The sequence below is a fragment of the Lolium rigidum genome, chromosome 4, assembly GCF_022539505.1.
Source record: "Lolium rigidum isolate FL_2022 chromosome 4, APGP_CSIRO_Lrig_0.1, whole genome shotgun sequence".
In the NCBI taxonomy this organism is placed as follows: domain Eukaryota; kingdom Viridiplantae; phylum Streptophyta; class Magnoliopsida; order Poales; family Poaceae; genus Lolium; species Lolium rigidum.
This window is the reverse complement of record NC_061511.1, coordinates 183,246,088-183,318,176: the sequence shown is the minus strand read 5'-3', so window position 1 is coordinate 183,318,176 and position 72,089 is coordinate 183,246,088. Positions and strand designations below refer to the sequence as shown.

At 42.2% G+C, this 72,089-nt stretch overlaps 3 protein-coding genes across 3 annotated transcripts; 2 read left to right on the top strand and 1 right to left on the bottom strand.

Moving 5' to 3' along the window:
• Nucleotides 1-21,680: 21,680 nt before the first annotated feature.
• Nucleotides 21,681-25,405, top strand: LOC124706531 (cysteine proteinase inhibitor 3-like). Its single transcript, XM_047238196.1, has 4 exons — nt 21,681-21,896; nt 22,603-22,828; nt 23,254-23,354; nt 25,097-25,405. Exons 1-4 carry the CDS (start codon nt 21,696-21,698, stop codon nt 25,100-25,102), a joined length of 534 nt encoding a protein of 177 aa, XP_047094152.1. The 5' UTR covers nt 21,681-21,695; the 3' UTR covers nt 25,103-25,405.
• An 807-nt stretch (nt 25,406-26,212) lies between these two features.
• Nucleotides 26,213-32,025, top strand: LOC124646577 (65-kDa microtubule-associated protein 5-like). The gene is made up of 11 exons (XM_047186682.1): nt 26,213-26,284; nt 26,866-27,069; nt 27,162-27,416; nt 27,496-27,711; nt 28,151-28,306; nt 28,401-28,560; nt 30,021-30,172; nt 30,287-30,374; nt 30,818-30,891; nt 31,039-31,113; nt 31,579-32,025. Exons 1-11 carry the CDS (start codon nt 26,213-26,215, stop codon nt 31,858-31,860), a joined length of 1,734 nt encoding a protein of 577 aa, XP_047042638.1. The 3' UTR covers nt 31,861-32,025.
• Nucleotides 32,026-34,996: 2,971 nt separating this feature from the next.
• Nucleotides 34,997-36,801, bottom strand: LOC124646576 (WAT1-related protein At5g07050-like). Its single transcript, XM_047186681.1, has 4 exons — nt 36,100-36,801; nt 35,845-36,003; nt 35,593-35,744; nt 34,997-35,479 (listed from the first exon to the last, which is right to left on the bottom strand). The coding sequence occupies exons 1-4, from the start codon at nt 36,736-36,738 to the stop codon at nt 35,224-35,226; spliced, it is 1,206 nt and encodes a 401-aa protein (XP_047042637.1). The 5' UTR covers nt 36,739-36,801; the 3' UTR covers nt 34,997-35,223.
• Nucleotides 36,802-72,089: the final 35,288 nt, after the last annotated feature.

Here is a 72,089-nt window from a genome sequence, read left to right as displayed (position 1 = left end):
AGAAATTCTTATGAAAACTTGCATTAGCCTATGACTTTCTGGTCTATGGCTGTAGCTAGTGCATGATACACCTATTTCCTATTATGAACTTGCTGAGTACGCCCGTACTCATTCCCTCCCATTTGAACCCCCTTCTTAGATCAAGGCACCGAAGGAGAAACTACCGTGGAACTCGAAGACAAAGGAGTCAACTGCAACAAGATGAAGAATCCAGTCAAAGAAGTCAATGGAGTCAACTTCTGCATCAGCTATAATGGAAACTTAGACTAGTAATAAAAGGGAACCTTTCCCTAATCCTAGCACCTAAGTAGCTAGATTTCTATAGCAAGCCAAGTAGCTCTTAAACTTGATTTAACAATAAGATAGACTACGAGTTGTTCTTCTGGAGCTTTATTTGAAGTTTTACCTCACTGTAAAGTAGGAGGCTGTGTTGATCTTATGTAAAGAGTTCGTGTGTACTTCTATAGACATACCTTGGAATCGCATATGTTTCTGTTGTACCACTCTGAGGAATGTAATATGAGTGGAACGGTGTTTCACTTGTGTTATGTCAACGACTTGTGTACTACACCATGCAGTGGTACACTGGGTCACCACAGCTGGTATCAGAGCAAATGCTTTGACCCTAGGATTAAAAACCTTTAAAGGAGACCTATAGGTTTGGTAGTGTCTATAGGAAGTTGTCTTAGCCAAACCAACTATTCTTTTGACTTGAGATGGGTATTAACTTGAGAATAATCCTGACACACTTGAGTCAATTTTTCTTATCTATCTTTCTTGAGTATAGTGGATTAGTTATCTTGCTTCATTCCCAAATAACTAGAACACCATTGGAGCTTAAGATGATTGGTGGTAATAGACCACAGTTGGTATACAACACATGGTAGTCCAAAGAGACGATACAACCATAAGGAAGATATCCTATTGGAAAATGTATACCAAGACATGTTATGGCTAAGTAAGAGTCGTTTAAAATGTCAAATGACTGGTATTATATGAGGAAGATAAGTCATACTAGGTAGTTTAGATATATGATGAGTCAATCATAGGAGGTAAGGAAGAGTGATAGGAGTTATATAAGTCTACTTTTCATGGTAGAGTTGGTAATCATATATGATTCACTTGAGAGTCATGATGTGATGGAGTAGAACATCTAAGTGAATTAACAAGAGTATGATAAGGAGTAGGATTTAAGGAATAGTTCGAAAGCTTAGGCCTTAAAATCCTGGAAACTGTGCCAAGTATGCTCGAACCAAAGATGATAGTCGGAAGAAGGCTTTATTAGAGCATAGCTTATAGAGAAACTTGGAGTTATTGGTGGTAAACTTTAACAATCAAGTGTTGAGAGTAACCATGTTATGGTTTCGAGAGATCATGTGAGATTAGTTTTGAATTAAGTGGAAGGTAAGTAGTACTTTCCAAGGAGATTAGGTGGATTACAACTATTCTGGACCAATTTGCTCAAGTTTATTTGATTGCAAGTGAGCAATCGAGGTAAATATTGAGACAAATAGTAGGAATCCATATATAAGAGCTAAGTATCACAAACTAAACCTATCGTATGTGGTGTTATATATACTACACATTTGAGCCTGATGTTTAGGGATGTCTTACCCAACTATTATATTCAGGCATATAAGGATGTGTATTATAAGCACAAAGCTGAATCTTCTTGGATCTTATTGTATTTTCATTGTTTGACTAGATCCATACATGAAGTTTGACTTTGATATGAAAATGCATGTTGCAATGTCAAGCTATTACTTGATGTTATAGGTCTAGAGGGTAAAGGTATTCGTGTGAGGAAGTGACGAATTCTGAAGATTTTGAAGACAAGATGAAGGTTCACTAGAAGAAGGAAGTATGGTTGTGAGAAGCAACCACAACAATCCGAAGGAAAGACCAATCAAAACTCACTTTTATCCTTAATCAAGGAGTACTTCAACATGGAAGTACCACGAAAGTGAGAAAAATAGTGAATATGGAGCAGTAGAAGTGGAGCCGTATTCATTATGGAAGAAGGGAATGCTAATGAAGTCACTTAAGATACTATTTTCATAGTGTCAACAAGTGGTTATCTTGCAAAACAAACCCTAGAAGAAGAAAAATAGACAAGTGAAGTCGCAGCGGGTATAATAAGACCGCAACTAATATAGGATAATCATGAAAAGAAAGTATGTGAAGTGAGGTATATCTTAACTAAAGCTATAAAAGTAGCCACAGCTGGTAGGTAGATATTGACTAGAACCATAAAATAGTCCACAGTTGATATCAAGTAAGCCACATCTCTTGTTAGATAGTCTGCAACTGGTAACAGATAGTCCGCAGCTTAATCGTTATTTCACTATAAGAGAAAGAGGGATTCTGTAGCTGGTATTCCGTAGCTGGTAAACATTTAGTCGGAGGATTCACATCGGATACCCACAACTGTGTGGATACCCCACAAGAATTCTTCATGAGACTCTAGAATAGTACAAACTATAAGCCAGACCAAGACCAATTCCCTAACCTTGGAGTTTAATGATTAGAAGGAAAAAGAAGCTTGAAGGTCATTAGTAAACTCCAAGGGGGAGAGGAAGGCTGAATAAGAAGTATTAAGAGGACAGCTGGAGTATGATAGATGAAGTAGAACGGTCTGAACTGAGAGGAAGTCCGATCTTATTTTCATAAGGTTGTTGGGAAGTATCCATATAATAGTACTCTCAGGAGGAGGTCAGACCAGAAACCGAGGTTTATATCTCGAGGAAGTAAGGGTTGGACCCTAACTTGAGTGGGTAATTACTAATTACTCGGAAGTAAAAGAGCTCAAGTAAGTCTAAGATAAGGAAGTTGGATGAAGAAGATGTCGGAAGATGATACGTCTCCAACGTATCGATAATTTCTTGTGTTCCATGCCACATTATTGATGTTATCTACATGTTTTATGCACACTTTATGTCATATTCGTGCATTTTCTGGAACTAACCTATTAACAAGATGCCGAAGTGCCAGTTCCTGTTTTCTGCTGTTTTTGGTTTCGTAAATCCTAGTAACGAAATATTCTCGAATCGGACGAAATCAACGCCCGGGTTCCTATTTTACCCGAAGCATCCGAACACACGAGAACCGCCGGAGAAGAGGCACAGGGCCACCAAACCCTAGCCCGGCGCGGCCAAGGGGGGCGCCCCCTAGGGTGTGGGCCCCCTTCGACCTTCCCTGCGCCGCCTCTCCGCCTATAAAGAGCCCCCGGATCGAAAACCCGAGACCAATTGACGAAACCCACGTAAACCCGCCGGAGCCGCCGCCATCGCGAAGCCAAGATCCGGGGACAGGATCTCTGTTCCGGCACCCTGCCGGAGCGGGGAAGTGCCCCGGAAGGCTTCTCCATCGACACCGCTGCCATCTCCACCGCCATCTTCATCACCGCTGCTGCTCCCATGAGGAGGGAGTAGTTCTCCATCGAGGCTCGGGGCTGTACCGGTAGCTATGTGGTTCATCTCTCTCCTATGTGTTTCAATACAATAATCTCATGAGCTGCCCTACATGATTGAGATTCATATGATGATGCTTGTAATCTAGATGTCATTATGCTAGTCAAGTGAGTTTTACTTATGTGATCTCCGGAGACTCCTCGTCCCACGTGTGTAAAGGTGACAAGTGTGTGCACCGTGTGGGTCTCTTAGGCTAGATTTCACGGAATACTTACTCATTGAATGGCATAGTGAGGTGCTTATTTATATCTCTTTATGATTGCAGCATGTTGTATCACAATTTATCTATGTGCTACTCTAGTGATGTGTTATTAAAGTAGTTTTATTCCTCCCGCATGTGTGTAAAGGTGACAGGTGCGTGCACCGTGTTAGTACTTGGTTTATGCTATGATCATGATCTCTTGTAGATTATGGAGTTAACTATTGCTATGATAATATTGATGTGATCTATTCCTCCTACATATGCATGAAGGTGACAAGTGTGCATGCTATGCTAGTACTTGGTTTAGTAGCGTTGATCTATCTTACACTAAAGGTTACTTAAACATGAGCATTATTGTGGAGCTTGTTAACTCCGGCATTGAGGGTTCGTGTAATCCTACGCAATGTGTTCATCATCCAACAAAAGTGTAGAGTATGCATTTATCTGTTCCGTTATGTGATCAATGTTGAGAGTGTCCACTAGTGAAAGTGTAATCCCTAGGCCTTGTTCCTAAATACCGCTGAGTTACTACCGCTTGTTTACTACTGTCATGCGTTACTACCGCTGTGTTACTACTGCTTGTTTATCGTTTCTATCGCATTACTCGCTGCAATACCACCACCATCAACTACACGCCAAGCACTTTTCCGGCACCGTTGCTACTGCTCATACTTATTTATACCACCTGTATTTCACTATCTCTTCGCCGAACTAGTGCACCTATTTGGTGTGTTGGGGACACAAGAGACTTCTTGCTTTGTGGTTGCAGTGGTTGCATGAGAGGGATATCTTTGACCTCTTCCTCCCCGAGTTCGATAAACCTTGGGTATCCACTTAAGGGAAACTTGCTCGCTGTTCTACAAACCTCTCGCTCTTGGAGGCCCAACACTGTCTACAGGAAAGGAGGGGGAACGTAGACATCAAGCACTTTTCCGGCGCCGTTGCCGGGAGGAAAGGTAAAAGGCTCTCATACTACGGTCTCGTGTAAAGTATTTTTCCGGCGCCGTTGTGTGTGTGCTCGAAGCTATTTCCTTTAGATCCTGCAATTGCATCTTGTTGTTTCTTGTTTACACTAGTTTGGCATAATGTACAAGAGTGAGCTTCTTATTCTATTTCCTGATTTAAAACATGGATTGTTTGATGTGAAAATTAAAAAACCTATGAAATCTTCTTTGCATGCTGGTAGTAATATTAGTATGAACGCTTTGAACACCATTGTTGATAATGATATAGAAAGTTCTAAGCTTGGGGAAGCTGGTTTGCATGATATTTTTAGTCCCCCAAGCATTGAGGAGAAAATTTTCTTTGATGATACTTTGCCTCCTATTTCTGATGATTATAATGATAGTGGTCTTTTGATGCCACTTACTCGCTGAGAGTAAATTTTGTTGTGATTATACTATGCCTCCTACACTTGATGAGAATAATAATGATAGCTACTTTGTTGAATTTGCTCCCACTGTTACTAATAAAATTGATTATGCCTATGTGGAGAGTAATAATTTTATGCATGAGACTCATGATAAGAATGCTTTATGTGATAGTTATATTGTTGAGTTTGCTCATGATGCTACTGAAAGTTATTATGAGAGAGGAAAATATGGTTGTAGAAATTTTCATGTTACTAAAATGCCTCTCTATGTGCTGAAATTTTTGAAGCTATACTTGTTTTATCTTCCTATGCTTGTTACTTTGCTCTTCATGAACTTGTTTATTTACAAGATTCCTATGCATAGGAAGCATGTTAGACTTAAATGTGTTTTGAATTTGCCTCTTGATGCTCTCTTTTGCTTCACATACTATTTCTTGCGAGTGCATCATTAAAACTGCTGAGCCCATCTTAATGGCTAAAAAGATAGAACTTCTTGGGAGATAACCCATGTGTTATTTTGCTACAGTACTTTGTTTTATATTTGTGTCTTGGAAGTTGTTTACTACTGTAGCAACCTCTCCTTATCTTAGTTTTGAGTTTTGTTGTGCCAAGTTAAGCCGTTGATAGAAAAGTAAGTACTAGATTTGGATTACTGCGCAGTTCCAGATTTCTTTGCTGTCACGAATCTGAGACCACTGCCCTGCAGGAAGCTCAGAAAATTATGCCAATTTACGAGCATGATCCTCAGATATGTACGCAACTTTCATTCAATTTGAGCATTTTCGTTTGAGCAGGTCTGGTGGCCTAATAAAATCCATCTTTACGGACTGTTCTGTTTTGACAGATTCTGCCTTTTATTTCGCATTGCCTCTTTTGCTATGTTGGATGAATTTCTTTGATCCATTAATGTCCAGTAGCTTTATGCAATGTCCAGAAGTGTTAAGAATGATTGTGTCACCTCTGAACATGTGAATTTTTATTATGCACTAACCCTCTAATGAGTTGTTTCGAGTTTGGTGTGGAGGAAGTTTTCAAGGGTCAAGAGAGGAGGATGATATACTACGATCAAGGAGAGTGAAAGCTCTAAGCTTGGGGATGCACCCGGTGGTTCACCCCTGCATATATCAAGAAGACTCAAGCGTCTAAGCTTGGGGATGCCCAAGGCATCCCCTTCTTCATCGACAACATTATCGGGTTCCTCCCCCGAAACTATATTTTTATTCCATCACATCTTATGTGCTTTTTCTTGGAGCGTCTGTTTGTTTGCTTTTGTTTTTGTTTGTGTTTGAATAAATTGGATTACATCATGCTTGTGTGGGAGAGAGACACGCTCCGCTGGTTCATATGAACACATGTGTTCTTAGCTCATAATATTCATGGCAAAGTTTCCTCTTCGTTAAATTGTTATATGGTTGGAATTGGAAAATGATACATGTAGTAATTGCTATAAATGTTTTGGGTAATGTGATACTTGGCAATTGTTGTGCTCATGTTTAAGCTCTTGCATCATATGCTTTGCACCCATTAATGAAGAAATACATAGAGCATGCTAAAATTTGGTTTGCATATTTGGTTTCTCTAAGGTCTAGATAATTTCTAGTATTGAGTTTGAACAACAAGGAAGACGGTGTAGAGTCTTATAATGCTTTCAATATGTCTTTTATGTGAGTTTTGCTGTACTAGTTCATCCTTGTGTTTGCCTCAAACAACCTTGCTAGCCTAAACCTTGTATCGAGAGGGAATACTTCTCATGCATCCAAATACTTGAGCCAACCACTATGCCATTTGTGTCCACCATACCGACCTATACTACATGGTATTTTCCCGCCATTCCAAAGTAAATTGCTTGAGTGCTACCTTTAAAACTCCATCATTCACCTTTGCAATATATAGCTCATGGGACAAATAGCTTAAAAACTATTGTGGTATTGAATATGTAATTATGCACTTTATCTCTTATTAAGTTGCTTGTTGTGCGATAACCATGTTTATCGGGGAACGCCATCAACTCATTGTTGAATTTCATGTGAGTTGCTATGCATGTTCGTCTTGTCCGAAGTAAGGGCGATCTACACTGAGTTGAATGGTTTGAGCATGCATATTGTGAGAGAAGAACATTGGGCCGCTAACTAAAGCCATGATTCATGGTGGAAGTTTCAGTTTTGGACAAATATCCTCAAATCTCTAATGAGAAAAGAATTAATTGTTGTCAAATGCTTAAAGCATTAAAAGAGGAGTCCATTATCCGTTGTCTATGTTGTCCCGTATGGATGTCTAAGTTGAGAATAATCAAAAGCGAGAAATCCAAATGCGAGCTTTCTCCTTAGACCTTTGTACAAAGCGGCATAGAGGTACCCCTTTGTGAAACTTGGTTAAAGCATATGTATTGCGGTGATAATCCAGGTAGTCCAAGCTAATTAGGACAAGGTGCGAGCACTATTAGTACACTATGCATGAGGCTTGCAACTTATAAGATATAATTTACATGATGCATATGCTTTATTACTACCGTTGACAAAATTGTTTCATGTTTTCAAAATCAAAGCTCTAGCACAAATATAGCAATCGATGCTTTTCCTCTATGAGGACCATTCTTTTACTTTCAATGTTGAGTCAGCTCACCTATTTCTATCCACCTCAAGAAGCAAACACTTGTGTGAACTGTGCATTGATTCCTACATACTTGCTTATTGCACTTATTATATTACTCTATGTTGACAATATCCATGAGATATACATGTTACAAGTTGAAAGCAACCGCTGAAACTTAATCTTCTTTGTGTTGCTTCAATACCTTTACTTTGAATTATTGCTTTATAAGTTAACTCTTATGCAAGACTTATTGATGCTTGTCTTGAAGTGCTATTCATGAAAAGTCTTTGCTTTATGATTCACTTGTTTACTCATGTCATACACATTGCTTTGATCGCTGCATTCTCTACATATGCTTTACAAATAGTATGATCAAGTTTATGATGGCATGTCACTCCGTAAATTATCTTTGTTATCGTTTTACCTCGCTCGGGACGAGCGTAACTAAGCTTGGGGATGCCGATACGTCTCCAACGTATCGATAATTTCTTGTGTTCCATGCCACATTATTGATGTTATCTACATGTTTTATGCACACTTTATGTCATATTCGTGCATTTTCCGGAAATAACCTATTAACAAGATGCCGAGTGCCGCTCTCGTTTCTCGTCGTTTTTGGTTTCGAAATCCTAGTAACGAAATATTCTCGGAATCGGACGAAATCAACGCCCAGGTTCCTATTTTACCCGGAAGCATCCGTAACACACGAGAACCGCCGGAGAAGAGGCACAGGGCCACCAAACCCTAGCCCGGCGCGGCCAAGGGGGGCGCGCCCCCTAGGGTTTGGGCCCCCTTCGACCTTCCCGCGCCGCCTCCGCCTATAAAGAGCCCCCGGATCAGAAAACCCGAGACCAATTGACGAAACCCACGTAAACCTGCCGTAGCCGCCGCCATCGCGAAGCCAAGATCCGGGGGACAGGATCTCTGTTCCGCACCCCCGCCGGAGCGGGGAAGTGCCCCCGAAGGCTTCTCCATCGACACCGCTGCCATCTCCACCGCCATCTTCATCACCGCCGCTGCTCCCATGAGGAGGGAGTAGTTCTCCATCGAGGCTCGGGGCTGTACCGGTAGCTATGTGGTTCATCTCTCTCCTATGTGTTTCAATACAATAATCTCATGAGCTGCCCTACATGATTGAGATTCATATGATGATGCTTGTAATCTAGATGTCATTATGCTAGTCAAGTGAGTTTTACTTATGTGATCTCCGGAGACTCCTCGTCCCACGTGTGTAAAGGTGACAAGTGTGTGCACCGTGTGGGTCTCTTAGGCTAGATTTCACAGAATACTTACTCATTGAATGGCATAGTGAGGTGCTTATTTATATCTCTTTATGATTGCAGCATGTTGTATCACAATTTATCTATGTGCTACTCTAGTGATGTGTTATTAAAGTAGTTTTATTCCTCCTGCATGTGTGTAAAGGTGACAGTGCGTGCACCGTGTTAGTACTTGGTTTATGCTATGATCATGATCTCTTGTAGATTATGGAGTTAACTATTGCTATGATAATATTGATGTGATCTATTCCTCCTACATATGCATGAAGGTGACAAGTGTGCATGCTATGCTAGTACTTGGTTTAGTAGCGTTGATCTATCTTACACTAAAGGTTACTTAAACATGAGCATTATTGTGGAGCTTGTTAACTCCGGCATTGAGGGTTCGTGTAATCCTACGCAATGTGTTCATCATCCAACAAAAGTGTAGAGTATGCATTTATCTCGTTCGTTATGTGATCAATGTTGAGAGTGTCCACTAGTGAAAGTGTAATCCCTAGGCCTTGTTCCTAAATACTGCTGAGTTACTACCGCTTGTTTACTACTGCCGTGTTACTACTCGCTTGTTTATCGTTTTATCGCTGCTACTACTGCTCGCAATACCACCACCATCAACTACACGCCAAGCACTTTTCTCGGCACCGTTGCTACTCGCTCATACTTATTTATACCACCCGTATTTCACTATCTCTTCGCCGAACTAGTGCACCTATTTGGTGTGTTGGGGACACAAGAGACTTCTTGCTTTGTGGTTGCAGGGTTGCATGAGAGGGATATCTTTGACCTCTTCCTCCCTGAGTTCGATAAACCTTGGGTATCCACTTAAGGGAAACTTGCTGCTGTTCTACAAACCTCTGCTCTTGGAGGCCCAACACTGTCTACAGGAAAGGAGGGGGAACGTAGACATCAGAAGACAATCAAAGCTTAAGAAGGCTTAAGACCGAAGGAGTTTGACCATACCAAAACATAAGTCTATTAGAAAGATTCCTTTCATGGAACCTAAAGAAACCAAAAGGAGGATAACTAGCATAAACTAGAAGCCATGGTTGGATGGACTAAATGAGTCTAGTCCATTCGTAGGAATAAACCACCAGGACCATACCTATTGTAAATACCTTACCAAGTACCATTACTTTCGTTATGGTAGTAAGGGAAAACAATACCCTACTTTAAATAAATCTTTTAGAATTAAAGTTTGGGCACCGCAGCTGTTACACCGTAGTGCCATATTACACCGTAGCTGGTAGAGTCAAGTCTTGGGTACCCAGATAGGAAGCTATCACCACAACCATTAGTAAAGTCCATTAGCATAAGAAGATGTCCTAATCAAAGAATCTTTGGAGAGCAAACCTATAAGCTTAGAGTGTTGGAAGAAATCATAGAATATAAGATAGTATCAGTGCCAGACATTTGAAGACTCCAGGAAGGATCTGGACAAGGGATATATCCAATTATATCTAATGAGATCACCATGGAGTTTGAAAGGATCATGATCTGTTCAAGTCAGTTCCTCATTCCGAAACGTGAGAGCGTTCGAACTTCGGGATGAAGTTCAGTTTATGGGGGAGAGGCTGTAATATCCCAGGTTTAGAGGCTACAAAATGAGAGAACACCAAATTGTGCATTGCATTCATGCATAGAAAATCCGGGGAATTTTCGCGCTTTCAAATAAAACTTACCACAGTAACTGAAGTTTCACTTGACTTGCTGGAATTGAAGTAGATCATCAAGTCAAGCGCTATAAACTTCACTGTGATCTTTGCTAAAACCCTATTTTGGGTAGAGATGATTTGATCTATGGGATAGATCAAATGGGAATAGCTTCACAATAATAACATCTTAAGTAAGGGTCAACTATAAGATCTTATAAAAAGATCTCAACATGACATTCCTTACAACAACGCATGAATAATTGTTCAACTATAAATCAAAGAACACAACTAATTAAGAAACTATTCTTTACTTATCTTTTCCATGCATGCCTTTAACTAAATAAGTAATTCATAACATGAGTCACATGGTACATCTTTTCAACTACAATGCTTGAACCCAAGCCAAGGACATTCATATTCATTCTTTATCAACCCTTGACTATTCCATCATGTCCATTCCAATTCATTTCCAATAAACCTTTGAGAAAGGAGAGGACTCTCTATGTGTTTATATTATCTATTGAGTATAACCCTAGACTAACATTCAAATTCTATCCTAGTGAGATAAGTAATTGATATTAATTAATGCTAGAAGAAGTACAATTCAAGTATTAAACCCTAATTGACCTAGCTAATACTTGATTGTAAGTAAGAACCTCTTTTACTAGTGATCCAAGAGAGAGACAAGTGTTGTGATCATTACAACTTGGTAATGATCATAAACCCTAGAGAAAACCCTACCTATTCAGAAGAGCTCAACCTAAAGAGGTATACTCAAGTATATGGACTTATACTTGATCTTGGAGAGGGAACCATGATTCACTAATGAATTATTATGAGGCCAATACTTTGATCATTACAAATTGGGTGATGATCATAAACCCTAAGAATCTAAGTGAGTGTGATGAGAGAAGTACTAGAAAAGAGAGACTAGTGAGGAATGAGTGGATCATGTCTAATACATGATCATACCTTGTAAATTTAGATGATAAGTTAAACCTATATGTATATGATCATTAGATCTCATCCTTCTCATGAAATAATAAGTAAGTCACTAGTAGTTAACCAAACCAATCCTCATGCCTTGTGTAGAGTAGTAATGATATTGTATTTAAACCCTGTCTATCCAAACACTTGAGACAAACCTAGTATTGCCTTGGTACAAGAATTCTAGTTAAGTAAGGAGGAATAACCCTAGACAATTAAACATAACCCAAGCCTATGCCCATATCCTAATATTAGTTGTGTATCACATAGGTGATCACCACTAAAACCCTAGATCACATTGGAATTTCAATCCAAGTACCACTTGGGAACATAAGTAGAACCCTGCCATGCCTCATGCCTATTTATACTTAAACTTAGTGAAGATTATGCAAAACTCTAAACCCTTTCACATAGGATCCACCCCACATAAAATATTGTTTCCTAACTTGTGTATTATGGATCACAAGTATAAACCCAAGCCATAATTATACCTTAAGCTTAAATTCCATTTAAGGGATTAGTGTAAAATCAATATTAAACCCTACCTTTCCATCTTAGTGGCAAAATCTGCTTAGTACCATATAACTAAAGTATCCAGGTTATAAAATGCATGAATTATAAGAATCACATGGTGTACCTAGGAACTTCAAATCAATGTGTTAAGTAAACCATATTCACAACCCTAGAATCAACCAAACTAGATTCCAAAATTTAGAAATAAGTTGGCACATGAAATCATGACCATAACACAGCCCTCATTAACATTTCTATTTTAAATATTAGATACAACAACACCAATGCATATAAATAAATTCCTAACACAAGGTTATGTTTTGAATCTCCTCTTTGATAATTATTAACATAAAATATACATTCATAGTTTCTCCAACCCAAAACTTGAATTTAAAAAGGAAGAGTAATAAAATCAACTCTAACATGTGTGCTCATTTAATTTTTATATATAAATAATATACAACAACATTATTATTAATGCAAGTCAATATCTTACAAAACATATTCAATAAATTTATGTAACTTTCCAAGATTCAAATTCTACATAGCACATTAGAATTCAAATAAGAATTATAAAACAGAAAAAGAAAAAACATAAATAGAAAATGTGAGAGAGGGGCTTACCTTGCCTGGCAGCGAGGCAGGCCTGAGCAACCCAGTAGCGGCCCAGCACCACCTCCACTTACCAGCCCATTCCAGCCCACCACACCGATTCGGTTAAAACGGAGGCGGGCGTCTTCGTCTTCCTCCCCGGCCACGACAGCGCGACCATGCCAGTCGGCGACGCCCTCGTCGATGATAAGCACGGATTCGGACGCCACCACAGCGGTTTGAAGCAGATACAAGGTCTTTCATGTCCGTCTCATCTGAACCCGCCATGATTCGCGCCCCAGAACATTGTCGACATGGCCACCGCATCTCGGCTGTTGCCGGCGGTGAACTTACTGTATTGACCTCGTTCCTCTCTATAAATACGTCGGGAGATTCACCGAGAAACCCTAAACCCTAATGGCCACACGCCAAGCTCTCTCTGCCTCCCAATTCCTCGCCATCATCTACGTAGGATCGCCGGTGTTCGTGACCGCCACCGATGATTTGGGCCATCCCAGTGCCCAACATGTGGTCAAGGTGAAGCCCTTGGGTGTGCTGACTCTCTGGTTAAAGCCAAGCTTCGAGAAGAGTTCGGAGGGAGGCGAATTTTGAGGATTTCGTCCGCAGCAACTCATCGGTATCGGCGAATTCCAGCTCGACTCCGACCACAATAGCCATCGCCGACCATTCCGTTCGCTTCAGGGTATGAAAACGCATCGCCCTACCTCTTATTTACCTCATTTAGTTAGAGGTAGCCCGATTTCAATATTTGGCTGGCCGGCGCCGCCGCAGACGTGCTCACCGGAGTAACTCCGGTGACCATCTGGTGGTGCCGATGATACCATTTGGCTCTAGGAGAGGAGAGGATTCGAACGCACTAGGTTTTCTAGTCTCTAGGGGTCTCTAATGCCCTGGCCATCGATCACCGGAGCATCGCCGGAGTCTCTCCGGCGAGGTGACGTGGATGGTGGGGTCTGTTGATTCTGTTGACTCGGTCCACTTACACCTGGCATCCTACGTGTCCTGTGGCCCACTAGTCAGTTGCTAGGGGTAGCTCTGTACCGGGTAGGTTTAGTATTTGTTAGTTATTTCAAATTCCAGAATATTACTGAAACTTTGCAAAATTATATAAAATTTATTTTAGCTCAGAAAAATATAAATAATATATAAAAATGCTCACAAAAATAAACTCTATTCAAATAAAATATAAAACAAAAATGTGTGACAAAATAAAAATCCATTTATTTTTAACTTTATTAATTATGCCTTTTCATTTATTTAAAACACAATTTGAATTCAATAATTAGTGAAGTTTAAAAATTAAATTTTAACTATTCAGTAACTAAGTAAAATGTTACGATTTGTTTTCTTTATAATAATTGCATCCACTTAAATATTAGTGATAATTCATAAACCCTAATTTGCAAATTGCTATTTTCTATTTTCTTTAAATGATAATAAATCAAGAAAATACTAAAGGCTAATATTATTTTGATAATTCAAAACTTGTTTACTTAAACATTTTTAGTTAACGAGTTAAGTACTTTAAAACTCAATAACACTTATTAAGCCCTGATTTTTAATTAAACCTAAATAGGAGTTACCCTAATTATTAATTCTTGTGAAAATTAATAAAATGCTAAAACCATTAGTAATTTTTGTTTCAAAGTAATTAGTGACCACATCTCTATTGTAAATTATCATTTTAAGAGTTATACCATAATTTAGAAACCCTAGTTCTAATATAAGTAAGATCTTGAACCCATTATTTTATGTGTTCATCATAAATTGTTTCAATTCTAAAACCCTAGGGGTTTAGCCCATGTGATCATATCAGCTTCACTTATACCTATAAAACCCTAGTAAGAAACAAATGAATGCATGCTTATGATCCACTAGCATAAAACCAAGTCACATGAGATTATCATTTCATGTCCCTATTCCTGATTAAAACCTATATATATCCCTAGTGTCACTTACGAGAAAACCCTAACTTGTTAAGTGGATTAGTACCATTGATCATCACTCCTATATACCATACCATTAAGATCAACCTCAACCATCAAACCCTAGTAGAATCCTAGTGATGAACCCTAACACTAATTTTGTGTAGTAATGCACATAACATGCTCCTATTCAACTAAACCCTACTTCAAAAGTAATAAACCACTTAGTTTAGAAACCATTAATGATTGTTTAGTGAAGCAAATGTGAAGTTATAGTAAACCTTAAGCATCACCTTGAACCATCCTTGACATGATCAACAATAGTAATGAACCTACCAATACTTTCTACATATAGACCAATTCTATTTAAGAACCCAACTAGTATCTATTACAAAACTAAAGGAATCCAATAGTAAACCCTAGAAGCCATAGCTCCTATTTGAAGTAATTCTTATACCTATTAACCTGATCTTCAAAAGTTATTCTTTTAAAGTACATATGTCAATCCAACCATAGAAGCCATAGTTCTTATTTATACTTATTGTTTCTTAATTAACCTATTCTTCAAAAGTTATACTTTTGAAGTATAATCTATGTAATCATCAACCCTGTCCTGTAGAACTTAAAATTAACAATTGTTCTTTACATATTATCCCACTACTATTCTTTGTGTATATGCTTGTTATGTTGCATCACCTTACTTGCTTATGATATTAATATAACCACACCCTAATAAGAACCTTGTTTGAGAATCATCCTAAAAGTGCAACACACCCTAAACAAATCTTTACAACTCATCCATCCTAAATCATCGAGGTTAGGTTACGCTCGGTACGATTGCATCTCATACTATGCATTGTAGCATTTTTGCCAGTTCTTTAAACATTGTCCTTACCGGACAATGATGGTATTTCAGAATTTGGAGTTCTCACGTATCGAAGCTTTTGCCTGCATAATCTTGCAGCCAAGAAAGGCAAGTTCATCGCTTGCTCATGTCATTTGATTATTTTTATCAAACTATATGCAAAGTACTATACTTATCACTCTTGCATTGAAAAGCAAATTATTATTTTACAATTATGAATATGACTATGTGGTGGGCAATGGAACCATGGTATGTGTTGATTGGTGGAGGTTCCATTGCACGGTACTATTCATCTAGGACTAAGTACCAATGCCGTCCAGTTGATTCTAGCGCCGTACATATCGCATTAACCATAAGATCTATAATGGCTCTGGGGAAGTCAGCTGTATCTTTTCCCTCCTGCACGCCAACGGACTGGTAGAGCTGCGGGGTGCTGGAGGCACTGCCATAGGTTGAGATGGCCTTTTAAATATCCATCCGTGTGGATGACTGGCTCTACCGTCTATGAGGGATTGTCCATAGTACACCGTGGGTAAAGCCGTATTATCGGGAGATGTCTACCGGGGGTGTACGGATGGACAAAAGGGTGGGTTTGCAGGGTCGCGGAGAAGGCGGTGTGGACTTGGATCTTACACCTGGCCTCACACCAAGGAAGTGTGGACGGGAAAGTATGCCTGGTTGGCAACAAGGATAAGGTCTCTTATGGGAAAAGTAACGCACCTCTGCAGAGGATACTGAATTGTGACTGTCACTCCCTGTTCCGGGAAGGGAACTGCGAATGCGGCAGGAAAGGAACTCCATGAAGTTCTGGTCAACCTGTGACGACTGACGGGCATAGTTTTTAGAATAAAATAAAACTTTTGAAGAAATGCTTATGAAAACTTGCATTGGCCTATGATTTTCTGGTCTATGGCTGTAGCTAGTGCATGATACACCTATTTCCTATTATGAACTTGCTGAGTACGCCCGTACTCATTCCCTCCCATTTGAACCCCCTTCTTAGATCAAGGCACCGAAGGAGAAACTACCGTGGAACTCGAAGACAAAGGAGTCAACCGCAACAAGATGAAGAATCCAATCAAAGAAGTCAATGGAGTCAACTTCGCATCGCCTATAATGGAAACTTAGACTAGTAATAAAAGGGAACCTTTCCCTAATCCTAGCACCTAAGTAGCTAGATTTCTATAGCAAGCCAAGTAGCTCTTAAACTTGAGTTAGCAATAAGATAGACTACGAGTTGTTCTTCTGGAGCTTTATTTGAAGTTTTACCTCACTGTAAAGTAGGAGGCTGTGTTGATCTTATGTAAAGAGTTCGTGTGTACTTCTATTGACATACCTTGGACTCACATATGTTTCTGTTGTACCACTCTGAGGGATGTAATATGAGTGGAACGGTGTTTCACTTGTGTTATGTCAACGACTTGTGTACTACACCATGCAGTGGTACGCTGGGTCACCACAGAGCGTCTCTCTGGTAGTTTCCTAGACTACTCGACTCTTCGTTTATTTGGTTGCGTTTGTTATGTCCTCCTACCTCCTCGCGAACGCACCAAACTGACCGCTCAGTCTGTTGAGTGTGTTTTTTCTTGGATACAGTGATGAGCATAAGGGCTATCGCTGTTGGGACCCCGTTGGTCGTCGGATGCGCATCTCTCGTGATGTCACGTTTGATGAGACGCGTCCCTTCTATCCTCGCCCCACCTCTGGTACTTACCCGGTGGATGATATATCTTTTCTTCTATTTCCTGATGCACCTCCTGCTGTGCCTTCTCCTCGACCTCTTAGGTCTAATGCGCCCCCTTCGACCTCGGCGCCATCCTCTCCTCCGTATAGTTCCCCTAGTTCTCCTCGTTCTCCGGCTTCGGACCCTCCCTCTATTGTTCCTTCTTCCTCTTCTTTCGATGAGTCATCTTCTGCTGATGAGCTTCCCTCGTCTCGGCCTGTTCGTCAGCGTCGTGCTCCAGACCGTTACTCTCCTAGTCAGTATGGTCTCTCTGTTAGCTCCGAGCCGACTACTTATCGGGATGCCGAGCGTCATCCTGAATGGCAGCTTGCCATGACTGAGGAGATTGCTGCGCTTGAGCGCACTGGCACCTGATATCTTGTTTCCCCCCTCCCGGTGTTCGTCCTATCACGTGTAAGTGAGTCTCTAAAATTAAGACCCGCTCTGATGGATCTCTTGAGCGCTATAAGGCGCGTCTTGTGGCCCGTGGCTTTCAGCAGGAGCACGGCCGTGACTATGATGAGACTTTTACCCCTGTGGCTCATATGACCACTGTGCGTACTCTTCTTGCTGTCGTTTCTGTTCGACGCTGGTCTGTGTCCTAGCTTGATGTTCAGAACGCTTTTCTTAATGGCGAGTTGAGTGAGGAGGTTTACATGCAGCCTCCTCCTGGGTATTCTGTTCCCGATGGGATGGTTTGTCGCCTTCGGCGTTCTCTTTATGGCCTGAAACAGGCCCCTCATGCATGGTTTGAGCGCTTTGCCTCTATGGTGACTGCTGCTGGTTTCTCTCCTAGTCTTCATGATCCAACGCTATTTGTTCACACTTCTCCTCGTGGACACACTCTTCTTCTTCTCTATGTTGATGATATGATCATTACTGGTGATGATCCTGAATATATTTCCTTTGTCAAGGCTCGTCTTCGTGATCAGTTTCTTATGACTGATCTTGGTCCTCTTTGCTACTTTCTTGGGATTGAGGTCTCCTCCACTTCTGATGGTTTTTTTATCTCTCAGGAAAAGTATATTCAGGATCTTCTTGCTCGTGCTACTCTTGGGGATGAGCGCACTGTTGAGACTCCTATGGAGCTTAATGTTAAGCTTCGTTCTACTGATGGTGATCCTCTTCCTGATCCGACACGTTATCGCCATCTTGTTGGGAGTCTTGTTTATCTTGCTGTCACTCGTCCTGATATCTCTTATCCTGAGTCAGTTTGTCTCAGCTCCTACCACTGTTCACTACAGTCATCTCCTCCGTGTCCTTCGTTATCTTCGTGGCATGATCACTCGTCGCATTTTCTTTCCTAGTTCCAGCTCTCTCCAGCTCCAGTGCTACTCGGATGCTACGTGGGCGAGTGATCCTACGGATCGTCGTTCCCTTTCTGCTTCCTGTGTGTTTCTTGGTGGTTCGCATGTTGCTTGGAAGACGAAGAAACAGGTAGCGGTTTCCCGTTCGAGTGTTGTGGCTGAGCTGCGGGCTATGGGTTTGTTGATTGCTGAGGTGACCTGGTTACGGTGGTTGCTTGCAGATTTTGGGGTCTCTATTACGACACCCACTCCACTTTTGTCTAACAGTACATGTGCTATCAGTATTGCACGTGATCCGGTCAAGCATGAGCTGACCAAACATGTTGGTGTTGATGCTTTTTACACACGTGCTTAGGTGCAGACTCAGGTTGTTGCGCTTCATTATGTGCCTTCAGATTTGCAGTTGGTGGATTTCTTTACAAAGGCACAAACTCAAGCGCAGCATGACTTTTTACTCTCCAAACTCAGTGTTGTGGATCCACCATGAGTTTGAGGGGGTGTTAGATGTATATATTATATATTATAGTTTCCCCATATGTTAGTGGGCTTCCTGTATATTTATACCTATACTATATATTGTGGTCTTTGGCCCTGGGTAATCTAACAAGTCTATTTTAGTGACATAATGCACGGTAGTTTTTAATAACCTATGCAAGTTTGGGGATCTAGTTGCCCTATTTCACAGTTCGTTGACTTTAGCAATTTTACTCTAAAATAATTCCACGTTTTGAACGCCTGAACGGCCAGCAGCGAGTCTCGAGATCTAAATTTTGAATTCCAGATTTTGTTGGCATAAGTGGTACCGTATGCAACTTGCCAACTAACTCTCTGTCCTATGTGATGTTTTAAACGGACTTGCACTTCACTAGCTCATGAATAGGTCTGGTTGAGGCTTGAGCTGTTATCTGACTTTTTTTTTTGGTGATCATGAAATATTTCTACGCGAAACTGTTTTTATAGAAACGGATGTATTTGGCAAACTTGATTTTTCAAGATTTTTGCCGTTATATATATTTTGGCATTTTCTTATTTTTTTTCTTATAGGCTGTGTTCTTCATCGAAGTATGTTATGCTTGATTTTCCTATAGCAGTGACGGGGCCGGCCCATACTTTTTTGGGGCCCAGGTGCAAAATGACAGAAAGGGTCCTTATTCACACACAAAAAACTATCAAAACAATATATTTCGACCTAAAAAACCATCATATTTCAATAACAAAGAATATTCAGTACATATCATAGATCCATAATCTTTTGAACTCTCAAAATGACAGAGAATCACTCTAAAAATAATATTATTTGTGATTTGTCTTAATCAAGCGAACTAATCATGATTCTCCTGCTTCCGCAAAAGATCCGCTTTGCTAGGATTGACAAGGCAGAACATGTGTTTCTTCTGCGAAAGGAACATGTTTGATGTATCAGTCCACTAGCATATAAGACCAAGATTTTCTAAATATTGTGCTAGCTAATAAAATGAATTACCAATCTAGATAGGAGATGAAGTCGCCACAATTCTTACTTAAAAGAGAACCAGAGAGGGGCATTTACCTAAAAAGCACAATAAAAGTACTCCCTCCGTTCCTTTTTAATTGACTCGGATTTAGTAAAAATTTGTACTAAATCCGAATCAATTAAAAAAGAACGGAGGGAGTATTAGACAATCTCCCAGCATACAAATAGTAAACAATCATGTGTATTTGTGATGATAGAAATCGTACAGTAAGATTTTATTTAGATCATGCCCACCACTCCATACTCTTCACCAATTTTCGAAAGCTTCTTCTTCCTGCACAAGTCACAGCACAAGTCACAGTATAGAAAATTGAATTCAGAACTTGCAATTTCTCCTATCACTTCTAGAAGCAAAGTCGTTTCGTGTGGCTACTGGAGGTCTGGAGGCTGGAGCGGTCGATCGATTCCTCTTGATCGATTGGTTTTCTCCACTCCCGTCCCGTAAGTGCTGGTCTAGATGGCATGGACATTAATACATGGGCCTTTATTGCTTTACTTCGTTTAGAAGACTAACAAAAATCAGAAATTGCAACTACTACTAATAGAACTACTACCTGGGCTGGGGCCTCTGACTTGCCAGGGCCCAGTGCGGGCGCACCGTTTGCCCGGCCTGTGGGCCGGCCCTGAGCAGTGATAGTCTGATTTCCTTCACCCTGGCTATCGCGGAAGGGTACGGGAACACCGACCTGGCCGACACGGTGTGCTGTGGACCGCCAGCGAGATACAACTTCTCTCGTCCAGTCATCCTGCACGTCGTCATCACCGCTGCATTAGAGAGAGAGAGAGGGAGAGAGAGATCACCAGGGAGAAGATGATGTTTTACGTCAAATTGACCTGGAGGGTAAGGAGGATGCCGAGATCCTCCACCGCATTGCCAACCACCTCGAGGGCGAGGTGCTCGTCCACGTGACCAGCCGCCTCATGAAGGAGATGAGGGCGCCGACTTCTTCTTCAGGTCGCTAGCTGCCCAAGGAGGGAGAGGAGAGCGCTGAACCCGAGGGAGGGTGCGGGTGGTGGCGATGCGGCGATGGGGATGTAGGCGGCGGCGATGGGAAGATCTGGCTCCCTCCGATGTGTGGCGACATCGCTGGCGCTGCTCGTCCGGGTGCAGCCGGGTGGCGCATCGCCCATGACCGTGGTGTCTAACGGACGGGCCAACGATATTGTACGATTTTTTTTCTTTCTTTCTACCCAACGTCTTGTCGCTTCGGTCGGTGCTGGTGGATGGTGGAGCCTCTAGGAGTTTACCCTTCGGTCGGTTTCTAGACGGTGGACACGCGTACACACATGTAACGTCTTGCTCATCTACAATATCCATCGCCATCTACGGTAAAAATCAGAAACGTGGCAAAATTTGATTAGACAAACAGCTACCATGAACAGTCTTATGAGAATTCAGCAAAGTGGTTCAGTTAAATACGAGTTAATCGGACCGACACAACGAACGTCCGCATCGAACGTTTTTTACAATCCAGTACCCGATCCAAAGCTTGGACGGCTAGGATTCGAAGACCCGTCGCTGTCCCCTCCACGCCAACCAACCTGCCCTGCCCCACTCGCTTTCCCCTCCCCCAACCCAACAAGCAACCCGACGGAAGCAGACAGCAACCAGACGCGGATACGCCAGCCAACTCGCGAACCAATCGAGAGCTCCGGAGTAGCCGACGGCTCGCCCCGCGACGATGCCTCGCCGCTCCGGCGCCGCGCTCCTCGCCCTCGCGGTGCTCCTGGCCGCCGCCGCGGCCGCGGTCCCCGGGGCCGCCGGGTTCCACCTCGGCGGCGACGAGAGCGGCCTCGTGCGGGGCATGCTCGCCGCGATCCGCGAGCAGGCCGAGGCAGAGGACGCCGCGCGCTTCGCCGTCGCCGAGCACAACAGGAACCAGGTGCGCGGAGCTCAAATTCAGTTCGTATGATGAGTCGCGTCTTCGGATTAAATTGCGTGTGCCCTACATCGTGTTAGTATTACAGTTAGGTCCAGTTGTCCAAATAGTCGGAGAAATTGGTGCTTCTCGTAGGTTCGACCAGTACGATTTTAGGGACACAATGCACGGTAGTTTTTCATAACCTATGCAAGTTTGGGGATCTGGTTGTCCAATTTCATAGTTCGTTGACTTTAGCAATTTTACTCTAAAATAATTCCACGTTTTGATTTTTGAACGCCTAAACGGCCAGCAGCGAGTTTCGAGATCTAAATTCTGAATTCCAGAGTTTGTTGGCGTAAGTGGTACCATATGCAACTTGCCAACTAACTCTTTGTCCTATGTGATGTTTTAAACATGCGTACACTTTACAAGCTCATGAATAGATCTGATTGAGGCTTGAGATGCTATCTGACATTTTTTTTTGGTGATCATGAAATATTCCTAGGCGAAACTGTTTTTCTAGAAACGGATGCATTCGGCAAACTTGAATTTTCAAGATTTTGCCGTTATATATATTTTGGCGTTTTCTTATTTTTTTCTTATAGGCTGTGTTCTTGATCGAAGTATGTTATGCTTGATCTTCTCTGCTGTTAATCATGCTGTCTTCATTAAAACATGGAATTGGCAACTATTCTTGATTTTCTCTGATTTTTATTTCGTTCTGCAGGGTTCTGCCTTGGAGTTTGCACGGGTGGTGATTGCGAAACGGCAAGTGGTCGCTGGGACCATGCATGATCTGATGTTGGAGGTGGTTGACGCTGGAAAGAAAAGTCTATACAAGGCAAAGGTCTGGGTGAAGCCGTGGGAAAATTTCAAGGCAGTTGTTGAGTTCAGTCATGCTGGGGAGTCCCAGTCCGAGTCTTCCTTTGCTTCTGATGGTAGCGCGGGGCAAGGTATTGTTGATCTCATTAGTTTCCGCAGTATTTAAAATAATAATGTTGAATATCATCGAGTATCTAGTTCTGAAAGTAACTTTAAAACTGGTACAAAAATTAGTGGATTGTCTTGGTGCCTTTTTGTCCAACAAACTGGTGCCTTTTCTTCTCCGACAAAGTGGTAACCTTTTTTTCCGACGAAGTGGTGGCTTGTTGCATGGTCCGAGAATAATTTTTTGAATGCTGTAACAAGTCCTGATTGCAAACCCCTGGATTGGGCCATATGGCCCAGATCTAACCTATCCAACAGGAAATCCCTGCAAATACCAAAATAATCCACGCATGTATGAACATATTTTTTGATAACTTACCCAATTCAACTTCAGTTTACTTGGAACTAAGATGATGTATGGCTTCTTGCTTATAATGTATATATTTTTCAGTTATTCCCAAGCTCTCTGTTCAGGCCCACATGTCACGGAAGACTCGCATGCACATCAGTGAAAACAATGTACTCTCTGTCGACACCTCATCCTCTTCTCAGGTGATTAGTGTCTCATCTTCCTATGCAACCCATCACCAATGCAATATATATAACACTATTTGTTATTTAAAATTATTGTGGGACTATTTATTTGAATTATGATGATATTACTAAATTATACTATCGATGTCACATTTTTAAAACAGTGTATTGTTGTTATGTTTTTCATAGTACATAGTACATGTAAACAATGTCATTCCCGGTGCAGAGATGCTAGATCTGCATCTGCGTCTGATTGCCTATCGCGCAAGTTTTAAGGGCTATGGGTTAAGCTATGGCTTAATTTTTTTTTTGACTAGCTACTATGAGGCAAAAGCCCCACAGCCGCCCCTCCTTTATTCAAAGATCAAACACATATCAAAAAAGGTTCTGTACATAAAAATAGCAAAAAAAGAAGCAGAAGTCATCTACCTACGAGAGAGAATCGATCCAACTAAGAAGCTTTGTTTGTGTTCAGCTTTAAACCTATAAGCATGTAGGGAAATGTCATGTACCAAATTGCAATGCTAAGTTGCAAATCTGGGCCTGATCCTCTAAAAAATCTCTGCATTCCTTACTTTCCATATGTGCCAACAAAACAAAGACACCACCTCAGTAAAGAAAGGTTGGTGAAACTGCCGTAGCTTCAGAAGCAATCTATGGCTTTAATTTGGTGACATACCTGCTTATCCTGGTGTTGCTACTGCCAAATTTTTATTTAATTTGATATATATCCTGGTCCATATTAGGTTGATGGGACAGGTATATTCTGTTCCAGCACTGCAAAAATCATTCATTATATTGCAGCTTGCTTAAATGTATAGTGTGGACTTTTTTACCCCAATTTCCTTGCACGTTGTGCTTATCTACATCGTGGGTGAATAACTTTTGGCTCCTTACTTCCCTTTTTTTGACCGTAGTGTATGAACTATGAAGTATCTAATACTGATGTATTGGCACCCAAGTCCAGTTCTTGGTTTTGCATTGACGCTTACTGTTAGACATGTTATGTTGGGATTTCATTTCCTGCAAACTTTTTCATGAGCATCCAAAAATATTTTGATAAAGAACGTGGTGCTACTTGATCACATGACTTTGGCAGTTGGCACTGCCATTTTGATACACAATTAATTGGCTTGATGTGTGCTATCAGTTATGGAACCCTTTGTTTACAACTTTACATGTATGATTGATAAAAACTAGTACTCATAACCATTTGAAACCTACTGAACATATATATTGAAAAATAAATTATTTACTGTCAAGTATAGAATGGATCAACAATATCAGAACAAGAAAACAGGAATGCGCCAAACCAGGAGACAGAGACACTTCAGGGGGCAGTAAAATAGGAAACACTCCCATCTTTTGTATACTGCATGTTTTGTTACTATGTAAAACCTTATCTGAGCTAGATTAACGACTTCTGCATTGAGTTTGCAAGTCCTGTGCAATAATTAGTACCAACTTTTGTGAACTTCACTAGTTAGGCTGTGCTGCCTGCCTAATGTGAATAAGAAAATCCATTCTTGGCTGTTCTAGCTTGCATGGGACAGTAGTCGCACTTTTAGAGTCATAATCAGCAGTTTTTTCTCTGATATCTACTGTATTTTTTTTGAAACTTCTCTGATATCTACTATCGTCGAAATCTCAATAAAAAAAGGTCATAAGTCCAGTATGCTCTAACCTATTTCTGCATTCTATATTTGCTTATTTGGGTTAATACATTTCTGACATGATGTTACCAATATGTCATTTTTCAGGCATAGAGGGTGTAAAGTTAGCTTCCAGGAGAGGAATATAAGGCGTGAAGGTCAGAACCTGACGTCTTAAAATGTTTGGTGGCAGCAACCTGTGAACTGTAGTTTCCTGTGTGTAAAGTTTTCATCCACTGTTAGTCTGCTTACTAAATGGCATCTAGATAGTAATATGCTGTTAAGCAGACATGCTCCGAGCCTTTACATATGGCCTCCGTATATTTCTTTCGAAACGTGTGGACTCTGTACTTATACGGCATACAGTTAATGTTCATGTGTGTACATAGTAGTATGACATTTGTGCTGCTGCCTTCATTGTTCGGTCGTGTATTGAAAAGTACAGGGATGTGGTCCGGCGAACCTACTAAACCTAGCTGAATACAGACACATAAATGTGAGTAATCATTTCGTTTTGGATTGTGTGAACATTGGAATTTAGCAAGTTATCCGCTGATCCTATACACTCCCTGAGTACTACCCGTCACGTGTTTGAGTGCATTTTATTTTGGACTCTGTCAATTGTAAGCGTGCGGTAACTAGGTGCAATCACGGCCTTCGTCTCCTCAGTAATTGCAGGAAAAAAAGGTGTATTTTTCTCGAGTAACTCAAAACGGATTCCTGCGTTTCAAAAGAAAGCCTAGTAAAAAACTGTCAAAATAAAGATGGCATTTCCTGTTCCAAAGAGGTGCCTAGTGTAGTCTAGTACTCCAAACATTAACTGGTGTCCCAAAACCAGGGAAATTTGAACAACGCTTTGCTCGGATCAATCCATCAATTTTTCAAGTAGCCATAGCCGGATATATTTTCTTGGCAGTTGACACTAGACTAGACCAGCGCCAGCGGCGCTGTTTGCGGCTACCACCAACCCCACCGATTTTAATCACAGGCCCAGCAAAGTCGGCGAGATCACCGCACCCGTTTTCAAAAACATCCATCTCTCCACGGTAATCTTCTACTCCGTCGAAAACGGAGCCCCGTTGTCTTCTCCTTCCTCCTCCCGCTCCCCCACTTTCAAATCCCCCTCCCCATTCCTCTATAAACCCTAGCCGAGGGACCGCGCAGGCAGGCCGCTCCTCCCAGATCCGAGCGGGATCCCCGTCGATCGCACCGCCCTCCTCATCCATGGCGACTTCGCCGCCGTCGCCGTCCCCGCCCACGCGCGCCTCCTGCGGCTCGTTTCTCCAGGAACTGCAGGTCCGTTCTTTCCGCGTCTCATCTGGTTCGAGATTCAGGTGCTAGTTTTTTTTTCCGGGGGAAGGGACGCAGAGGAATCTGTGTCTTGTCGCGTTCGTGATGCGCTGGTTGCCGGAGACGGTGGCTCCGGTGGTTGTTGGCTCGGAAGGAATTAGGATTTCCTCTGCTGTTTGAAATGGAATAACCGATGGATGCGTCTGGGCGTTCGAATGTACTCCTGTGCCAGGGATCGTGCTCCGGCTGTTTTGCTTTGTGATTCTTGGTGTCGGACCCTAGGGACGTGCTGGAATCAGGGGCCGATTTCGTGTTTCTTGGCGCTTTCTTGTTGCTTTTTAGTTTCAGAATTCGGTCGCGAAATTGCATTTTCTTGGGGTTTCCTTATAACTGTGGTTCGGTGGTTCGTGTTGGTTCATTGGGCTGCAGTTATGGTTCTGGCAAACCGTTGTCTAAATTTCCCCTTGTGCATTTTTTTGTTTGTCTCAGCATGTAATTAAGCCAAGTGACCTGTACCCCTGCTTCTTTTATTCCTTTCTGCATCGCGTTTTATCTGAATTGTCTAAAGATTCTACCTACTGATGCAGGAACTGTGGGGAGAAATTGGTCAGGATGAACTCGAAAGGGACAGGATGATATTGCAACTGGAGGAGGATTGCCTCAATGTTTACAGGAAGAAAGTGGAGCAGACTAGGAAGCAAAAGGCAGACCTACTTCAAGCCATGTCTTTGGGTGAAGCAGACATAGAAAAAATCCTCTCTGCTCTTGGAGAGCGTGAATCCTTTTATAAGGTCTGTGAATTGCCTTCATGTTCCGTTCCATGCTTCTTGCTAATACCATCATCTTATCTCTGACTGTTGGTCTTTGTTCTTTATTTTTACAGGTAGAGAAGCTTGGGGGTACACTAATGGAGCAACTTGCGAAAGTGGAGCCGGTTCTGGACGATCTGCGGCGGAGGAGAGATGAGCGCGTGAATGAGTTTCTGGCTGTTCAGCTGCACATAGTTCGTCTGCAGGCTGAAATTTCGGGGACTATCAATCATGGTGATCCTGCTGCTCCTTTAGTTGATGAGACTGACTTGTCTATCAAAAGACTGACGGAACTGAAAACCCAGCTTAATGAGCTCCAGGCAGAAAAGGTTGGGCACCTTGTGTGATTCTATCCTTTCCAGAATCCTTCAGCTGTGACGCTTAAATTGTTTCCATTTGTGTTTTCAGAATCTCAGGCTGCAAAAGATTGATGTTCAGCTCAAGTGTATTGACGAAATGTGCAACATGATGTCTCTTGATCTTAAGAAGACATTATATGATGTCCACCCCAGCTTTGTTGAATTGGAAAGAAGCAAAACCATGAGTATAAGTGATTCCACTCTCGACAGGCTTGCAGGAAAAGTTCACGCACTAAATCAAGAAAAGAAACAGAGGCTCCGGAAGGTACTGGTCTTTGTCATTCGATCAAGCATGGCTCTGTATTAGTTCAGTGTGTTCATCTACCTCTAGTATGCTAGGTATTGAGTTTGATATAATGTCATTCAATTTTGCTGACCTGTGGAATATGTTTTGTTGTTGTTGTTGTTGTCAGTCCATTATGATTCATGGTACACTGTACATGACCTGGTTTACCATTTATTTATCGTACAGTGCACAATTTTGTTATATCAACCATCCTATATTTCTCATTACATTTTCCTTACTGACTTCCTTTAATAGTTAATTTCTGTTTATGGTTTTACTTTTTTGAGAAAACAGTGCATGGTTTCACTTACCATACTGTTCATTACTTTCTCAAGAGTGACTTAGTATGTGTACGTTAGAGTGCTTTCCTTTCTACATAGAATTGTTTGTATTAATGATCCACATTCATCTATTACAGCTACAAAATCTTGGAAGTACACTTATTGAGCTATGGAGTCTGATGGATACACCACTAGATGAACAGAAATGCTTCGACCATGTTACTTCTTTGATATCTGTATCACCCAATACAGTGATGCCCCAAGGATGCCTTGCACATGACCTTATTGAGAAGGTTACAGTTATTTGCTCTCTTTTAGTTTCTTTGAACTTTCTTAAAGCTAATTCTTCATGTCATGTTCATGTAAAACCTTTTTCCTTTTGTTTAGGTAGAGGCCGAGGTTAAGAGGTTGAAGTATTTGAAAGCTAGCAAAATGAAAGAGCTTGTATTAAAGAAAATGACGGAACTTGAAGAAATCTACAAAAGTGTTCACATGGATATTGACAGGGACCATGAGTGGCGGACTCTCACAGATCTTATAGATTCCGGTTTACTTCTTTCTCATTCCTTTGATCCTGAAAGTCATAACTGAAGTTATTATATATACTAGCTAAATATCTGTGCTTTGCTGAGAAAGTTTTTTCTGTTGATTAAAATCTTATGTAATCATAATCACTTATTTTATGGAAATTATAATTTATCCAATAATGTACTCCCTCTGATCCATAATACGTGCCCATGACACTTATTATTATGGATTGGAGAGAGTACTTAAATCTAAACAATCAATCAAAAAAATTCTTTTGCGGGGAGAACTTAACCAATAAGTTTATGGTACATGATGTATATACAACATAGAATGTATTTTAATTGTGTTAATTGATATCTTGTCAGGTCTTTATAAGAGTATATGAGTAAATATTTCCATCTTTTCTCGTGCTTCTGTGTTTATTAAGTTGTATCTGTTGCAAAATTTTGTTGGTGCTTCTTTGTTGTTTAATGCTGCTATTTCTGCCTCACCTTGCAATTTATGAACGTTTTTGCCAATTGCAACATTATATGCTCTTTGGGTTGTTTCTTATTGCCTGCCTAATCGCATTTAAATGCTCTCTTTCTGTTATTTAATATTTACACCATTTTTTTTTAGCAATTATTGAATGCTTTTTTGTTTAAATTGCAGTATTTTACTCTGCCCCTTTTAGCTAACAATCATAAGTTCATAACAGCATTTCCTTTTAGCAACCGAGCATTGATACTACTAGACTGAAACATTAAGTCACTGATTATGAAGTTTTCTCATGGTGAAACAAGTCTGCAAAAACCAGTGTACTGAATCACCAAAGGGTTCTACCATAATGCGAAAAAAGATCACTCATATACAAAATGTCAATAATTTAAATAAGTGAATATGATTAATTGTAAAGTAGTTGCTAAAATACCTTGTTTCTGTACTTGATTCTTGTATTTGAAAAACTCAAATAAAGGCATTTTCTGGAATGTTAGTGGCATGCGGTGCATTGTTATTTTTACTAGATATTTCAACATTAGTCTCCTGAAGATGATATTTCACGTTTGGCAAATTGTATGCAAAGCTACATGAACAATTCATTTGCTTCAGAGTTCATTCTAACTTTCTAGCTCCTCCTGTAATACTAAATTCATTTGCTATGCAGTGTGAATATGTTCTGTCGCTAATTTTATTTTCATTTCAAAAATTTCAAGGCTAATATATGAAAGTTTGTTTTCCTGCGTCAGTGGATGAGATCCTGAGTTTTTCCATGCTTCCATAGTTAACTGCCGTTTATTGTATTTTCTACTAGCAGTTAAGATACAGGGTGTTTGCTTTTTTCTTAGTTTCGGTGATGATTCAGTACACGATTCCTTCCTGATTTAACTGATCTAGGACAAAGTTTTGTGTGTCGTGTTTCATCAGCTCTTATTTTATTGCCTTGTGGTTTTGTACTGCTATCTGTTGAATTTGATAATGTATATGAACTTCATTTTGTAGGCAGAGCAGATCTCTCAGAGCTGCTTACCAATATGGATGATCGAATTACAGAAGCAAGAGAGCTTGCCCTAAGCAGAAAGGACATTCTAGAGAAGGTGGAGAAATGGACATTAGCAACTGAAGAGGAGGGTTGGCTTGGTGAATACGAGAGGGTAACTTGAACACTTTCTTTTCTCCATCTAGTTCAAATGGTTAATCGATCAGCTAAGTATCTTCAGTTGAAATGTTGCATTTTCCATATACGATTGATATGGTTTCAATTTCAGGATCAAAATCGCTACAATGCTGGTAGAGGAGCCCATGTAAATCTCAAGCGTGCGGAGAAAGCAAGGACATTGGTCAGCAAAATTCCATGTAAGCATGTATAGTTTTTGTGGGTGTTTCTACTAAAAACATCTAATGTTTAGATAAGCTCCAATTATTAAGTTACTACCAGTAGATCATGAGAGAATCCTATGAGGCTTTCACATGAGAATCAATTTGGATTGCTTGAAGGGTAGCTATTTAACTAATGCTTTATCTGTTCTGATAGTATTGTTTGGCATTTGGTTTTTAACTGAAGCTGTGACTACAAAATTTAACAAAGTGAAAGCTTCTAGAAACATGCTTATGTGTCATTTGATGCGCTCTGTTAGATAAAATGATCACGGTTATTCTGACAGTTCATTTATCTCTGTGGCACTCATTTTCTTATGTTTTCTGGTGTCTGACCTACTTATGTTGAGGTTTGATTTCTCTAACATAAGTTTTTGTTGAATACACCTGTTTCTCAACTTCAATATAATTTTGTCATGTAGCTCTGCTGGAGAATTTGACTGCTAGAGTTAAAGCTTGGGAAAAGGAGAAGGGCATACCCTTTATGCATGATAAGGCAAGTTCATATACACACAATGCTCTTTCCATATAAATAGGTTTTGTCAAAAAAAAATTTGATCACTTTACCGTAGGGGAAACCCCTACGGTCTAAGGTTGTATCAATTTCATCTTAATCACCTAACATTTACCGTATTTTGTACAGATGAGGCTTTTGGATAGCTTAGAACAATACACATCTGGAAGACAACAAAGGGAAGATGAAAAGCGTCGATTACGGGTTTGTTCATATTATCATGCCTCTCTTCTACTCAATCCTTGTCACATGTATCAGTTTCTGAATATTGTAGGGTTGCCTCTTATGCATGCTTAACTTTCTGAAGATATGTTGTAATCTGGCTCAACTTCAGAATACGGAAGATACAGATTGAAACTAACTATAGTTGATCTATTCTCTGGTTAAGATAGTCCACACCGCTTCTTAGCCATTCTAATTCGCGAATACATGTTAAAATGTTTCGTTTCTTTGCGCCATTGATTTGGAGAGCTGATATCAGAGAGTCCAGACTGCATCTTAGCCATTCTCATTTAAGGATACATGTTAAAAATGTTTTGTTTCTTCTTTGCGTCATTGATTTGGAGAGCTGATATCAGGTGTAGGATAGGTGTTGTTACTATGTTTGGATGTGGGCCTTCCAGCTACACATTCAACTACTCTAATATACTGGGATGTTTTGACTTGCAGGAACTTAAGAAATTACAAGAACAGTTCGCAGCAGAACAAGGTTCAACATATGGGGCCAAGCCTAGTCCTATGCGTCCGCTTTCGGCAAGGAAGCCTCTTGGGCAGAGTTCTAGCGTCAACATCATTGGTGGAACTCCTAACAGCCGGCGTGTGTCTACCCCAATTTCACGCAAGGGAGGCTTGTCTTCTGGAAAAGTGAAGGATGCTGGCAAGACAACTGCTTCCATACCAGCAAACTATGTCGCCCTTCCCAAAGATTCTTCAGACAATTCTACCATGTGAAAAAATGTAATCACCTCCTACATGTTGGCATCTAGCAAGTAACTTAGATTTATATTTCATAAGCTTTATCTCAGATAGATTAACTGCTTGTTAATTCTTGAATGGTCTGTTATTGTAACTTCTGATATAACTTCTCAGATTTGAAATCCTTGTAAAATGGTACTAATGCGCAACTCTGCCTTTTTTTGTTTAGCATGCAGAATAGCAATATTATCAATATTTCTTATGTTCTTGCTCACGAAACGAAACTTGTGCTGCTTTTGTATCTTTCTGGTCCAGTCAGTGCTCGGCAGTCTGTTCCCACATCTGAATGCTGATTTTGTTTTCATATCTAGAAACTCTTACATATTATTTTAGTGGCTGGATGTTATTAAGGTTCAACCGTAGAAACAGCTGGAAAATTGTCTGCCATGTCTAACATAATGAAGTTATGTACTGGTGTTGCATAAAAAGAGCAATCTCATCTTATGTTTGACTCATGTCTTTTTTCTCTCCTGCATCATTCTTAGTCAGTACCACCTGTCATGCAAATGATCTCACTGAACCACACAATATGTTAGTGTTCCTTGCCTGGTCATTCCATTGATCCCAAAGGCAGTCTTGGTGCGTATCCCCTCCCCCTAGCTCTCTCGTTGCTAATCCAACGGGTAAAGTCACAGTGAATCTCCAGCTAAAGAATTCAGTGACATAGCCTGGAAGATCTGATTCCAAAGTAGCGTTTATCTAGTTGACATTTCAATTGAAGTCACAAGTGTTCCTTCAGTGTGAAACCTATTAAAATACGACCTTGTACCTATGAACAGTATTCCACTTAATTAATGTTATATGTTAAGTCACTGTTATTATCCTCAAGACACACGGGCGGAAGAGGTTACTTCCATCACAAGACATGGGGCTGAACTACAGTGCCAGTCTCTTCAATTGGTAGAAAGATACTTAACCAAAAGTTCTTTACAGGTTAGTTAAAGTGAAGAGCTGTTCAGATCATTTTCACAAAGTTAAAATCATGAGCATTTCTGTACTAGAAGATGTTACACGGTGAGTTGAATATCAAGTGTTGGTTAAAGGTTGCATATTTCTTTTGAGTTTGATACTTAAAGTACCAAAAGTCCAATTGTGACAAGTTTGTTTTTATCCTTGTTGAGTATGTGCCTGGTCATCTATGAGTATGTTTTTTACTGTCTCTGTGATACTGATTGCTCAATAATAGATGGAATCAAAAGCTTTGCACGTCTGAAACTGTGCTGGAGCTTATCACATACCAGACATATATATCTTGTTTAGAAGACTCAGGGTGCCTGTGTATAACATATCTAGATGACCTGCTATCATGAGACAAATCAAGTTCTCCTGAAAAACCAAGATGATTCGGGATTCGGGAATCACATTTTAACAAGTTGGGGCTGCGGCATGGTTTGGAGCAGGGTATCTTAGTTAGATTGCGACCTTGCGTAATGCTCTTTATTCTATTAGCGTTTCTGCTCCTATTTTTTGCATTCTGCTGAGGTAACCATACAACAAGATCATTGGTTTCTGGAGCGAATTATTGAGCGTCGGCTGAGTGTAGAAACACTAATTTTGTGAGTGTGGTTGGCTTTATGCTAAGCATGCATTGCTCCTCTACTCAGAGAATTGTTTTCTGTTATTCCCAAGATGTTGACAGATTTGGGTGGGAGCACTATTATTTTCCACGACCGATTAGCAGATAAGTTCCAAGACTTGCTAATCGTCTACTCGTAAAACCATCTTGAGCAAGCATCTTAAACACTAAGTAGGTAGTGTGCCCTTTTTTGTGCTCTCTTTGCTGAAAGAAAAGGAGCTAATGAGACAGAGTTGCAATTTGAAACGTATCACTGACGTAACTAATGAGGTAGATTCCCCAACCATCACACGTATCACCAAATTCATTTGTAATCTTGTGAACAAGCTAATCTAGATGCCATATCGTTTTTACGACGCACTGTGATCATCCTTCTTCGGTTGAAGACCTGTCTGAAACTGCGAGTTGAAGACCTGTCTGAAACTGCGAGTTGATGACCTTTGCTGCATCATGATATGAGCCAGGCAGGACGCTATACCCCATCATCTATCTTGCTGCACAACTGAAGTGCGAAACGTGTTTCATTTTCCAAGTAGCGAGTGATGCATAATCCATTAACTTGGTGCATGCAAGTGCAAGTGACTACTGCTTATCTGCAACTTGATGATATTCCTCCCCCAGGCTATGGAAGCCGGGGAAGGAACCTACGAGACCTCGTCGACTCGGCGCATGTATCTGTCGGATCAGATCCACCATGCCATGTATCCCAGGATTTGAATGGGAGCATGGGAATTTTCTTTGGGGATATGGAGGAGGCAGGAGCATCCTATTCAGGTCATTGTTCTGTTCTTGTTCTTGTCCCTGTGCTTTGTGGCACCACCAACTTGCCCCACCGCACTGGTTGGAGGGATGGGACCTCGGATTGGAATCTTTATTCCGGGTTAAAAGAGATTCATGCTGGTTTAGGGCTGACACTGAATCTTGCAGGTGCGCGCAAACTAGGATTGCATGCTTTTGGGGAATTATTCCCCCCTCCAAATTCCCATCACTAGATTAATTAACCCTGATTCCTTAGGGCTATCTTTTGCTGATTAATTAAGAATGTGTTCTTTGGTACCACTATGCACCAATGGCATATACATGTGATCGTGGTGGAAGCATTTTGCATAATTTCTCAAGGTGCAACTGGTACAACAAAGTTCATGAATAATAGATGTATGGTTATGCGCCAACCGCCGCATCGGAACCATACGTAGCGAAAACGCACATTGATATTGCACTCACAATATAAAAAAGATATGTAAAACGCAGAGAAAGATTTGCTTTGTAGGTGTGTACTATGTTCCTGCTCTTTCAGAGTTTCAGCAGCGCTGCCTGCCCACACCCAATCATATGAGCTATAAAGACTATGTCTGATTAACTCCTTTGTGCGCTAGGCAAGAAGTCATTACGTAGCTGCAAGAAGGATAATATGACAGTATCAAGCACTTGCTTGACATAGGATTGGAAGAGCCAGCCTTGACATAATTACGGTTCACTATATGTCATAATTAATATTGGAAGGGGCCGGTAGCTGATACAAAAGATCGATGCAGATAAGGCGACATGGCTATCCCAAACTGAAAGCATCTGCTTGCTTAGGTACAGAGAGGTTACAAAGCTCTCCCTCACATCACAGCATACATATTACCAGTTTGCCACTTGATGTTTTTACTAGTATTACTACCACCACTGCTTACCCTCCCACTGCCGGGGATCCAAGAGCAAAAGAAGGGAAGATAACAAGGTCCATTGATCAATAGACCTACGAGTTTCTTGCCCAGTCAGTTCTCGCCGTCGCGCTGCATCCGGGTTTCCTCAGCGGGCACCGAGATGGTGACCGCCTTGCCGTTGGCCTTGGCCTTCTCCAGCTGCACCTCATCCAGCTCCACGATGTCCATGATCCTGCCGTTGCCATCGACGCCCTTGATCGCCACGGGGATCTCCGTCGCCTCGATCTCCTTCTTCTCCACGCTCTCCTTGTGCTTCCCCCAGAGCACCGAGTAGAGGCCGGCGACGATGAGGACGGACCCGATGATCCTGAAAATCCCAAACAGTCAGCAAGAATGTAACCGACTGTTGCTCTTGCTCTGTCGTGTTCGTGTCATGGTGCGATACGAAGAAGATATATGAGCATCTATGCAGGCACGTACCCTCCGAGATAGATGTTCTCTGCAAGGATGAAAGAGCCCATGATGGCCACCACGATCATCATGAGCGGGCTGAAGGCCGAGGCGAAGACCGGGCCCCGGACCTGGATCACCAGCCCTTGCACGTAGTAGGCAATGCTCGACGTCACGATACCCTGCACATATATATTTGCAGAGATTTTTTTTTATCAGTTTCATGCCATGTTTGTTTGCTGTCTCTGATGGTGTCAGTATATGGTTTGGGAGACTACTGACGGCGTAGGCGGCGGCGAGGAGGTTCATGTCGAAGCCGATCTTCCAGACGTCGGTGGTGTGCTCCATGGCCAACGTGACCACGATGGCCTGCAGGGTGCCCACGAAGCAGATGAGCATGGTCAGGGTGAGCGGCGCGTCGTACCTCTTCAGCGTCGGGCCCTGCACGCACGGACGAAACATTATCAGTTAGAATTTTCAGTTCACGCATGGACGATGGGAGCAAGCGAACTATGTCATGCCACGAGCTAGAAATACCTGTAGGATGAAGAGGGATGCCCAGGCGAGGGTGGCGATGATGAGGAAAATTGACCCCTTAAACCAGTCCTTGGCGGCAGCGGCAGCGTCCTGGTGCGGGCCGTCGTGGAGGTGCGTGTTCTTAGACCAGATCATCTCCATGGCGCGGCCCTTGTAGAGCGTCATGAGCATGGCTCCGGCGACCGTGACCAGCGTGCCGACCACCTTGGCCACGCACCTGGCCTTCTTCAGGTTCACCTTCTCCATCCTGAAGATGACCGCCATGACGAAGGTCATGGCGGGGAGCATGTTGCTCATGGCGCAGGAGAAGGTGGGCGAGGTGTACTTGAGCCCCGCGTAGTAGAAGTTCTGGTCGATGACGGGGCCCATGAGGGCGAGGAGGAAGATGTTGATGAAGACCCGGAGGGTCATCCGCGGCCGGACCTTGCGCTCCAGAATGAGCGCGAAGGGCGCGATGGAGAGGGTGGCGAAGGCGTGGCGGTAGACGACGAGCACGTAGTGGCTCATGCCGTGGTTCAGCGACACCTTGGTGATCACGTTCATCCCGGCGTACCCGAACTGCAGCGAGATCATCGCCAGGTACGGCTTGCACCGCTGCATCAGCGTCTCCTCGGCGCCGCCCTGCTGCTGCATCGCCATTGCCGGACTATGTAGATGGGCTGGCGAGCTAGGTACGTGGAGCGGAGGGATGTGTGTGCTCTCGGTGCTCGATCGCCTGAGGAGGGAGTGGCAAGGCGAGGCGTATTTATAGCCGTTCTGGGTGGCAACTTTGCCGGTGGGGGCCGGAGCTTACGTAGGCAGTGGAGGGGTCCCGCGCCGGTCGGTTTCGCTCGCTGCATGGGATGCTCGGCACTGATGCAAGTGCTCGAGTGCCACTGGTGAGTGGTGAGTGGTGACTGGCTAGCCTGAACGGTGCTTGATCTATCAGATGAACTTATCCATGTAACTTCAAGTGTGGTAATCGTTGGCTGCCTCAGTTAAAATTACAGGTACATTTCTCCGTCGCTTTTGCTGGAGATTGTCCCCACGGTGCATGTTCACCACACAAGAGTATACTGAACACCCTTTACATCAGTGTGCCTTTGGCAACTACTAGGAAGGGGAGCGGGAATTTAATGCTGGGAGTAGTGGAGATATTTAACACATAATCTCAATCACCTATTTAGCATCAATGGGTATTATGTGTGGGAATATGGCAGAGATGTTTTTAATTAGTGCCATATTTGTTTAGCGGGAATTGACGAGGGATTAGTCAGGAGTGACATGCATAAGTAATTGCAAAGGGAAAGCTTTTTGATCTAGAGCTTAGAGTCATTTGTTGATATCCTCTCCATTGTTCCTCTCCTGCGCAACCTTTCCATGAAGTTCATTGTTTTGGGTGAGAATTGATTTTATTATTATTGTTTTCTCGATTTACATTTGTTGCATTGGTTTGACTCCTACACGTTGATTGATTCAAGGAGAGTCCTAGAGCTTGATACTCTTGGACCATTGCTTACTAAACGGTTTGGTGGTTGTCAGCTTGATGATCTCTTTGTGAAGGATAAACTGATTGAGGATAATATGCAGTGGAAAGCGCACATTACAAATTACTATAAAAGATTTTCTGGGCGTTGAACATGAGTATAGGTTTAAGATCCAACCAACCATGTGGGTGCTTAGTGGGCGAGTATCAAAGGATGATTATGTGTGCTCCTAACTCAAAGCGGTTAAATCAATGAAATTTAATACACCACCTGGTCCGGATGGCTATTAGAAGGCTTTCTAGGATAGGCTGAACTTACTAAGGAAATGTCAGATGATAGGTGGGATGGGAAGCTTAATTTGGGTAGACTGGATTATGGGATAATTATACAGATCACGGAGGTCACGGAGACTAATGAAATTAGGCAGTACAAAGCAATTTGCTTCTTGAAGTTGGTGTTCAAAATCATTACCAAAGCCTTGATGGTCATGGGACTTTAGTGGCGACTAAAGGTATTCATGCTACCCAAACAAATTTTGTCCCGGGTAGGCATATTCTGGAGGCTGTGTGGTCCTTCATGAAGTGTTACATGAATCAAAAAGGACTAACTCGATGGGTATTGTTTTAAAACTTGATTTTGAGAAGGCATATGAGACAAAGTTCGGTGGCCGTTTTTTGAAAAATGTTCTGACAATGAAAGGCTTCTGCGAACAATGGATTGATTGGATTAGTTTGTCGGTGAAAATGGGAAAAGTGTGTACTAATCTGAATGGAGAATTGGGGAGATTTTTTTCAAACCTACAAAGGTCCAAGACAGGGTAATCCACTTTCCCCGCTTCTTTTTTATATTATTGGAATGCTTTAGGGGCGATTTTTTTTTTAGTAAAGAGGGATTTCATACAATGTGAGAATCAAGCATACAAAAGTCTTGTTTTACAAGGTAACCAATCTGATCTGGAAGCAGCGACATCCAGAGGCAGCTCCCTACCGATCTTGCCATCCAACCTTGTTACTCCCTCTTCTTGCGTGTTTGATGCGGAAAGTAAAATTCTCTTCAGGGGCGATGCTTTAGGGGCGATGATTTCAGCTGCAAAAAGAGAAAGGCTATTTGAAAGGTTTGGTTCCGCATCTCGTTGATGGTGGGATTACAAATCTTCAATATGCGGATGACAGGTTCCTTGTTTTTGGATGTGTTGGATATATCGATTATAACGATGAAGTTTTCGTTGTATTGCTATGAGGCAATGCCAGGTATGAAAGTTATTTTTGAGAAGAGTAAGATTCTTTTATTATGGGAGTGGATTAGGATAAACGAGAAATGATTGCTAAATTTTTTAATCGTGTAATTGGCAAGTTTCCGATGAAATACTTCGGTATTGAAGTGTATCCACGTAAATTGCTAGCTTTAGATCTAGAATATATTGTTACAAAAATTCAGAAAATACGGGCTAATTGGTAGCCTGTGTGGGATGAAATACTGATGGATGCTTGGTTGAGTAATATTCCAAATTACTCAATAGGCTATTACCTACTATAAGAGGGTAATTGTCTTGGGAATTGAGGAGGACACCAGTGATATTCGTGGATAAAAGGAATGGAGGTCGATGAATGTGTGGTGACTATATAAAAATCTTAACAATGTTACTATCAAGAATAAGTATCTACTACCTAGAATCCTAGATTTATTTGATCCAAGTTTAGTGAGCTTGAGTGTTTTTCAAGATAAATTTGAGGTCTGGGTACCATGAGATCAAGGTCAAGAAAGAGGACATTACTAAAAAAAATCGTTTATTTCTAGATATGGATATCATGAGTACTTAGTTATACCATTTGGTTTGACCAATGCATCAAAAAAATTCATGAATTTGATGAATAAGATATTCAAGAAGTATTTGTACAAGTGTCATAATATTCATTGACGATATTCTGATGTAATCCAAGGATAAAGAAGAACATACCAAGCCTTTGAGAATAGTATTGCAAATCTTAAGAGAACATCAATCTATGCCAAGTTCAGCAAGTGTGAATTTTGGCTCGATAATGAAGAATTTCTTGGACATGTTATAAGCAAGGAAGAAATAGCCGCAAACCCAAGCAAGGTAAAGTAAGTTTTGGAGTGCAAATCATCCAAGAATGCCAAAGAAATTCGAGGATACCTCGGAATGGCAGACTACTACCGGAGATTCATCGAAGGATTCTCCAAGATTGCAGGACCAATGATCAAATTATTAAGGAAAAATGCCACATTCGTATGGCCAGATGAATGCAAAGCGAGTTTTTAGAAACTCATTGAGAAATTAACCACAACGCCCATGTTAGCAGTACCAGAAGCGGTCAAGGATTACATGGTATATTCTGATGTATTTAATTATGGATAGACTTGGATGTGTTCTCGTGCAAGAACGAAAAGTCATAGCTTATGAATCTAGGCAATTAAGACCATATGAAGTAAACTATCCTACCCATGATCTTGTGTTGGTAGCAGTATTTTATGCACTCAAGAGTTGGAGACAATTTGTTTATAGATCCAAGTGTGAACTATATACGGATCATAAGAGTCTTAAATACTTCTTTACTCGTAAAGAGTTGAATATGAGACAAAGAAGATGGCTGTAACTAATCAATGATTATGATTTGATAATAAACTATACAACAAGCAATGCCAATGTTGTAGCCGATGCTTTCAGCTAGAAGAGCAAGGAGAATCAACCTGTGGAATGGGAGATACAAAAGAGTTGAAAATGGAATTGGAACAAGCTCAAATCTTGATGATTCAAGGAGAAGTCATTAGAAGTATTGAAACCATGAGTCATGGATGTGATGTATGCAGATTTGAAATACGAGATCATTCGAAAGCAAGAAATGATATCTTCATCAAGGTAGAGATTCAACGGATATTAGAAGGGAGCCATACGAATTTCATCTATGATAATTAGATTCGCTATGGTTCCAGAAGATGTTATGTTTACCTGCTGAACCAAATATAAAGGTTGTAATATTTCAAGAATCCCATGAGACACCACCTTCCATACATCAAGGTGTTATTATGGTGGAATAATGAAGAGGGAGATATGTAAGAAAGTCTCTGTAGGCCATACATGGTAGATGGTGAAGGCAGAAAATGAAATTCCAGCAGGATTACTCAAATCTTTGGACATTCCAGAATATAAATGGGATGACATTGAAATGAATTTCGTTACTAGTTTACCAATGACCAGTAAAAGGAAGGACATGATTTGGTGATTGATAGACCCACCAAGAGTGCACATTTTATAGTAGTAAACCAGAAGGATACTTCATAAAAACTCAATTTGTCACAAAGAATGTTTTGACAAATTCAAAAGGTTGACTACAAATGTGTGTAGCGATGCTTGAGTCAATAGGTTTTAACTAGCACTTACTACAATTTTAATAATTGATGAAAGGTTGTCAAAGCTTCATCTCCTTCAACATATATAGTAAAGAAGGATTGCAATTGGTACAACAAGCAGGTTTTGTCAATCATATGGATGATCAAAGAATTTTGGAATTAACGCAAGATATCGAGAAGACCTGCATTTACAAGAAACTGAGTGGGTGCTAAATAGATTTCTTAATCTTATATGTAGATGGCACATTTTGAGTAGGAGCTAAGTGAGTTTCCTCGTCTTATATGTGACTGACATATTTTAGTGGGAGCTTAACAACATTCTTATATGTAGATGACATACTGTGAATGTTGTAGATGGTATTAATGATTATTTAAATAGTAAATATTCTATGGATGAAGTTGAATATTAAACATTAAAAGTCTATCAAGATAGAATGATGCGTTTAATAAACATTTAGTGGAAGTACTTTCCTAGATTAGATTCTGAAGAAGTTCAAAATAAAACAAGCCAAGAAGTTCTTACTTGTATAACTGGGTGGAGTACTGAGTTAATCTTGGTGCTATGACAATGGTTAAATGAAAGAAAATGGATGTGCTTCGTCTACTATGCATCAGTCATAAGGTTCCATCATTAAATTGTGTTGTGTACACGACCCAAGTTCTTAGCTAGAAGAACGGATTCCAAAGTGATTCCTAAGTAAGTCAATAAACAAGAGTTAAATAATTCTTCAGTATCTAGTGAGAACTGAGAATACATTTCTGATCTTTGAAGGATAGTAAACTTGACCGTAAATGTTACGGCAGTTGATGTGTGCAGTCGACACGTCCGTTGGGAACCCCAAGAGGAAGGTGTGATGCGTACAGTAGCAAGTTTTCCCTCAGAAAGAAACCAAGGTTTATCGTACCAGTAGGAGCCAAGAAGCACGTTGAAGGTTGATGGCGGCGGAGTGTAGTGCGGCGCAACACCAGGGATTCCGGCGCCAACGTGGAACCCGCACAACACAATCACGAGAACTTTGCCCCAACGTAACGGTGAGGTTGTCAATCTCACCGGCTTGCTGTAACAAAGGATTAGATGTATAGTGTGGATGATGATGATTGTTTGCGAAGAACAGTAAAGAACAATTGCAGTAGATTGTATTTCAGATGTAAAGAATATGACCGAGGTCCACATATCACTAGTGGTGTCTCTCCCATAAGATAAGCAGATGTTGGGTGAACAAATTACAGTTGGGCAATTGACAAATAAAGAAGGCATAACAATGCACATACATATATCATGATGAGTACTATGAGATTTAATCAGGGCATTACGACAAAGTACATAGACCGCTATCCGAAGCATGCATATATGCCTAAAAAGTCCACTTTCGGGTTATCATCCGAACCCCCTCCGAGTATTAAGTTGTAAACAACGAGACAATTGCATTAAGTATGGTGCGTAATGTAATCAACACAAATATCCTTAGACAAAGCAACGATGTTTTATCCCTAGTGGCAACATCACATCCACAACCTTAGAACTTTACATCACTCTGTCCCAGATTTAATGGAGGCATGAACCCACTATCGAGCATAAATACCCCCTCTTGGAGTCACAAGTATCAACTTGGCCGAGCCTCTACTAGCAACGGAGAGCATGCAAGAACATAAATAACATATATGATAGATTGATAATCAACTTGATATAGTATTCAATATTCATCGGATCCCAACAAACACAACATGAAGAATTACAAATAGATGATCTTGATCATGATAGGCAGCTCACAAGATCTAACATGATAGCACAATGAGGAGAAGACAACCATCTAGCTACTGCTACGGACCCATAGTCCAGGGGTGGACTACTCACACATCGATCCGGAGGCGATCATGGCGATGAAGGGACCTCCGGGAGATGATTCCCCTCTCCGGCAGGGTGCCGGAGGCGATCTCCTGAATCCCCCGAGATGGGATTGGCGGCGGCGGCGTCTCTGGAAGGTTTTCCGTATCGTGGCTCTCGGTACTGGGGGTTTCGCGACGAAGACCTTAAGTAGGCGGAAGGGCAGGTCGGGAGGCGTCACGAGGGGCCCACACAACAGGGCCGCGCGGCCAGGGCCCATGCCGCGCCGCCCTGGCGTGTCGCCTCCTCGTGGCCCCACTGCGTTTCCTCTCCGGACTTTTGGAAGCTTCGTGCAAAAATAGGACCCTGGGCGTTGATTTCGTCCAATTCCGAGAATATTTCCTTACTAGGATATCTGAAACCAAAAACAGCAGAAAACAGCAACTGGCTCTTCGGCATCTCTGCAATAGGTTAGTGCCGGAAAATGCATAATAATGACATATAATGTGTATAAAACATGTGAGTATCATCATAAAAGTAGCATGGAACATAAGAAATTATAGATACGTTTGGGACGTATCAAGCATCCCCAAGCTTAGTTCCTACTCGCCCTCGAGTAGGTAAACGATAACAAAGATAATTTCTGAAGTGACATGCTATCATAATCTTGATCATACTATTGTAAGCATATGAGATGAATGCAGCGATTCGAAGCAATGATGAAGATAATGAGTAAACAAAAGAATCATATAGCAAAGACTTTTCATGAATAATACTTTCAAGACAAGCATCAATAAGACTTGCATAAGAGTTACTCATAAAGCAATAAATTCAAAGTAAAGGCATTGAAGCAACACAAAGGAAGATAAAAGTTTCAGCGGTTGCTTTCAACTTCAACATATTTATCTTATGGATAATTGTCAACACAAAGTAATATAACAAGTGCAATAAGTAAACATGTAAGAATCAATGCACGGTTGACACAAGTGTTTGCTTCTGGGATAGAAAGAATAGGCAAACTAACTCAACAATAAAGTAGAAGATAGGCCCTTCGCAGAGGGAAGCATTGATTACTATATTTGTGCCAGAGCTTTTCATTTTGAAAACAAGAAACAATTTTGTCAACGGTAGTAATAAAGCATATGTGTTATGTGTAAGACATCTTATAAGTTGCAAGCCTCATGCATAGTATACCAATAGTGCTCGCACCTTGTCCTAATTAGCTTGGATTAACACGGATTATCATTGCATAGCATATGTTTCAACCAAGTGTCACAAAGGGTACCTCTATGCTGCCTGTACAAAGGTCTAAGGAGAAAGCTCGCATTGGATTTCTCGCTTTTGATTATTCTCAACTTAGACATCCATACCGGGACAACATAGACAACAGATAATGGACTCCTCTTTTAATGCATAAGCATTCAACAAGAGTTAAAATTCTCATAAGAGATTGAGGATTGATTGTCCAAACTGAAACTTCCACCATGAATCATGGCTTTAGTTAGCGGCCCAATATTCTTCTCTAACAGTATGCATACTCAAACCATTTGATCATGAAAATCTCTCTTACTTCAGACAAGACGAACATGCATAGCAACTCACATGATATTCAACAAAGGTAAAAGTTGATGGCGTCCCCAGAAACATGGTTACCGCTCAACAAGCAACTTATTAAGAAATAAAACACATAAGTACATATTCTTCACCACGATAGTTTTTAAGGCTATTTGTCCCATGAGCTATATACTGCAAAGACAAAGAATAGAATTTTAAAGGTAGCACTCAAGTAATTTACTTTGGAATGGCGGAGAAATACCATGTGGTAGGTAGGTATGGTGGATACAAATGGCATGATTATTGGCTCAAGGATTTGGATGCACGAGAAGAATTCCTCTCAATACAAGGCTAGGCTAGCAAGGTTGTTTGAAGCAAACTCAAGTATAAAAGGTGCAGCAAAGCTCACATATGAACATATTCTAACTATTATAAGACTTTATATTGTCTCCTTGTTGTTCAAACACCTTAACCAGAAAATATCTAGACTCTAGAGAAACTAATCATGCAAACCAAATTTTAACAAGCTCTATGTAGTTATTCATTAATGAGTACAAGGTACATGATGCAAGAGCTTAAACATGATCTATATGAGCACAATAATTGCCAAGTATCACATTATTCAAGACATTAAACCATTTACCACATGCGGCATTTTCCGTTTCCAACCATATAACAATGAATGAAATAGTCCAACTTTCGCAATGAACATTAAAGATAAAGCTAAGAACATATTTGTTCATACGAAACAGCGGAGCGTGTCTCTCTCCCAAACAAAGAGTGCTAGGATCCGATTTTATTCAAACAAAAACAAACATACGCTCCAAGTAAAGCACATAAGATGTGACGGAATAAAAATATAGTTTCACTAGAGGAACCTGATAAGTTGTCGATGAAGAAGGGATGCCTTGGGCATCCCCAAGCTTAGACGCTTGAGTCTTCTTAAAATATGCAGGGATGAACCACGGGGGCATCCCCAAGCTTTGACCTTTCACTCTTCTTGATCATATTGTATCATCCTCCTCTCTTGACCCTTGAAAACTTCCTCCACACCAAACTCGAAACAAACTCATTAGAGGGTCAATGCATAATTCATATATTCAGAGGTGACATAATCATTCTTAACACTTCTGGACACTGCACAAAGCTACTGAAAGTTAATGAAACAAAAAAATCCATCAAACATAGCAAAACAGGCAATGCGAAATAAAAGGCAGAATCTGTCAAAACAGAACAGTTCGTAAAGACGAATTTTAAAGTGGCACCAGACTTGCTCAGATGAAAATGCCCAAATTGAATGAAAGTTGCGTACATATCTGAGGATCACGCACGTAAATTGGCAGATTTTTTTAATTTTTCTACAGAGACTACTGCTCAAATTCGTGACAGCGAGAAATCTGTTCCCGCGCAGTAATCCAAATCTAGTATTGGCTTTACTATCAAAGACTTTACTTGGCACAACAATGCAATAAAATAAAAATAAGGAGAAGTTGCTACAGTAGTAACAACTTCGAAGACTCAAATATAAAATAAAGTGCAGAAGTAAAATAATGGGTTGTCTCCCATAAGCGCTTTTCTTTAACGCCTTTCAGCTAGGCGCAGAAAGTGTGTATCAAGTATTATCAAGAGACGAAGCATCAACATCATAATTTGTTCTAATAATAGAATCATAAGGTAACTTCGTTCTCTTTCTAGGGAAGTGTTCCATACCTTTCTTGAGAGGAAATTGATATTTAATATTACCTTCCTTCATATCAATGGTAGCACCAACAGTTCGAAGAAAAGGTCTTCCCAATATAATGGGACAAGATGCATTGCATTCAATATCCAAGACAACAAAATCAACGGGGACAAGGTTATTGTTAACCATAATACGAACATTATCAATCCTCCCCAAAGGTCTCTTTATAGCATTATCAACAAGATTAACATCCAAATAACAATTCTTCAATGGTGGCAAGTCAAGCATATCATAGATTTTCTTAGGCATAACAGAAATACTTGCACCAAGATCACATAAAGCATTACAATCAAAATCATTGACCCTCATCTTAATGATGGGCTCCAAACCATCTTCTAACTTCCTAGGAATAGAAGTTTCAAGTTTTAGTTTCTCTTCTCTAGCTTTTATGAGAGCATTTGTAATATGTTTTGTAAAGGCCAAATTTATAGCACTAGCATTGGGACTTTTAGCAAGCTTTTGTAAGAACTTTATAACTTCAGAGATGTGACAATCATCAAAATCTAAATCATTGTGACCTACAGCAATGGGATCATTATCCCCAATATTTTGAAAAATTTCAGCAGTTTTATCAATCTCAGCGGTTTTAGCAGTTTCAGGCAATTTTGCACGCTTTGCACTAGGAGTAGTATCATTGCCAACACCAATTATTTTACCATTGATAGTAGGAGGTGTAGCAACATGTGAATCATTAACATTACTAGTGGTGGTAATAGTCCAAACTTTAGCTACATTATTCTCTCTAGCTAGTTTTTCATTTTCTTCTCTTTCCCACCTAGCATGCAATTCGGCCATCAATCTAATAGTCTCATTAATTCGAACTTGGATCGCATTTACTGTAGTAACAATTTTATTATCAATATCCTTATTAGGCATAACTTTCAATTTTAAAAGATCAACATCAGAGGCAAGTCTATCAACCTTAGAAGCAAGAATATCAATTTTATCAAGCTTTTCCTCAACAGATTTGTTAAAAGCAGTTTGTGTACTAATAAATTCTTTAAGCATGGCTTCAATACCAGGGGGTACATTCCTATTATTGTTGTAAGAATTCCCATAAGAATTACCATAACCATTACCATTAGCAGAAGGATATGGCCTATATTTGTTACCAGAATTATTCCTATAAGCATTGTTGTTGAAATTATTACTTCTAATGAAATTCACATCAACATGTTCTTCTTGGGCAACCAATGAAGCTAAAGGAATATTATTAGGATCAACATTAGATCTACCATTCACAGGCATAGACATAATAGCATCAATCTTATCACTCAAGGAGGAGGGTTCTTCACAGAATTTACCTTCTTACCTTGTGGATCTCTTTCCGTGTGCCATTCAGAGTAATTTGTCATCATATTATCAAGAAGCTTTGTTGCCGCCCCCAAAGTGATGGACATAAAGGTACCTCCAGCAGCTAAATCCAATAGGTTCCGCGAAGAAAAGTTCAATCCTGCATAAAAGGTTTGGATGATCATCCAAGTAGTCAGTCCATGGGTAGGGCAATTCTTTACCAAAGATTTCATTCTCTCCCATGCTTGAGCAACATGTTCATTATCTAATTGCTTAAAATTCATTATGCTACTTCTCAAAGATATAATTTTAGCGGGAGGATAATATCTACCAATAAAATCATCTTTACATTTAGTCCATGAATCAATACTATTTCTAGGCAGAGATAGCAACCAATCTTTAGCTCTTCCTCTTAAAGAGAAAGGAAACAATTTTAATTTTATAATGTCACCATCTACATCCTTATAATTTTGCATTTCACATAGTTCAACAAAATTATTAAGATGGGCAGCAGACATCATCGGAACTAACACCAGTAAAATTGCTCTCTCATAACAAGATTCGATAAAGCGAGGTTTAATTTCAAAGAATTATGTTGTGGTAGCAGGTGGAGCAATAGGTGTGCATAGGAAATCATTATTATTTGTGCTAGTGAAGTCACACAACTTAGTATTCTCAACAGTACCCATTTTAGCAGTAGTAAATAAAGCAAAGTAAATAAAGTAAATGCAAGTAACTAATTTTTTTTGTGTTTTTGATATAGAGAACAAGACAGTAAATAAAGTAAAAATAGCAATTATTTTTTTGGGTTTTTGATATAAGAAGCAAACAAAGCAGTAAATAAAGTAAAGCAAGACAAAAACAAAGTAAAGAGATTGGAAGTGGAAGACTCCCCTTGCAGCGTGTCTTGATCTCCCCGGCAACGGCGCCAGAAAAGAGCTTGATGCGTGCGATCGACACGTCCGTTGGAAACCCCAAGAGGAAGGTGTGATGCGTACAGTAGCAAGTTTTCCCTGCGAAAGAAACCAAGGTTTATCGAACCAGTAGGAGCCAAGAAGCACGTTGAAGGTTGATGGCGGCGGAGTGTAGTGCGGCGCAACACCAGGGATTCCGGCGCCAACGTGGAACCTGCACAACACAATCACAGAACTTTGCCCCAACGTAACAGTGAGGTTGTCAATCTCACCGGCTTGCTGTAACAAAGGATTAGATGTATAGTGTGGATGATGATGATTGTTTGCGAAGAACAGTAAAGAACAATTGCATAGATTGTATTTCGGATGTAAAGAATAGGACCGGGGTCCACAGATCACTAGTGGTGTCTCTCCCATAAGATAAGCAGATGTTGGGTGAACAAATTACAGTTGGGCAATTGACAAATAAAGAAGGCATAACAATGCACATACATATATCATGATGAGTAGAGTACTATGAGATTTAATCAGGGCATTACAACAAAGTACATAGACCGCTATCCAACATACATCTATGCCTAAAAAGTCCACTTTCAGGTTATCATCCGAACCCCCTCCGGTATTAAGTTGTAAACAACAGACAATTGCATTAAGTATGGTGCGTAATGTAATCAACACAAATATCCTTAGACAAAGCATCGATGTTTTATCCCTAGTGGCAACAGCACATCCACAACCTTAGAACTTTCTGCCTCACTGTCCCAGATTTAATGGAGGCATGAACCCACTATCGAGCATAAATACCCCCTCTTGGAGTCACAAGTATCAACTTGGCCAGAGCCTCTACTAGCAACGGAGAGCATGCAAGAACATAAATAACATATTTGATAGATTGATAATCAACTTGACATAGTATTCAATATTCATCGGATCCCAACAAACACAACATGAAGAATTACAAATAGATGATCTTGATCATGATAGGCAGCTCACAAGATCTAACATGATATCACAATGAGGAGAAGACAACCATCTAGCTACTGCTATGGACCCATAGTCCAGGGGTGGACTACTCACACATCGATCCGGAGGCGATCATGGCGATGAAGAGACCTCCGGGAGATGATTCCCCTCTCCGGCAGGGTGCCGGAGGCGATCTCCTGAATCCCCCGAGATGGGATTGGCGGCGGCGGCGTCTCCGGAAGGTTTTCCGTATCGTGGCTCTCGGTGCTCGGGGGTTTCGCGACGAAGACCTTAAGTAGGCGGAAGGGCAGGTCAGGAGGCGTCACGAGGGGCCCACACAACAGGGCCGCGCGGCCAGGGCCCAGGCCGCGCCGCCCTGGCGTGTCGCCTCCTCGTGGCCCCACTTCGTTTCCTCTCCGAACTTCTGGAAGCTTCGTGCAAAAATAGGACCCTGTGCATTGATTTCGTCCAATTCCGAGAATATTTCCTTACTAGGATTTCTGAAACAAAAACAGCAGTAAAACGAGCAATCGGCTCTTCGGCATCTCGTCAATAGGTTAGTGCCGGAAAATGCATAATAATGACATATAATGTGTATAAAACATGTGAGTATCATCATAAAAGTAGCATGGAACATAAGAAATTATAGATACGTTTGGGACGTATCAGCAGTTCAATTTGTGACACTAACCTAGAAGATTGGAGATCTCATACCGATAAAAACCTTCAGTTGAACGAAGCATGGTTAGATCTCAAGTTGCATACAATGCACTGCCGATTAAATTTACAATGATAGTTTGGTGAGAAAGTTCGAATTTCAGCTAATTGTGTTTTCTAGTGCACATGACTGTGAAAGTCCAGTTGACGGAACAAATGTCATTTTCGACACAGGAAAACAAATCTCACTCTATTGCCAAATATATACTATGACATTATCATGTGATGATGGAATAATGTCAAATAAGGTGACATTAAAAATTTGCAAAGAACATACAGATCTGAATGATTCGGGTCATTAAAGAAACATTTTTCCACGAGCAAGCATGATCAATAGCACTCATGTGATATGGTATTATGATTAATAACAAATGAACTACATCATTTGTACTCTAGTGTAAATGGGAGATCGTTGGAGATATATCCTAGAGGCAAATAATAATGTGTGTTTATTATCATATCTCATTAGTTCATCATAAGTTTTATGTCATGCTATAACTATATTAATAAGAAACATTGATACAAACTTGGTATGTAAACAAACCAGAGTCCGTAGTGAGCTTCTGTGCAAATTAGCTCATTGGTCAACCGATGATCGAGGTTTTCCGATCATGGACATTTATGTCAATTGAAAATGGGATCATATCATTAGGGTAATGATATGATTGACATACCCAATATAAGTATTGCAACACGATCGATTCAAAAAGTTAATCGTTGCAATAATTATGAAAACGTAGTAACCTACTCCTTAGACCGTGAGATCATATCTAATCACTATCACCGGAGGCTGTCATGGCATACACGTAAACGTTAAATACGAGCCTCGATCGGCTCTCAGGTTATCCTGTGAATCGGCTCAAAGAGCCGATCCACCCATGATTCGTACAAGGTGTCCGAATATATGGTGGTCCTGCTTGATCAAGATAAAGCTAATGAGATCTACGACGATTTAGGGTTTTCACCGCATAATCGGATCATCCTACTCACGATTGGGCCTCGCGCTCGCGTACGGTGTCCGTAAGCCGATCCTAGATAGGGCCTAAAAACCAACACGAGGTTGATCCCCGAACATCCCGTCTAGGGCTAGCAAACTACACCCTACACGCCGCTGGATCCTCCAACCCTTTGTAAGGCCTAACTATTGCGGATGTTAAACTAATCCTTGAAGAACAAGGAGCAACCGTAACGGATCGGATCTACTAAACTATGATCAAGCGGGGTGCCGCCCCTACACCTAAGATAGGTGTAAGGGCGGCTAGATGTATAAGGGTTGCACTACGACAAGCATATGATACGAAGAACAATGCTAACCCTAACACATCTGAGATAACTACGTTGCTCGCCATCAAAAAGGCTTCAAGCACGAGCAACGCATGAACAACGAGATAGGCTTGTGCTGCCTAGATCGCAAGATGCGATCTAGGCAGCATGGTGCTTACCGGAGAAACCCTCGAGACGAAGGAGTTGGCGATGCGCCGAGATTTGTTTGTGTTGAACGTTGGTTGTTGTTTATTCCATAAACCCTAGATACATATTTATAGTCCGAGGGACTTACTAATTCAGGCGTGCACCTAACCGTGCACGGGTAAAACTCTATCTCCTAACCGACTCGTAATCTAATATGTTACAGATACATGGGCAAACTAGCCCAAACTTTGCATGTAAGGCCGATTCACATATTCCTTCTATATATACATCCTCAAGTCCATCTTGATCGCGGCCCACCTCTGACTCGGTCAAATTCTGGTGATAACACATGCCCCCCTGGTTTTGGAAATGACATTTCCAAAATCATTACGCTTTTCTTTCGTCGGGTCATGTCGTGGCGGAGCAGTAGCCGCCGCAGAATCTTCCATCATTTCGCCCCGCCTCCTGGGCTTCTCTGCACGAATTGATAATTTCGGCATAACGTCCTCGAGAACCGTCATGGCATTAAATCTCCACTACACTCCTTTTATTTATCTGTGCCAAACGGTTCACCACTCCATCCCCTTGCTCTGTTCTGTCCACCAGCGCCAAAAAACCCTCTCCCCCTGTAGCAATGTCTTCCTCCTCCTCTTCCCCCTCAGGCCTCCCCCTCGAATCGTCGCCGAAGAAAGAGGACGACCTCCACTCCGGGGCGAACCCCATCTCCTCCGACAAGGAGAAGAAAGAAGGAGAAGTAGAGAAGACCAAGGCCTCCCCCTCCGCCAGGCTCCCGCCGAAGAAACGCTCCCGCATGTGGGCGGACGGCGAGGACGACGATGACGACGAGGAAGGAGAAGAGGAGGAGGAGGAAGATGATTCCTCGTCTTCCGCTGGGTACCCGCCGACGAAGCGCTTCCGCACTTGGGCGGATAGCGAGGATGATGATGATGACGAGGAGGAGGAAGCTCCGGCCGACGACTGGGGCAGCAGCGGCGAGGAATTCTCCGGCAGTAGCGCCGATGGCGACGCCGACGACGATGCTAGCGAGGAGTAGTTATGTAGGATTAGTAGTCCCTTGAGCAATCGGCTCTTCTTTTGTTCTTCCTTTCTTCTTTGAGCAGTCGGCTCCTCATTGTAAGAAACCCCAATATTAATGAAGAGTCTCCCTTAACTTGATTTTGCCGATTTCTTTCATGCTGATTTAGCCGATTTTTCCTCATCTGACTCTGTCGACTGTTGGCCTAATCAATGCTTAATGACTGATGGCAACGCATCAGTTTCTCGCGATAATCTGCGAGACAGGCCAATTCAGTCATCCCTCCAAGTTAGCCAGCTCTGCCGATGACAATGGCACAGCCGATCTTAGTAGGCTGGCGATTTGGTCTTGAGCAGGCGTCTTTAAGAGAGCCCTGGAACTGTCTTGGATGCTAACTGATGACTCTGTAACAAAAACACCACTCTTCAAAACAGTTGCGATGTAGAGCCAGCCGATTCCAACCAAATCGGCTCTCCAGAGCAAAGATTTTTAGGGTGAGCTGCCCCCCGAGCCTTAATCAAGACGAGTCAGCCAAATGTGCCGCCATTGGCCTCAAACCATGACGTAGCCAGCCGATTTCAACAACATCGGCTCCCCAGAGCAGAGAACCTTCAGGGTGAGCTGCCCCCCGAGCCTCTTCAGTCCACTTCTTGCACCTTGCTGGTCAGATCGGCTCCTTTCCTGTGGCGGATCTGATGCAATCCATCCTTAACCTGATCTGCACGTCCAGGCTGCTCTTGGCATTGGTCAGGGTCATGATCCCTCAAACTTGCCCCACCTGATATTGCGGACTTGAATACGCGCAAAAATCTCTCTTCGTGGCCCACTTCCTACTCCATTGAGTCTCTGCTCCTAACAGTTGTATCCCTTGAGTCGATGGCCATGCATCGGCTTTCTATCCTTAAGTCGATGTCTGCGCATCGGCTGTGCTTAAAATTTTTTTGAATTTTTTTACGGCCGATTTATGTATCGGCCCCCATACTTCAATACCCCTACTTCATATCCTCGTGTTTTATCCGCCTAGGTGCCCCCCCGAGCCGATTCTGTCAAGAGAATTGATGGTATCGGCTCTTTAGGTATTCCCTGCTGGATTAAATGCTGAACCCAGGCAGAATGGATGGTGAGGATAATTTTGGCCGATTGCTGGAATCGGCCTCCACGTTGCTTGTTCGATGAAGGTTTTGTAATGTCCCTCCATAAATCTTTGGGGCCGATCACAAGGATCAGCCTCGCCACGTTTGCTCATTGATTTGCTCCAGCTACATGGTTAGGCCAGTGGATACGACCAGCCTAACTTCATCCTCTGTCATGTCGATGCGCTCGCCGTCGTCCACCTTGAGTGCATCGCTTAATCCTTGAGCAGTATACTCCGTTGGGAGAACGAGGACCATGTTTGTGCCAGCCGATGTATCATCATCGGCTTTCCTTTGCTTGGGGCGCCACTCTTTTCTTTGTGGCCGACCTTCTTCGTCCAGGGTTCGCTGAATTTTGGCGGCCAGATCAGGCCGTGCCTTCCTCAACATGTGCGGGTATAATCTTTCAGCCTTCTTCCAACCCACGCGGACGCTGAACCCTTCGCTTCTGGGAACGGCTGAGCCCATCAGGGCACCACCTTGGCCGATGATACCTATCTTCTTCATCATCGTCCTCTAGTTCCTCGAGATCTTCCACCCGAGCGGACTCAGCATGCTTGTTCCGAGGTGGGAGAGGCCCTAGACGCTTGAACACGGACACGTTAGCTGCATCCTTCTTCCTTTGTTTGCATTACAGGCAGTTGCCGATTGTTGGCAATCGGCTCATTCCTGAATCCCAGCAGTGTCTGAAGAAGGGGCAGTCCCAGTGCCTATCCTCGTCATCTTGCTCTCTCGACTTTTCCTTGGCGTGGCGCTCGTATCGCTCCTCGTCGTGATCATGCCGACGACGTCTCCTGTCGTCCCTAGCCAGACGATCTTTTTCATCATCGTCGCTGTATCGCCGGCGTTGGTCATACTGACTCACATACTTGTTGAGGAGGTGATCGGAGAGAGGTCATTGATATCTTATGTTCTTCACTTCTCCCTCTCGTGACGTAGCGCTTGCCGTCTTGGCGGAGCCGATCGCGTGGAGCGGCTTCCTCTCGTGTCTTTGCTATGAGAGCAGCTGCCCTCATCTCCGTCCTTACCAGAGTGGTGCCCAAGCCCTACCATTTTGATATTGCACGAGAGATCTGGCTGGCACCCTCCATGGTAAGTATACTCCACCATGTTCACGGCGGGGAAGGGGTGTGTGTCGACCTTCATGGCGTACCGGTTGAAAATTAACCGTCCATTTTCTATCGCCATTTGGATCTGCTGCCGCCACACCCTGCAGTCGTTAGTGGTGTGGGTGAACGTGTTATGCCACTTGCAGTATGGCTTTCCGTTCAGCTCCTGCACCGTAGGAATCTTGTGGCCTTCGGGTACCTTTATATGCTTCTCCGTGAGTAAGAGATCGAAAATCTGCTCAGTTTTGGTCACATCGAAGTCGAACCCTTTTGGAGGGCCTTGTGGCTTCACCCATTTGCAGGACACGGGGCCTGCCGCTCGAGTCCATTCAGCCACTGCTACCTCTCGGTCTCCCGCAGCACCTTCATCCTCGTACGCGCTCAACCGGGGCCACCGCACGCTTGAATTTGTCCTGGTAAACATCCGGGTGGCGCCGTTCATATGCCGACAGCCTTCGCACCATGTGCGCCAATGAAGGGTAGTCTGCTTGGGAGGCCACGTCCTTGATCGATGATGAGAGACCCACCACCGCCAACTCGACTGCTTCTTTTTCACTTACGTGAACCGAAAAGCATCGGTTCCTAATGGTCCTGAAGCGCTGGATGTATTCTGACACTGTCTCCCCGCGCTTATGTCGTACTTGTGCTAGATCGGCAATGCCAGCCTCGGAAGCCTCTGAGTGATACTGCTCATGGAACTGCTCTTCCAACTGCTTCCAAGTTCGGATGGAGTTCGGTGGCAGCGATGTGTACCACCCGAAAGCCGATCCTGTGAGGGACTGTGCGAAGAACCTCACACGCAACTCGTCTGATGCTGAGATCGTGCCCAGCTGTGCCAAATATCGGCTCACATGCTCGATGGAGCTGGAACCATCTGATCCACTAAACTTTGTGAAGTCCGGGAGCCGATATTTGGGTGGTAGCGGGATCAATTCGTAATCGTTGGGGTACGGCTTGGTGTAGCCGAACGTCTTCCTTTTCGGCATCATGCCGAACTGATCTTTCGAATTGTACAAATCTGATCCGCGGTGATGGTCGAAGGTGTCGAACCCCGAAGATTCGCCGGGGTGGCATACTTAGCCAGCCATGCTTGCTTTTCCGGTTCCGAGCCAAGCCGCAGGGAGCTGGGCTCTGGAGGTTTGTCGGAGTGGCGTACTTAGCTAACCACGTTTGCTTCTCAAGATCGGCTCCCGACGTTCCCCCTGCTGTTCCAGAGGCCCCTGCTGTTGCAACCTGGTTCGAGAGTGCCCAGGTATTGCAGTCTGGTACGTATGCGCACGCGTATCCGTGAGGGATCTCCTTGGGTGCCTCAGGTAGGAATTGGTAGTCACTGGGATCACCACCAATCTTGTAGATGACGTATGCCGATGAGTTCGGCACTTCTGGTGCTGCCCATGCGAACGGCAGCGGAGGATGGGACTGGAGTGGCATCTCTCCTTTGTAAGTCCCCGCAGCTGGTCCCGACGGAGAATACCGATGGCTCATGATTTCCTGGATCACGCGCGAGCGACACGCTCCAAAGTGTTCACCGGGCTCTTCGAGTGGCGGTGCAGCCGAATGAGCCACCATGTAGTTGATCTCCCGACGCAGCGACCTGGTGCGTTCTTCTCGACGGGGCGGACAGGTCCACTCCACCGAGTGCGCCTTCAGGTGAGAACCCCTTCCACCCGCCGCCATGGGAGCGGGTTCTGTGGAAAGAGCCGATGAGTTCGGCTTCGAGGACTGCCTTGATCTCGTCATGCTTCTTCTTGAGATCGTCAGTCAGATCCTCGTACTTGACCGGAGTGTTTTCCGCCATCTCGGATGTAGATGGCGATGCGGGGGATGTCGGAGATTGTCCCACCGGGCGTGCCAGAATGTGTTGCGGTCAGAAACCCACCGGCGGGCAGCGACCGGCAACACGAGTAGAGCCGGGAACAACTAGGGCTGCGGCCGGCCCCGGTCCCTCGGAGCGACGGCCCGCAAAGCCTCCCGGTCACACGTCCGATGCTATCGCAAGGGCGTGCCACCTGACCTATACCTGGTCGGGGAAGGTGTTGGATGATGCCTCGCTTAGTTTCCTGCATGGCATACACGTAAACGTTAAATACGAGCCTCGATCGGCTCTCGAGTTATCCTGTGAATCGGCTCAAAGAGCCGATCCACCCATGATTCGTACAAGGTGTCCGAATATATGGTGGTCCTGCTTGATCAAGATAAAGCTAATGAGATCTACGATGATTTAGGGTTTTCACCGCATAATCGGATCATCCTACTCACGATTGGGCCTCGCGCTCGCGTACGGTGTCCGTAAGCCGATCCTAGATAGGGCCTAAAAACCAACACGAGGTTGATCCCCGGAACATCCTGTCTAGGGCTAGCAAACTACACCCTACACGCCGCTGGATCCTCCAACCCTTTGTAAGGCCTAACTATTGCGGATGTTAAACTAATCCTTGAAGAACAAGGAGCAACCGTAACGGATCGGATCTACTAAACTATGATCAAGCGGGGTGCCGCCCTACACCTAAGATAGGTGTAAGGGCGGCTAGATGTATAAGGGTTGCACTACGACAAGCATATGATACGAAGAACAATGCTAACCCTAACACATCCGAGATAACTACGTTGCTCGCCATCAAAAGGCTTCAGCACGAGCAACGCATGAACAACGAGATAGGCTTGTGCTGCCTAGATCGCAAGATGCGATCAAGGCAGCATGGTGCTTACCGGAGAAACCCTCGAGACGAAGGAGTTGGCGATGCGCCGAGATTTGTTTGTGTTGAACGTTGGTTGTTGTTTATTCCATAAACCCTAGATACATATTTATAGTCCGAGGGACTTTCTAATTCAGGCGTGCACCTAACCGTGCACGGGTAAAACTCTATCTCCTAACCGACTCGTAATCTAATATGTTACAGATACATGGGCAAACTAGCCCAAACTTTGCATGTAAGGCCGATTCACATATTCCTTCTATATATACATCCTCAAGTCCATCTTGATCGCGGCCCACCTCTGACTCGGTCAAATTCTGGTGATAACAGGGTCTACTCGGCGAGATCACATCCATAAAGTTGCGCAGCATGTGACTAGGCCACGAGGATGGAATATAATGAGAACAAGTTAAATAGCGCTTGCCGGTAACAATATTGAACTAGGTATGATGAAACCTACGATTAGATATCGGGAAAGTCTAGTATTGAAACAATAAAGGGGATATGACTCGACGTTTATGGTTCAACAACATATATTCGTGGAATCCGCACGGGTCATTATGGGCATCCATGATCATTGGTTGAAGAGGCATCTCAACCATGTCTGCTATGTTCCTAAACCATAGGGTAACACACTTAAGAGTTCGATGACACATTAGAGATAGTTTTGGTATCATTGAAAACACTAGAAAAAAGAGAAGTGAGAACCGGAAAAGTTTTATGTAGATCTGAAGGATGTTTGGACTAATTTGAAAGCTATTTCGAATCACAGGGAATTAGATAATATGTATTTTATGTTAATTAAACGAATTAATTTTAAAATATAATTTTATTTGATTTTTAGGCGCAGCCCACCTTAATGGGCCTGTATCGGAGGGGATCCCATTACGGATCCGGCTGCCCCCAAGAGGATAAGGATGTGAGGGCACCTTAGGGTCAAGTTGTGGGGGTGGGGGTGGGGCCCACCTTGGCCGCTGCCTCACCCTTCCCTTGGTTGGCCACCCCTCCCCCCTATATAAGGAGGCGGCACAAGTGGGGGAGGGGCCCAAGGCAATCCTAGAGGAGAGCTTCTCTCTGTCCCATCCGCCACCGCCTTCTCTCCCTCGTTTTCTCTGGTGCACACAGGTCCTCGAAGAACTGCGCACATGGGAGTTCACTACACCCCAACACGCCGTCATACTGCTGGTGTTCCGATCCAAAAGATCTAGTTCCGCACTCTTTGCTGGATCGGAGAACCAGAAGTCGTTGCCGACAACCGTACGTGTGCGAGTCCACGGAGGTGCTACCAGTTGTGGCACCGATCGTCGTGTAAGGACCAACACGACCCTGAGGTTGGCTATGAAGTACAATTACATCATCCAAGTTCCCTGGTGGAACGTTAACCGCTTTCGGTCTACGAGGGTACGTCACCAAAATCTTCCTATTACATCATTACTCCTAGATAGATCTTGGTAGTTGGCATACGCTAGTTAGATTGTTTTCCGCTGCAAACCCCTAGAGATGCATGCATCCACTATGATCAAGAGCATAGTGGTTCATGTGTTACAACCAATTGTGCATTTTAGATCGTTGTGTAAAGTTTCTTAACTATGCCTAGCATCAGTGTACCCTATTTTTATTATGTTTCAGATAAAAAAGAACCAACATGTGTACACTTGTCCACCGAATGGGGGAAAGTCCAAAACAAAGCTAGCAAAGATTAGGTAGGTGACAGATGTAGTCATGGATTGGCTGAGAGAAACTCCATCACTTGGTCCAACAACACTGAAGGATAAGATTTTTTTAGAAGTACCAGATTAAAATACCTTACATGAGGATGTTCTATGGAAGGGAAATGGTTCTTGACATGATCAATGGTCCATGGAATGAGAGCTTTCAGTTGCTTTGCACCTTCAAAGTTGAAGTGGAGATGGCTAGTTCAGACAGTGTTGTATAGATAGACAAGCGTATAGTTCAGTACAATGTAAGAGGGAAGACAATGGAGAAGGAATGCTTTTGAAGGGATTTTGTTTGTTTCAAAGCTTGTTGGCAAGGGTTTCTAGATGGTTGCATGCCTTATTTGGCAGTGGATGCAACAACTCTTAATGTAATATTTTGAGGACATATAGTAGCTGCTAGTGCACTTGATAGACACAATTAGCTATTCCCTGTTGCTTACGAGGTGTTGGAGGTTGAGTCAGAGGAAAGTTGGCATTGGTTTATGCAGAAATTGCGCGACCTTATAGGCCATCCACTAGGACTGTGGCTATTCACTCAGACGCTTGGAAAGGATTGGAAAGTGCAACCGAAGCATTATTCCCTCGAGTGGAGCATAGGAAATGTATGCGACACTTAGTGCATAATTTTACAAAAAAATTCAAGGCTAAAGTTCATACTAACAACCTATGGGCAGCTTCATACACATGTAGCTTGAGGAAGCACGGATATCGTTTGAGAGTGGTGTATGCCGCAAATCCTGTAGTGAAGGAGCACATGGATGCACATCATGGAAAGGTGTGGCCAAGAAGCAAATCCAGTAAAACTTTCATGGTAGACTATGTAACCGGTAACCTTGCAGAGAGTTTCAGTGCAAAGGTCAAGTCATTAAAAGCGCTTATGTGTTGGCAAACATTTGATAATATTAGGCAGATGATTATGATAAATATCAGTTTACGTCAAAGAATTGCAGCAATGCAATATGTTGGCCATCTCATCCTCCCATCTTTGATTAAGGCATTGCATGACAGCGCAAGAGAATTTAAGATGAAATGCATTACAAGCAGAATGTATGCTGAGGTGACATACAATGACAGTAGAAATAGGGAAGATGTATCCACTGAGTTTGGTTGAGAGGACATGCAATTGTAGGCAATGGCAGCTCCGTGGGCTGCCCTACATACATGCATTTTTTCATGGCAACTCTAGGGGATAAAGAAGGTGAAGTTGATCAATATGTGTCGGAATATTTCTCTGTTGAAAAGTTTTGGGAAGCATATGTGATGTCTACGGGTGCTTCTATTCTTGTAGACAGTGTTGGGCCTCCAAGAGCAGAGGATTGTAGAACAGCAGCAAGTTTCCCTTAAGTGGATCACCCAAGGTTTATCGAACTCAGGGAGGAAGAGGTCAAAGATATCCCTCTCAAGCAACCCTGCAATCACGATACAAGAAGTCTCTTGTGTCCCCAACACACCTAATACACTTGTCAGATGTATAGGTGCACTAGTTCGGCGAAGAGATAGTGAAATACAAGTAGTATGGATGTATATGAGTGGTAATAACAATCTGAATAAAATATGGCAGTGAGTAAACATGCAACAGAACAGTAAATAAACTGAGATTCGATGTTTGGAAACAAGGCCTAGGGATCATACTTTCACTAGTGGACACTCCAACATTGATCACATAATAAAACCACTCTACACTCTTTTGTTGGATGATGAACACCACTAATTGCGTAGGGCTACAAGAGCACCTCAATGCCGGAGTTAACAAGCTCCACAACATTCGATGTTCATATTTAAATAACCTTAGAGTGCATGATAGATCATTGCAATTACACCAAGTACTAACATAGCATGCACACTGTCACCATCACACTATGAAGGAGGAATAGATCACATCAATACTATCATAGCAATAGTTAACTTCGTAATCTACAAGAGATCACAATCATAACCTACGCCAAGTACTACACGATGCACACACTGTCACCATTACACCATGGAGGAGGAATAGAGTACTTTAATAACATCACTAGAGTAACACATAGATGAATCGTGATACAAAACTCATATGAATCTCAATCATGTAAGGCAACTCATGAGATCATTGTATTGAAGTACATAGGAGAGAGATTAACCACATAGCTACCGGTACAGCCCCGAGCCTCGATGGAGAACTACTCCCTCCTCATGGGAGACAGCAGTGGTGATGAAGATGGCGGTGGTGTCGATGGAGATGCCTTCCGGGGGCACTTTCCAGTCCCAGCGGCGTGCCGGAACAGAGACTTCTGTCCCCCAGATCTTGGCTTCACGATGGCGGCGGCTCTGGAAGGTTTCTCGTACCGTGTCTTTTCCGTATCGAGGTTTTAGGTCAGGGACCTTTAAATAGGCGAAGAGGCGGAGTCGGAGGGCTGACGGGGCGATGACACAACAGGGGGGCGCGGCCCAGGCCCTGGCCGCGGCGCCCTATCATCTGGGCCCACCAGGGCTCCCTCTGGTGGCTCTCGGGTGTTCTGGAAGCTTCGTGGAAAAATAGGATGCTGGGCATTGATTTCGTCCGATTCCGAGAATATTTCCTTACTACGATTTCTGAAACCAAAAACAGCAGAAAACAGCAACTGGCCCTTCGGCATGTCGTCAATAGGTTAGTTCCGGAAAACGCATAATAATGACATATAATGTGTATAAAACATGTGAGTATCATCATAAAAGTAGCATGGAACATAAGAAATTATAGATACGTTTGGGACGTATCAAGCATCCCCAAGCTTAGTTCCTACTCACCCTCGAGTAGGTAAACGATAACAAAGATAATTTCTTAAGTGACATGCTATCATAATCTTGATCAATACAATTGTAAAGCATATGTAATGAATGCAGCGATTCAAAGCAATGGTAAAGATAATGACTAAACAATTGAATCATATAGCAAAGACTTTTCATGAATAGTACTTTCAAGACAAGCATCAATAAGACTTGCATAAGAGTTAACTCATAAAGCAATAAATTCAAAGTAAATGTATTGAAGCAACACAAAGGAAGATATAAGTTTCAGCGGTTGCTTTCAACTTCAACATATATATCTCATGGATAATTGTCAACACAAAGCAATATAACAAATGCAATAAGTAAACATGTAAGAATCAATGCACACAGTTGATACAAGTGTTTGCTTCTGGGATAGAAAGAATAGGCAAACTGACTCAACAATAAAGTAGAAGAATGGCCCTTCGCAGAGGGAAGCATTGATTACTATAATATGTGCTAGAGCTTTTCATTTTGAAAACAAGAAACAATTTTGTCAACGGTAGTAATAAAGCATATGTGTTATGTATAAGATATCCTATAAGTTGCAAGCCTCATGCATAGTATACCAATAGTGCTCGCACCTTGTCCTAATTAGCTTGGATTAACACGGATTATCATTGCATAGCATATGTTTCAACCAAGTGTCACAAAGGGGTACCTCTATGCCGCCCTGTACAAAGGTCTAAGGAGAAAGCTCGCATTGGATTTCTCGCTTTTGATTATTCTCAACTTAGACATCCATACCGGGACAACATAGACAACAGATAATGGACTCCTCTTTAATGCATAAGCATTCAACAACAGTTAATATTCTCATAAGAGATTGAGGATTGATTGTCCACACTGAAACTTCCACCATGAATCATGGCTTTAGTTAGCGGCCCAATGTTCTTCTCCAACAGTATGCATACTCAAACCATATGATCATGAAAATCGCTCTTACTTCAGACAAGACGAACATGCATAGCAACTCACATGATATTCAACAAAGGTAAAGTTGATGGCGTCCCCAGAAACATGGTTACCGCTCAACAAGCAACTTATTAAGAATAAGACACATAAGTACATATTCTTCACCACGATAGTTTTTAAGGCTATTTGTCCCATGAGCTATATATTGTAAAGACAAAGAATAGAAATTTTAAAGGTAGCACTAAAGTAATGTACTTTGGAATGGCGGAGAAATACCATGTAGTAGGTAGGTATGGTGGACACAAATGGCATGGTTATTGGCTCAAGGATTTGGATGCACGAGAAGAATTCCTCTCAATACAAGGCTAGGCTAGCAAGGTTGTTTGAAGCAAACTCAAGTATAAAAGGTGAAGAAAAGCTCACATATGAACATATTGTAACTATTATAAAACTTTATATTGTCTCCTTGTTGTTCAAACACCTTAACCAGAAAATATCTAGACTCCAGAGACACTAATCATGCAAACCAAATTTTAACAAGCTCTATGTAGTTCTTCATTAATAGGTACAAAGTACATGATGCAAGGGCTTAAACATGATCTATATGAGCACAACAATTGCCAAGTATCAAATTATTCAAGACATTATAGCAATTACCACATGCGGCATTTTCCGTTTCCAACCATATAACAATGAACGAAGCAGTTTCAACCTAAGCCATGAACATTAAAATTAAAGCTAAGAACACATGTGTTCATAAGCAACAGCGGAGCGTGTCTCTCTCCCACACAAGCATGAATTTATTCAAACAAAAACAAAAATAAAAACAAACAGACGCTCCAAGTAAAGTACATAAGATGTGACGGAATAAAAATATAGTTTCACTAGAGGTGACCTGATAAGTTGTCGATGAAGAAGGGGATGCCTTGGGCATCCCCAAGCTTAGATGCTTGAGTCTTCTTGAAATATGCAGGGATGAACCACGGGGGCATCCCCAAGCTTAGACTTTTCACTCTTCTTGATCATATTGTATCATCCTCCTCTCTTGACCCTTAAAAACTTCCTCCACACCAAACTCAAAATAAACTCATTAGAGGGTTAGTGCATAATCAAAAATTCACATGTTAAGAGGTGACACAGTCATTCTTAACACTTCTGGACATTGCACAAAGCTACTGGAAGTTAATGGAACAAAGAAATCCATCCAACACAGCAAAAGAGGCAATGCGAAATAAAAGGCAGAATCTGTCAAAACAGAACAGTCCGTAAAGACGAATTATAAAGAGGCACCGGACTTGCTCGGATGAAAATGACCAAATTGAATGAAAGTTGCGTACATATCTCGAGGATCACTCACGTAAATTGGCAGATTTTTCTGAGTTACCTACAGAGAATCATACCCAAATTCGTGACAGGCAAGAAATCTGTTTCACGCAAGTAATCCAAATCTAGTATTGACTTTACTATCAAAGACTTTACTTGGCACAACAATGCAATAAAATAAAGATAAGAAGAGGTTTCTACAGTAGTAACAACTTCCAAGACTCAAATATAAAACAAAAGTACTGTAGTAAAATAAAGACATGGGTTATCTCCCAAGAAGTGCTTTCTTTATAGCCATTAAGATGGGCTCAGCAGTTTTAATGATGCACTCGTAAGAAATAAGAGTTGAAGCAAAAGAGAGCATCAAGAAGAAAATTCAAAACAAATTTAAGCCTAACATGCTTCCTATGCATAGGAATCTTGTAAATAAACAAATTCATGAAGCATAATGCAACAAGCATAGAAAGATAAAACAAGTGCAAGCTTCAAGATTTTCAGCAAAAAGAGAGGTGTTTTAGTAACATGAAAATTTCTACAACCATATTTTCCTCTCTCATAATAATATCCAGTAGCATCATGAGCAAACTCAACAATATAACTATCACATAAAGCATTCTTATCATGAGTCTCATGCATAAAATAATAACTACTCCCAACATAAGCATAGTCATTCTTATTAATTGTAGTGGGAGCAAATTCAACAAAGTAGCTATCATTATTATTCTCATCATCAAATATAGGAGGCATAGTATAATCACAATAAAATTCACTCTCCAAAGTAGGCGGCACCAAAAGACCACTATCATTATAATCATCATATATGGGAGGCATAACATAATCAACATAAACTTTCTCCTCAATACCCGGAGGGCTAAAGAGATCATTTTCATCAAAACCGACCTCCCCAAGCTTAGAATTTTCTATATCATTAGCAACAATGGTGTTCAAAGCGTTCATACTAATATTACTACTAGCATGCAAATAAGGTTCCATAGGTTTTTTAATTTTCGCATTAAACCATTCATGTCTTGACTCGGAAATAGTACAAAAAGCTCATGAGATGTTTTCCATTATGTCTTAATAGTGTTTAACAAGAAACAAAAAGATGCAATTGCGGGATCTAAAGGAAATAGCTTCGAGCACACACGCAACGGCAACAGAAAAGTACTTAGTTACCTGGGACCGAAGTATGAGTGCCTTTTACCTTTCCTCACGGCAACGGCGCCAGAAAAGTGCTTGATGTCTACGGGTCCTTCTATTCTTGTAGACAGTGTTGGGCCTCCAAGAGCAGAGGTTTGTAGAACAGCAGCAAGTTTCCCTTAAGTGGATCACCCAAGGTTTATCGAACTCAGGGAGGAAGAGGTCAAAGATATCTCTCTCAAGCAACCCTGCAATCACGATACAAGAAGTCTCTTGTGTCCCCAATATACCTAATACACTTGTCAGATGTATATGTGCACTAGTTCGGCGAAGAGATAGTGAAATACAAGTAGTATGGATGTATATGAGTGGTAATAGCAATCTGAATAAAATATGGCAGCGAGTAAACATGCAACAGAACAGTAAATAAACGGAGATTCGATGTTTGGAAACAAGGCCTAGGGATCATACTTTCACTAGTGGACACTCCCAACATTGATCACATAATAAAACCACTCTACACTCTTTTGTTGGATGATGAACACCACTAATTGCGTAGGGCTACAAGAGCACCTCAATGCCGGAGTTAACAAGCTCCACAACATTCGATGTTCATATTTAAATAACCTTAGAGTGCATGATAGATCATTGCAATTACACCAAGTACTAACATAGCATGCACACTGTCACCATCACACTATGAAGGAGGAATAGATCACATCAATACTATCATAGCAATAGTTAACATCATAATCTACAAGAGATCACAATCATAACCTACGCCAGGTACTACACGATGCACACACTGTCACCATTACACCATGGAGGAGGAATAGAGTACTTTAATAACATCACTAGAGTAACACATAGATGAATCGTGATACAAAACTCATATGAATCTCAATCATGTAAGGCAGCTCATGAGATCATTGTATTGAAGTACATAGGAGAGAGATTAACTAGCTACCGGTACAGCCCCGAGCCTCGATGGAGAACTACTCCCTCCTCATGGGAGACAGCAGCGGTGATGAAGATGGCGGTGGTGTCGATGGAGATGCCTTCCGGGGGCACTTCCCCGTCCCGGCGGCGTGCCGGAACAGAGACTTCTGTCCCCCAGATCTTGGCTTCGCGATGGCGACGGCTCTGGAAGGTTTCTCGTACCGTGACTTTTCCGTATCGAGGTTTTAGGTCAGGGACCTTTAAATAGGCGAAGAGGTGGAGTCGGAGGGCTGACGGGGCGATGACACAACAGGGGGGCGCGGCCCAGGCCCTGGCCGCGCCGCCCTATCATCTGGGCCCACCAGGGCTCCTCTCGGTGGCTCTCGGGTGTTCGGAAGCTTCGTGGAAAAATAGGATGCTTGGGCGTTGATTTCGTCCGATTCCGAGAATATTTCCTTACTAGGATTTCTGAAACCAAAAACGGCAGAAAACAGCAACTGGCCCTTCGGCATCTCGTCAATAGGTTAGTTCCGGAAAACGCATAATAATGACATTTAATGTGTATAAAACATGTGAATATCATCATAAAAGTAGCATGGAACATAAGAAATTATAGATACGTTTGGGACGTATCAATATGCTCAAAATGTTCCTGCTTTGTTTGGAAGAGACCAATGGACCATAGTCGATCCAGGTTTCAAGATACACGGTCCAGTTTTGACTAGACCACCAGGTAGGCTAAGAAAAAATAGGACCATAACTAGTGCAGAGGGTGGTGCACCGCGTCGATAATGTAAGTGCATACGTTATGGGATTCCAGAGCACATTGCTAGGCTACGTAAAAAATACAGTGCCACCAAAATTTGGATATGATGATCAGGAAGGGGCATGAAATGCAGAGGAGAATGAAGCACATTCAGATGGTGAAGCAAATGAATATATTGAACGAATGGATGATCAGATTCAAGAAAATCCAGATGGTGAAGCAAATGAAGAGATTGGACCAATGGATGATCAGATTCAAGCAAATTCGGATGGTGAAGTAAATGAAGAGATTGAACCAAGTGAATTGGAGATTGATGCAATGGATGATTAGATTGAAGAAAATGCAGATGAACATAATGTAGAAATTGAAGCAAGGGATGATCAGATTCAAGCAAAGGCAGATGGTGAAGCAATGGCCGGATGATCCGATTGAAGCAAAAGAGGATGCTATTTCGAGAGATGTTTGTCTTTGGCCAACAATTTGGCATTGTCCTCTGGAGCGGAAGTTTGTGCTATTCAACCTACATCAAAGAGACAATTGTTCATCACGTAGGCACCTCCATAGCCACAACCCAAAGTGAAGAAGAACAAAAAAGGAAGAAGCTGGTGGTGGACTCAAAGAATATCCGAACTAGGATCACTCGTAGCAAGATGGTGAACCCAAGGAAAAACACCAGGAGAAAGAAAAATATTTGAATGTGAACTTTGAATGATGTTGATTTTAACTTTGCAATTTGTGTATTGAATTTTAACTACTTTGAGAAGTTTGTATGTTATCCCAAATTTGTTGTCATTGTCAATGTGTTTTGTTGCAAGTTTTCTGTGGTCATGCCCATGTTGCTTAGCACTACTCAGTTTTGTTCTTGATGGGGTTGGGCAACAGGGTTATCCATGGGATTAATGGAGGGTGACTTGCCAAGGTCATGGCTTAAACCATAGAAAACATTGTTGAAATGAGGTAAAATTGCGACAAATGTGTATCTTGGAATGAGCCAAAATATGATGTTCCAAGTTGGATTTGGTCCCAAGGAAAACATTTTTCATTTTATAAGCGCCTAAACATAGTTTTTGCTAGGGTTAGGGTTAGTTTTAGGCACAACTAATAAAAAAATCAAAACGTAGTGCCACCATCGCATGGTGTATTTTTTGTGTTACCTACAACCTAGGAAAAATTAAAAACATAGGAGTGAAGTTTTTCCCCAAAACCAATTTCTCAAAAATGAGCTATTATCTATGTAGATGCATGGCTTTCGACTTGTCAGAATGAGGCTAAATTTGACACACTTGTGTATCTTTGAATTGTAAACAATGCCACGTCAGCCAAGATGGATTGTTTGTACAAATAACACATTTGCCATTTTTACGTGACAACCATCTGAATTTTATTAGTCAGTTTTCTATTTTAGTGGCCTTTTTTCCTTAGCTGCACTCAGTGTCCCCGTACTTTTAACTTTTCCTTACTTTTCCCCTCTCTATTGTTTCAAACCCTGACCAATCCTCCCCAGTTGAGCTCTCTCCTTAGTTGCACTCACTTTCGCTGATGTGCATTGATTGGTCGAGATATATGTCACATGGATTGTGGTACCCACCATTGGATCCTTACGATCAGACGTGCTAGATCTCTCGCTACCCAACCCTTCTAGTCACATGCCTGTACAGAGATGAGAGACTGGGATATCTGTCTCTCTCGCACCTACCCTATTGGTCAAGATGTATGTCTCCATCCCTGCAAGCCCGCAACCACCAACCCTGCCCATGCGTCCTCCCTCGAGTTCCTTCCCTCCTCTAGAGGTGGTGGACCGGCTTCAACGGGTCTGCGTGTGGCGGTCCGAACGGCGTGCGACGGTGTAGATCTGCATTTGGCGGTGCAGATCTGAGAGTGTCAGCCCAAACAACGTGCGGTGGTGCGGATTTGCGAGTGCTGGCCGAACGGCATGCGGCGGGTTGGATATGCGCATGGCTGTCCGAACGGCGTGCGGTGGTGAGGATTTGCGCGGGGAGGTGCAAACGACGTGCAACAGTGCGAATCTACTTGCGGTGGTGCATCTTTCTCTTTCAAGGCCTCCGGCTCAATTGCCAGCAGGAAATCCGTTCATTCGTCCAATCCCCAAATGCTCTAGCGGCATCTCGCAAGATGCTCTCTCCTGATCTAATTGCTTCCTGTTTTCTTGAGATAGGGCATGGCTAGTTGGACGAGCGGTGATCTTTTTTACAATTTATCAATGTGCCTGTGGATACATAAATGCCAAAGTTGTTAATTTTTATATTAGTTTGGGTCTAATTTTGTAGATCGGTGGATGCAAATTGTTCAAATAGTTCGACCCAAAAAATCTAGAATTTTCGAAGCATTGGCTGAAGAGAGAAAATGTTGCACTTGTTGCAACAGAAGAATGGGTTGAATGAATATTTACTGAAGCAGAAGGATGTGCATATTCAACTACGATATGTTTATAGTTGTAATACTATTACCTAGTTTACTATTTAGAAGAGGAAACTGGACATAGAAGCATTTGTACTTAAATTTAAATGCCTTCTACTAGTCACTCTATTAACTTTGTGTCTAGTGCTTGTTCTGTACTTAAAATGTTGATGCAAGTATTTGTACCAAGTAAATAGAGCTTTGTTTTAATGCTTGTTTGGTACAATCAACATTTCCATCAACATTTGACGGATTAACCTTGAATAACAATTCTACTTACTAAAGTAGCTACCTATTCTACAAATCAGTACATGTACTAAACTTTACCACAACCACATAGCTGCTAGCACAAGGATGACAGCTATGAAAACTGCCCACATGACTCTACTTTTCTCCCGTTTCTTCGCTTGAAGTTCCTGTATAACTTGAGCACATACGGCAAGATTAGTCTCAAATGTCAACTTCTCCTTGCGAATAAGCTTTGAATTCTTATTTTCGTCCTCAGTAGTACGCTTCAACTCGTAGATGAACATGTTCTTCAAGGCTAATTCAACACCTAAATTGGCCAACATCTCCTCCAAATCCATCTGGATAAACCACCAGTTGGATTCATCTTGATATGCAATATAATTAACATGGATCATCGGCTTGCTTGGCAAACTGTAACAATCCCAAAAAAACCCAATTGAATTTTGACCCAAAAAAGACACTCTGGGCATGCCCTTTCGTAGTTGAGGTACCTCAAAGCAATTACAAGGACAACGGGCTATGAGCGCTACACAAAGAACGCGGGATCGAAAAAGTAAATAGCACCTCGGCTAGGGCATGGTGGACGCCCATGCATGGTGGCACTTCAAATTCAACGGTAGGAGAAAGCAGGAGAAGGAACTACCTTCACTTCCTTTGAGGTACGAGGTGAACATGGCCACGACAGGACCGATTCCCCTCCCTCGCTGGTGTACCCGCTACGATCAGACATTGAGGAGAAATTCACACCTGTAATTTCAATAAAATTACGGGAACCGCATCGCTTAGTGTGGACTGGGCAGGAGCGAAGAGCTTACCAAGCAATGCTAGCAATTGGAGTTCGTCGGTCTATGAAGGCGGAACAAATCCTGATCGCCGTGGGCGGCGCGGATCTACATGTGGCGGACCTGCCTGCGATGGGTTGTGCTTCGATGTACAATGCGTGCAGAGGAAACACTATGTTGGAGTCGTGGTTGAGGTGCAGCGCTTCCGTCTGTCGATCATTTCCGGAGGACGGAGCCGGCGATACGAGGAGGCGATGGCTGCTCTGTCTGCAGGTGGGATAGGAGCTACTCGGGGTTGGGAACGGTCGTCCGATAATTAGACCTTGTTTGGCATTAGAGTATTTATTTATGGGGATTAGTGGGGATACCCAATACTCTAGGGGAATACCCCTACTAATTCCCGCAAAACTCTGGTGCCAAACAAAGCCTAGAGAGAGCCGACCGCACGTGTCATACATGACCCCACCTGTCAATGTTGGGGGAGTAGCTGCTCCGGCCCTACATCATGGCCCCATCTATCATTGGCTACACCAGCCACACAGTTAGAAAATAAAGCGACCCACTTGTCAACGGGAAATATGCATATGAAATATCGGTCTGCTAATTCTTAATCCACTGATTGAGAATTAGCTTGGTTCTCTGTGGACTAATAAATCATAGGACTCCGTCGTGATTTGTGTTGGTTATGAGTTGCAAGCTTCTTCGATTCCAAAATAAGCGAACATATCTTGAGCATTTTAGTCTAGATACATTTTAAAGAAAGTTGAGTCACTTATTTTAGAATGGAGGTACTAAATTGTTAAGTTGCACATGAAGTTGCACCTACATTTGATTACTTGCACATGAGAATGATCACCGATCACCTGGCTGAAAATTAACTTAATTTTTAGTCAACTTAAAATTAGTCCACACACACGCCCTTCTCCTACAAAATAGCTGTCGTGTCCTGACATCCACCTGGTGACGAATAGTTAGGTAGTTGATGAGGCGGAGTCGAGTCCTAGAGAGTGGTGGCCGATGTGGACTCAGGTGCGCGGTGACGCCACCGCTCGCGAGCCACCGTTCGGCCTTGCAGTAAGCTGCCGTGTCAGCGCGCCACTGGCTGCATGATGAGGTGACAAAGCGACTCTCCCATGCCTTTGGTTACTCAGCGCCTGTCTTGCGAGTTGCGGACGAGGAAGACAAGGACAGAAGCTTGGGCAAGCAGAGAAAAGAAATGGCAGCAACCACCACCGGACCACCCTCAGAATTACAAGGACGCATACAAGAAGGTGCTGGATCGAGCTCATTGCAGCTAGTCGAGACTCAGCATTCAACTTGGGAACACAATACAAGTGGGCGTACCATGATGCTTTGCTCCGATGTTCCGGGCTTTAGGCTGGCGTACGTGGAAGCTATATGCGTGGCTGATGAACAGCCACGACCAGCGCTATTTAACGACACATATCGGCCGTAACGGATAAAGCTCGCTCGACGATTCACCCAGCAATTTGTCAGGTTCTTGATGCAAAAAGTTCCACCAAAAACAGCAATGTGTGTTCTGCCCTAGCAAAACATATACAACCATGTTTTTATTATTCCCAGATCGATCCATCACATTTCTGGATTCCTCGAGCTAGGAATAATGAGTACATGACGGCATGCATGCATATATACGGCATGGAGATGATATTTATCTATGGGCGAACTAATGCTCTTTCGTAGTAACATCCGCGTTGATTTATTCG

Coding starts and splice junctions, on each gene's coding strand:
- LOC124706531 (XM_047238196.1), top strand. CDS start 21,696: ATGCCTCGCCGCTCCGGCGCCGCGCTCCTCGCCCTCGCGGTGCTCCTG. Junction 21,897..22,602: donor CCGAGCACAACAGGAACCAG/GTGCGCGGAGCT, acceptor TTCGTTCTGCAG/GGTTCTGCCTTGGAGTTTGC. Junction 22,829..23,253: donor TGATGGTAGCGCGGGGCAAG/GTATTGTTGATC, acceptor TATATTTTTCAG/TTATTCCCAAGCTCTCTGTT.
- LOC124646577 (XM_047186682.1), top strand. CDS start 26,213: ATGGCGACTTCGCCGCCGTCGCCGTCCCCGCCCACGCGCGCCTCCTGC. Junction 28,561..30,020: donor CACAGATCTTATAGATTCCG/GTTTACTTCTTT, acceptor TTCATTTTGTAG/GCAGAGCAGATCTCTCAGAG. Junction 30,892..31,038: donor TACCCTTTATGCATGATAAG/GCAAGTTCATAT, acceptor TATTTTGTACAG/ATGAGGCTTTTGGATAGCTT.
- LOC124646576 (XM_047186681.1), bottom strand. CDS start 36,738: ATGGCGATGCAGCAGCAGGGCGGCGCCGAGGAGACGCTGATGCAGCGG. Junction 36,004..36,099: donor CATCCCTCTTCATCCTACAG/GTATTTCTAGCT, acceptor CCGTGCGTGCAG/GGCCCGACGCTGAAGAGGTA. Junction 35,480..35,592: donor GAGAACATCTATCTCGGAGG/GTACGTGCCTGC, acceptor TGGGATTTTCAG/GATCATCGGGTCCGTCCTCA.